General features: G+C 42.9%; 1 long non-coding RNA gene across 2 annotated transcripts; it reads left to right on the top strand.

Moving 5' to 3' along the window:
* The first annotated feature begins 31,228 nt into the window (after nucleotides 1-31,228).
* LOC137145652 (uncharacterized) lies at nucleotides 31,229-69,683 on the top strand. Of its 2 annotated transcripts, XR_010917702.1 has the most exons (4): nucleotides 31,229-31,373; nucleotides 40,970-41,126; nucleotides 41,594-41,728; nucleotides 69,375-69,683. It is a non-coding gene; the product is annotated as an uncharacterized lncRNA (long non-coding RNA). The 2 variants fall into 2 exon arrangements; XR_010917701.1 differs by lacking the exon at nucleotides 41,594-41,728.
* Nucleotides 69,684-72,089: the final 2,406 nt, after the last annotated feature.

The following is a 72,089-nucleotide window of genomic DNA, read 5'->3' as shown; positions in this document are numbered from 1 at the left end:
GGGGGAGCACAGGCTGCAGGAGGGAAGAGTGTGCAGGAGATGCCAGGAAACCAGTCTTTGTGCACATGGCTTGAATGCTAGTTGCATATGCAGCATCTCTGTAAATACCGTCCTTAATGAAGAGCCAGTTTAGGTTTAGAACAATGGAGTCTTCTCATGTTATTACCAAGCACATGGTACATAGAACAACTGTCTTGTTTTAACCACTTAAATGACTAATGCTTTCCCACCAAGGCTGGCAGGTGTCCAGTTTTCAACTGGAAAGGCCCATTGAAAAGGGGACCTGAGAGTGTATCGACCAGACACCAACAGTCTGGTTACCTGAGTAACTTTCCACAACCGGCTGCTGTTCTGCCGTGGGGTGGGTGGGAAGAGCAGCTGGAGCTGAAGGAGCACACCGAAACTGCCTGGCTCTGAAGTGGGCCAGGGGGAGGGATCCTAAAGCACATGGCATTTAAGGAGTGGGGCCAGAGGCTGGGTTCACTGCCCTGGCCCACTTCTCAGCCTTCTTTGTGCCCCACCCCCAGGGTGCTGCCCCCCATCCTGCCCCAGTTACCCCTCCACCCTCAGAGCGTGGCTTTCCCTTCCCTGTCCTGCCCCATCACCCCTCAAACCCTGCTTACCTGGCGGGAGGAGGGAAGTGGAGAGAACAGCGGGCAGTGGGAGGGGGGAAGAGGGGCAGGAGGAGGGGCCTCGAGGGAAGAGGCGGAGCAGGGGTAGGGTCTTAGGGGGAAATAGGGTGAGGAGGATGTTCTGGCCCTCAGTGTCCAGTTTTCGCAAATTAGAAAGTTGACCACCCTCTTTCCCCTTGTGGCCGTACTTATAGATATCCTGGTCTAGATCCTGAGTAGTTCCATGGGTGTTTGGTGTAGCTCAGCATGGATGATTGCTTTAAGCATTTTCCCAGCCATTGGCATAAACTAGAGCAGGTGAAGATTGCTACAGAAAAAGGAAGTTCTGGCCACACCTTCTGTGCCATCTTGGGGCATGGGACGTTGGTGTAGGAACCATTACAGAGGATGACTGACTAAATTGGCATTAGGGCAGCTTCACACTAACATCCGAACTGTTCTTTTTCTTACTTAGCGTCTCCTAAGAGGCAAAATGTTTTAGGTCAGCCAGAATTTACGTGACAGACTGAAGTGCTCTAAAGGCGATTATTCCGTTTTATTTGGTAAATAATATATCTTTCACATTTTTCTTTTTAATATGTATTTGCCTGACAGACTGGAATGGCTCAGAAGAAGTGGTTTTGTTCTCTTGGGTACAAAACACAGTGTGTGTTTTTGTTTTTTGTGTTTTTATTAACGCATTTACTCAGTCTCCAACAAAGCCGTTCTGATGTCTTGAATAAATAATGCACGTCTGATAACCTTCCATTACATTTGCAAATAAATACATCAATTATATGAATTTAAAGGGAAAAAAAACCACGTTCTACAGATGGAAAAGTTGTGGCAAATCTACGGGAGCCAGGACACTCTAAGCTTAAAGAACGTTGTCAGATTAAAAATGTCCTCATCTTTACTGCAAACATCACCTTCGATTATTAATAGTGGATGAATATATTCTTTGATCTTTGTTTACTTTTTCATTTGCGTAAGCATGAACAGAGAAGCCAGACTGGTGTTCGGTTCACTTTTGCTTATTATAGTTTCTATGCGATTACACTCTCCGGTTCTCATGGTATAATGCTACAGTCGGTGCATCCTCTTGGGCAGATTTGCAGTAAGCTGTTGGGGCAGGACCCTTGTTTTTTTTTCTTTGTTTGTACAGCACCTAGCACAATGGGAGACAGGGCGTGGCCCATGACTGGAACTCTGAGGCGCTACAGCAATGCAAACAATAACTTGCAAGTAAGCCATTTTCCCTGGTGGCTGTCATCTTTTGCTCCAGAGTCTAAGCTTTCACTTAAAATAAAATAGTACGGTCCTGATCCAAAGCTCAGAAAAGTCAATAGATGGCCTTCCCAGGATGAATTTCACTCATATAACTGCATGTTTCTCCAAGGAGCTGAGGAACCCAATTAGGTTCTGAATCTTGTCAGAAAACAAATCTCTTTTTGAAGGAACTCTCTTCCTGGTTTTACATTTTACCGGATGCCCCATTCATGAGCTCCTTTTAGAATGTGCTTTTTTTCCAAACTTCTGTTGTGCTACTGACAGTTTTAGGGTGTCAACATTCTGCTACAACAGCAACGTTTGCTGATGGGACTAATTCTGTAGCTGGGATAAACTGTGCATCTAAACTTCTTTTGTTTTTAATCAGCAAAAAATAAAAAATCTAGTCCAGCCTCTGAACTGGTCTGAGCAAAATGTTTCTGTGCCCTACAAACACCAACAGTCAAAAGGTAGCATGGGGAGATAAGAGAAAAGAGCATGAATCAATAACCTTAGATTTGTAGTTGGTCTTCAATAGCTCATGGTTGAAGGAGGGGGAAAGGGCCATTTACAGCCAGGATTTTTGGTTCAGTCCATTGTAAGTCTCTCCGTCGTATGCCGTCACAGTATCATGTGTTCTTGTGTGGCTGTATAGTCTGATGCATGAGGAGCAAGACCGCAAACAGATGTCACATAGGAATGTGCAGGCTCCCACTAAAGACATGGCATCGTGCGTGGCCCTTTTTTCAGTGAGTTTTTTCTATCTTCCTGACAGTGTTTACTGCCTTTATTGATAGTCGTCATTCATGTCTGTGCTTGGCTATATCTTCGGAGGTATCCATCTTTATGCTGCATAAGGTCAGATTATGTTTAAGGGTGTCTTTGAAGTGTTTTTGCTGACCACCCCACCTGCACTTTCCGAGTCTCAGCTCACCATAGAGAACTTTTTTCAGGAGTTTCTCATCACCTACTCTGATAACATGACCTGTCCATCTAAATTGAGCTTTGATGATCATTGCCTCAATGCTGGTGGTTTTTGTTCCTTCAGTGATGTTATTGACTGACACTTTGTCTTGCCAGTGGACCTTCAGAATAGAGTGAAGACTGTCCATGTATCACGCCCATGTAAAAGGGACACTATCACTGCTACACGGTACATCATCAGTCGGACTGATTGTTTGGTGGTGTGCTGATTGAGTATCCTACGGCGAAATCTTCCGAAGCCCGGCTTGCCTTTCGTATTCTGTCTGATATTTCTTAATCCAGGGAACCATCGCTAGCAATGGTACTGTCAGCGTATATAGCCATACATTGTATACAACTAGGGGTTTAGGCACAAAAGTAGGTTCCAGACCCAAACTTACCCCATCAGAGCCAGTTCACACATACTGCCACATGTGCCTTTGCAAAGGACTCCCTGGTAAAGGAAATCCCACCCCACCAGGACAGGGTAAAATACTACTGAGGGGTTTACCATTTGTGTTCCATTGACATGTAATGTAGAGTACCAGCAGATTTTAGATGATTGGACAGTGATGACAATTTGAGCCCTTTGTGGAGTTGGAACATTTCCCTCACTGAAATGTTGAAATGCCCTGGCCAGAACACATCATGGTTCTCCCTTCCTCTTGTGTAACAGGAAATGTGCATTCACTCCTCCCCCATCTCCACTCCCACACATTCATAATGGGAGATGTTGGACCAGATTCTGATTGCATTTATACTGGTGGCAATATGGTGTGACTTCTCTGATGTCAATGGAGTAATCGTGGCTTTACCCCCTTTGCTCCTATGGGAATAGCGCTCCTATTTCTTCCCTAGCTGGTATAGCATAGGCAGTATTACAAATGCCAAGCATTCAAACAGATGCCCAGAATTGAAAAAGGCTGAAAAACAATGAGACTTTAAAAAATGTATGTGGGTTTTTTTGGTTCTGGTTTTGGTTTTGGTTTGTTTTCCTTCTGGTTCTGAGCCATTAGGGTCACTTGTTTCAAGCTTTTCTCTACAATCATGAGAGCTAGAAACTTACATTTAAAAAAAATGAAAGCTGAGATTCTCACGTGATCTCATGATTCCAGAAGCTGGGGCTCTTAAAAAATCCCCCAAATAAAGTGAGAGTCATAATAGAAGTGCCAGAATTGGCAACACAGACACATGCACTTGCAGCTACTGACAAGACTTTGAAAGTAACATGAATCAATATTTAGATTTTCATGAGGTAGCAAGTTTAGAAAGCTTTGAAGGTGGCCGGCCGTTTGCATTTTAACCCTAATTGCAAGTGGAAAGAAAAGCAGGCTTAAAACAACAACTACCTCCTTTCTATGCATCCCAGTGTGCAAAAGGCAGGCTTTAAAAAGACTTTGTTCGCAGAATTTCCGCTCCCAGAGCTGGAGGATTATAGCTCCCCTCCCTCCCCTCCCCCCTTTTTTTTTTAAATATGAGAAAGGGAAGTTCACTGTAAGTTGCAAAGCAAACAACCAAGCAAAGAATTTCCATGTACGAAGCAGATGGATGTGCATGGCCTTTCTTGGGGGAGTCAGGCAGGTCTCCTTAACCACAGCTTGTTTTGTACTGCACATCACTCCTCACTGGCAATTGTTACTGTGCACCTGTCTGTAATTTCGGAGGTTCACCCACCTCAAGGAAACTATATTTAAAAACTCGACGCTTATAAAAAAAAAAAAAAAAAAAAAAAAAAAAAAAGTTCAGAGGAAGGGATTTCCTAGTTCACAAATAAAAATGTGCAGTTGAGCACTCACTAAGTAAACAGAAAACATGGGCAGCTGAGAGAAATCAATTTAGCTGAACAAACAATGTTCCATGTAATGAACTACTAATTATCCTTTTATGCCATGTCAGTCTGAGTGATTACAGAGCTGTGCAGTTTAATTTGACGTTTGAGCATTGCCTTGCTCCATTAGCCTCATATAAAGCTACGACACGTCGAGAGGGGGAAAAAACGTGGTGTGTGTCGGGGGGTGGTGGGGGGATAAGCTGTCTTTATCTAGAACTAAGTAAGCACCTGTAGCAATAATAAGGAGAATATCTTTTTACAAATATCCTGATGGTGATAAAGGGGCCAGCACCTGGGGACCGGAGCAAGCATGAGGAGGCATCTGCTGCCCTTTCAGAAAACCCGTCTCAGTGAGTTGATGGTGTCCCAGATATTTGGGGCTTGCATTAAACTATCCTTAAGTACAGAAATACATTCCACAGATTAGACACATGGACAGGTTGTCTCTGTCTCTAATACACAGGCTCCCTCCTGGTGTTTGCCTTTGGCTGCAAACTCTGAAGGAGAGTGTGGGCCTCCCAGATTTGAGAGGAAAAAAAGAACAACACTTCTTGGGGATAAATATCTTTCTATGTACGTGTGGTGTGGGTTGTTGGGGGTCCCTTCTCCCCTCCTCTCTCCCCCTCCTCCCCCCACACTTTTATCTGGCAATTTGAACACTGTAGGTAAAGCAAATCCCCTTAGTGTTTGGGAAATCTCCTGGTTAATCTGGAACTGAAAAAGTGTATGATAAAGACTACGTTATTATCACACTGTTTGTCCAACTAGCTATACTGATAACAGGATTAAGGAAAATTAACATGCGGAGAAAGCTAGAGACAATGATTTGGTATATACACTGTGGCTATTAATTCTGAGGATACCAGTGTGGTTGCCATATTCTAATATCAGGAGAGAAACATTTTGGACTTGATTCTCTTCTGACAACAGCATAACTCAAAAGCAATTCCATTGAGGTCACTGGAGTTACTGCCGTGTACAACTAGTATAAATGTGGAGAATTGGGCCCAATGTCCCGTGTAATAAAATGCAGATTCTTCCATTGCAAAACAGTTCATTAAGAATAAATGTGACCCAGTGCAACGAAGGTACCAATTTCTGGATTTAGGTTAAATACTGACTAACCACCACACATGCAAAAATTTGAGTCGTTTTTTTATAATCTGTAGATCAGAAATGCCTCCCATTTTCAATATCTTCAGTACTGAAAATTGTTAGTGGACTGACAGAGGCTACAACCGTCCATACTTATTGGGGGCTGATTGATCTGCAGGTGTAAAAGTGCTTCAGAGCACTCCAATCTGAGTTAAAATTAAATGAAATGATTTTTCAGTGTATTAGTTTAAGATGGCTCATTCTCTTTTGGAGTAAAAATATCAATATTTCCCTAAAAATAACCACCCAGACCTGGTAACCCCAAGGATACTTTCAGTATGTTATCTTTCATATGGGATGTAATATCTATAGCTCACCTACTGCCAGATCCCCAGCTGTTGTAAATCAGTGTAGTTACATTGACATCAGCGAAGCTATGCCAGTTTACACTGGCTGAGGATCAGGTCCACAATACATGACATACGCAAACATCCACCATACAAAGTCCTTGCTGTTTCCACACCCTGTACCATCACTCAGTTTGGCCCTTTCTTGGGCTATTCCCAGGGCTTCTACACTGTCCCCAGTTTAAGCGAATTTTAGAGCTGTTAAAGTATCACACTGACAACCTATAAGAGTGAAGTCTCCTTATCCGCAGTACAAGCATCAGGAAATTGGCCATTTCCCTGACACTTCTTTGCCTATTGCATTCAACTGTAATTTGGGAGGTTCAAGTCTCCATGCTCATTCAGTTCTTGGCCTTTCTGCTGAGCCACGGGCCTCAACTGTGATTGGCGGCTTTGTTATTTGTTATTCTTTGTTATTCTCAGTGGACAGGTGTCCAGGAGAACACCAAACTCACTTTCACATAGGATGCCAAGAACCTACAGGCTTGAGCGATACTCGACACTTGATTAACTAACGAGGCACGGCTAGAGCCAGTGGAAATGCAAAGGACTCATGCCCTTTGAAAGGCTGTAGGAAACCTGCCAAGTTTACAGTGGTGTTTTCCAATCAAATATGCCAGGAGAGCTTCACCCTCATCCTGAGCAAGACCTTTGGAAAGTGATGGCAAGAAAAAGCTACGCTGTTAGGAGCAAGCACTGTCTCGTTCTTGCACATGTGTGCAGTGCGCAATGGGGCCCTGACTCTTGATTGGTGCTCCTGCACTATAAATAATACATATGAGATAGGCATCTCATGCCAAAGGAACTTTCCCAGCTGGCATGAGGCAAGCAAGAATGACCAGCTTTTTCCAATGCAAAATACTGACAATTTGGCAAGGGGAACCTATGAAATCTGTGAAAAGCCAGTGTCCCATGCAATAGACACTGGTCATGTACCGACTAGTACCTGACATTGTCAGGAAGTACTATCCACCAACCTAAAAGTTGGTCCTGAATGGAGGCTGACACTTCTGCAAAGTACTAAGCGCCATCATTCATTCCTTGATTCTCATGGAATGCCTCTACTACTCATGGAGTGCCGAGTGCACATTTTGGATCACCCATTTCCAGAGTCCAGTCTCCTGCCAATGTTGTGGCCTGCTCTATATCCAGGCTGAGGTGGGCGAGGTCTGAAGCCACAACATCCCTGCAGCATACAGAACAGATGTCCTAGCACCCTGAGCTGGTGTTGAGTCATTTCGGAAGACATTGGAGGCTGGTTGGTCTGACACCTGACATCCTTGTTCAAAATGTAATGAAACCACCAGATATGCCTTCAATTCATCCTTGCTGTTTCATGTCATAAGCTGGCACATTTGCATCTCTGTGGTGGTCCAAGTTTCAGAGTCATGCAAAAGGACAGAAGCCATTGCTGCTTGATAGATGTGCATCTTCGGCCAAGTTGGTATGTGGCATTGACGCCACAGAAGCTTCCAAAGAGCGTGATAACAGCCAGAGCCTTTCTGATGTGATGTCAGGTCAGCAAGGCAACTTCCCTCCTTGGTGACAACAGAGCCAAGATACTCACATGAGTTGACAGATTCAACTTCTTGTCCATCAATTACAATGGGGAAGAGGTCCACCACCAGCTTGGTCTTCTTCCAGTTGACTTGAAGACCAAGCTTACCACTCAACTTAACGCAAAGGGAGGTCCTATCAACCTGTTCCTTCTCCCCTTGAAGTTAATGACAAAACTCCAAGGGAAGCTGGATCGGACGCTAATACAGGTAAGAAACAATATTAAAAATCAGAGTCTGGTGTAAAACATATGGTTTACTGGGAGCACTTGCTATAAAAGTTCTGTAGTACATCAGTCTTTCTCATTGTATTTTACCCTGCCAGTGCATTCCAGGCCACAGCAGGTTCGTGGTTTTGTCATATCTTGCAATGCTTTGCCTTTATGTAAGTGCTGCTAAGAATAAAATTAGCAGTGGGAGAGAAACAGCAGTTTGATGTCTAAATTTAGAAAACTTGATGAATAAATCTATTAACTTCATTGCAGGAGGAGAAAAGAATAGCAACCCTTTGTTTAAAGGAAAGATTAAAATAAATATAAAATAAGAACTGATTGCCCCTTTAGTTTCTTGAGTTGGCTGATTTAAAGTCTTCTGATTCCAAGTAGAAATCTAAATATTAGTTGATTGCCTGGTTTGATTCATGGGACCATGACTTAAGAAGAAATTTTCCCGTCAGATCTAAAAGGCTGTGTTGAAAATATTATCAAAAGCATCTATTTTAGCATCTGTTGGAGGGGGAGAAAAACAAAGGGCTATGTCCTCTTCATTAGACGGCATAGCATAAAGCAGGTTCTTCCAGGTGGCCTGTGCTAGCATGACACTGGCTTCACTGTAACGCTCACAGTAACCACATACCCCACCCCAGACATTGGCTAGACAATACTGTTCCCAATGTGACAATGACTGGAAGGAGTGAAAAGCCGATTCCTAAAATAATGGGGAAGTGAAATAGCACAGGGTGCTGTGGGTTTTAAGAGAGGGGTTCCGAACTTACAAATAATATAGGATACCAACCATTTCCTAAGGTGACATTAATTCCAGTGCAGATGGCCTGCATGGGAACATATGCACCACTTAAACCCCATGGTAAGGGCCAAACAGGGTGTACATATATACATGGAAGCTCTGATCCAACAAACCACTTAAGCACACGCTTAACTTTAAACACATGAGTAATCCCATTGACTTTGATGGGACTACTCACATGCTTAAAGTTAAGCCTGTAATTAGGTACTTTGCTGGATGGTGGCCCTGAAGCCTTTCTGCTCTTTCACCTGGAGAAGAGATCACAACCTCATATATCCTGAGCCCTGCCTGAAGATGGATTTAATTTCTCCCAACTCTCTAGCCCTTCCAGGCAAAAAAGGCTGCCTTAAAAATCATGGTGCCATTAAAGAGGGTCTAAGGTGGGAGTCAAAAGTCCAAAAGAACAAAGCTGGGTGACTATAGATCTATAACGCACAAATCTCAAAGCTGCTATTGCAGAACTTTAAAGAAAGAGCCCATGACTATGGCATGACACTGCTCTTTCTCTAGCTTGCAAGTAAAAAAGGAAACACTGATACCTGAGCATGTTAAATCCCTGCTGATCAGGAACAAGACTATGCCTCAAAATGTTTATTTTCTTCCTTTAAGAATATTTGCTCAGCTTTGATTTCCAGTGTTTCCAGTTGCCATATCAACCTGAGAAACTTGCTCTGCAATTGACAACATATTTTTCAACACAGGATTTTAACATTGGTTGCATCAGCATGGAATTTTGATTGCTAAGATTCCTTTTAAAAAAAAAAAGTGCATATCTTCTTAGATATTCCACTTTAGTTTGGGAATGTGACATTCCCTGTTTACTCAACACTTCTCAGGTTTAAAAATGTCTCTTGAAAGGAAGATGCAAGGGGCCAGAATCACCCCAGCGGCAGGAGAGAGGTAAAAACTACAGGCCGGATCGTTAGGTGGTGAAAATCAGCATAACTCCATTAAAATCACCAGAGCAGCTGGGATCTGGGCCTATACTCTTGTAAGTCAGGCCTGCTGCAACCCAGGAGGGATTCAACCCGCAGGGAAAGGTGGTTCCCATTGCTGTCCTCCTTTTGGAGATTCTAGCAGTCCGAGTCAGCTTCCTTCTCCGGTTAGGACTCTAAAAGCCTTGCTGAAAGAGGAGATACACTGAATTAATGGTAAGCACAACTCCTTTTCTTTGAGGCTCCAGGGGAAGAGGAGCTGGTATTCACCTTGTGCTGTTAAAACCTTCCTCCTCAATCCAGTGGACTTTCAGTTGCCATTGGCCAACCTACTGGCCTAAACAGGTGCCAGTGCATAAAATGAGTCTGATAGAGTGAGAGTCTATAACATTTTTCATGGTGAATATTCTGGACTTTTAAAAAAAGAGAGAGAAGAAGAAAAGAAAGGGAAATATCCTGAATCTTTATCTTTTTAAAATGGAGATGCCACCACAGCAGGAAATAATGGATTGCTGTGATAGTGGCTTGCCTGAAAGCCTGTAGATTTATGTAACGAGTCGAGAAATACAATTCTTGCAAAGGACATTGTTAAATCTTTTCAAAATTTCAGCAATAAGGCATTTTATTGCTAATAATATGGCTAAGAATGTTTGACAAGAGGGGAAAATGGATAGGACTTGAGGCACCGTAATCTATATTTTTCCTTTACCTTGCTTGAAGCTTGAACAACACATGTGCCACAAATGATTTGTTTATTACTCTGAGCCCCAAAGGGAACCGGTATCCATTCTCCGGAGCATAATGGCTATTCAGATGAAAGCTTTAATAGATTGTTGCAGATTTGATATCAATGCAGCAAGAGAAAGAGATATGCAAATGTTCAGAATTAAACAAACTAGCTGCCGCCTTTCACCTCGGGAGCTGCGGTTTCAAATCGGGATCACATAAGTGAAATGAGTTTGTTGGCCTCAATCCAGGTCTCTGGGGAACTTTTTATTTCCGTCTCGCAACAGCGTCGCCCAGTTTGAGATGTTTGGCATCTAATTGGCATTTGTGGCTGAAGAGAGCTCAGGGGTGTTTCAGGTCAGGACCAAGGTATATTAGCAGGGGAAAACAGCTGCAGTCCCAGTCTGTTTGTAACAGGATTGGCTACCTCCCAAGCGCTCCCTCATGGCCAGAGGTAGCTCTGCAGAACTCACCTCCTCCTGTTGTCTCCTTCACAAGGGTCCTTAACCAAACTCAAGATAGTTCAAAGGAAATTAAAACATTCCCCACCTGTGCTCCAATTTATTCACTCTTTAAGTATATACTGGCCCCCAGCCCCAGTTCAATGTCTCTCTCCCTTTAGTTAGTTGGGGGGTTTCCAACCCTCTTTCCAGAGTTGGGCACAGTTCAAAGTTTCTGCAAAAGCTAATCTGACTGCTCCAGACCTCAGCCCCCCCAGCACGCCCCACCTTACTGCAGCCACCTGCTACCCTTTATAGAGAATTTCCTGAACCCACTCCAGTGGGGGCTCATTCTGTGATCAGGGTTGGCTTAACCTCAAGATCTCCAGCCCATGGGGCAAGCCACCTGTGACACTGCCCTATGCCTCATTTAAAGCAGGACTAGTAATCTCACCCTTCGAGTCTATATCGGTTCTTATACCACACTCATCAGCATAGTACCCAAGCACCTTCCAGTTGTGCATTTATCAACGTGACTACACAACTATCACATGTTGCTCTCTTATCCTCTTCTCAGGAGGGAGAAGTGTGTGCAGTGGAGTGTCTTGTTTTGGAAAAGTTTTGATTTAACTCTGCACGTTGCTCCATGTTTATGCTGCAGAAGGCAAAGGCAAAGAAATGTGCCTTGTACTTGGAGTAGGTGGTGAATTTTTTGCTGGCCCCTCTACTAAATCATAGAAATTAAAGATGGAAAAGAGCTATTCACAAAGAGCCCAACAGCCCCTCTGCATTGTGTAAACCACTGTGGCAGGGGACCCAGTTGTATGCTGGGAGAAAGTAGAGCAGAGCTGTAGCTTAATCTGGGGACATAGTTTAAATATGGGTCAGTCCCATCCACACTGCAAGACCATGTTGGGGGATTGCCACCAGGGTCCCCCGTGGTACAATCTGCCTAGGAGCCCAGATCCAAATCTACCTCAAGAAATGCTAATTCAACGCCCTTGTCCACCCTACAATTGAAACTCTGCCAGCAACAGAGTACATGAAACATTGGGGGAAAATAATAATTATACATAAAAAAAACTCTGTAAAAGTTTTCAGTGTCTTCTAGGCTCTTGTAAAACTGCTATTATCTTGTCCAACCCCCAAAGCTTTTTATGCAATTATCAATTATGTTGGGTGGATTTCAAAATGCAGTCTGAAACAGAGAGGCCACATTTCAGGAAAGAACACACAATACTGAGCCGTACTCCTGTTTGTTACTAACCCACAATGGAGCATAAAAATAAGACAATGGAAAAGGCTGCAGAGCAGAAGGATGGTCCTGGGGTTAAGACAGGGGGCTGAGATTCAGGGGATGTAGGTTCAGTTCCTGACTCTGCTGCAAACTTCCTGTGTGAACTTGAGCAAGTCGCTTTAATCTCATTGTGCCTCTATTCCACATCTGCAAAATGAGGATAATGATAATCCCTGTGTCTGTCTTGTCTGCTTGGCTCACGAGCTCCTTGGGGGAGGCAGTGTCTCTTACTGTGTATTATTAGTAGCCATATAACAATGGAGCCTGTGGGTATGTCTGCACTGAATTGTAAACCTGGGGCTGTTGGACCCAGGCTTGTGGATTCAGTGAGTAAGTCTACACAGCAAGCAGAAACCCATGACAGAGAGTCTCAGAGCCCACATCGACAGACTCAGGCTTACGGAGCTTTGGTTACAGCAGTAAAAATAGCTGTGTAGACTTTCCCACTGAGGCACCAGACTCTGTGTTCTTCTTAATAAGTTTGCTTCTTTTCATCCCTGTGTCCTTCAGATGTTTTTCCAGAGAGTTATCTTGCCTGAACTTTAATATGGCTAGCAGTTGATTTTAGAAACAAGTAAGCAGATGCCAGTAGCTTTATAGGAAGAAAGTGTAGCAGCCACTCATAAAAATACAAATGTATTGTGCAGAAAGGGTTTCAAACCCTATAGCGTGGGGTATTTTTCTTGTTTGGTGCTGTTGCCATAGAATAATATGCTATTTGTAAATGGAAAGATGAATGGATACGTTATTACTATTTTGTCACTATATGAAATTATAGACAGCTTCCAAAAATCTTCTATAAACATCAGAGGGGGCCCAAGGATTCACTATTTGTATCTGGATCAGCTTTAGATTGGGGTTCTGGTTCAAGAGTAGGTTAGGATTTGGGTTTGCATTCAGCAGAACAAAATTCTGTCTACTGAAGTTTGTAGATTTTGGCCACAGCTAAACCAGAATCAGGATATACACCCCTCATGGGCTTGGATCCAAAACGAGGCCAAAGCATAGTGCGAGAGGATGGGGTGAGGGTATACCCATGGAACTCACTGTACTCTCCAGAAGTCTAATGGCCTGTTTTTCAGAGATGTTTATGTTGTGTAAGTCCCAAAGACTTCAACAGAAGCTGGGAGTGCTCAGCGCTTCTGAAAACCCAGGTCGTAAGAGCTTCAGAAAAGAGCAACCATTTTTGGCCCAACACACAAGAAAAGGTTTCTCACAAGTTTTTCCAAAATGAGCACCCAAGTCAGACAAATGCATCCACGCAGACTTTCAGAATACCAACACCAACCATGCCATGACGCATCGGGCGCTCCATGACCTGTACTCAAAAGTAGAGCTGGTGGGGAATTTCCCAACAAAGTGTTGTTTTGCTGAAAAATGTTGATTTGTTGAAATTGTTTAAGACAGAGAGGGCTGCTTTCAAAGAATCTCCCAATTCTAAACGTTTTTTGAATTTTTTTTAAATTGTCAAAATATCCCAATGCGATATTTTTTAAACAAAAAGTTTTCAAGTGTGTGTTCCAAATGACTTTGTTTTGAAATTTTAATTTATTCTAAAAAGGTTTTTTTCTAAACCATCAAAATTGCAATGAACTGTTTCAAAAGTATCAAGTATTGATTGATCCAATTTTAAAAAATCTTTCAGACTGTTAGTTTGAGAAAATTTTCAAGATCAACTTTATGTCCGTTTCAGGATGGTTAAATTTTTTTGAAAAGTCTCATGGGATGGGAAACCTATTTCCCATCTGGTTGTACTCAGAAGAGACCAAGGAAGTTCTTTTGTTCTCTTCTTGGTCCCACTTCAGAAAGGCCATGCTGGGTCAGACCAATTGTTCATCTAGCCCAGTATCCTGTCTTCTGACAGAGGCCAGTGGCAGATGCTTCAAATGAAATTAACAGGACAGGGCAACTATAAAGTGATTCACCCCATGTCGTCCAGTCCTAGCTTCTGGCAGCCGGAGGTTTAGGGACACCCAGAGCATGAGGTTTCATCCCTGACCATCTTGGCTAATAGCCATTAATGGACCTATGCTCCATGAACTTATCTAATTCTTTTTTGAACCCAGTTATACGTTTGGCCTTCACAACATCCCCTGATAACAAGTTCCACAGGTTGACTGTGCATTGCGTGAAGAGGTATTTCCTTTTGTTTGTTTTACATCTACTGCCTATTAATTTCCTTAAGTGACCTCTGGTTCTTGTGTTATGTGAAGGAGTAAGTAACACTTCCCTATTCACTTTCTCCACACCATTCATGATTTTATAGACTTCTATCATATCCCCCTTAGTCGTCTCTATTCTAAACTGAACAGCCCAAGTCTTTTTAATCTCTCCTCATATGGAAGCTGTTTCATACCTCTAATCATTTTTGTTGTCCTTCTCTGTATCTTTTTCATAATAGTCTATATCTTTATTGAGATGGGACAACCAGAACTGCATGCGGTATTCAAGGTGTAGGCATACCATGGATTTATATAGTGGCATTATTATATTTTGTGTCTTATGACCTATCCCTTAACAGTCTGTTAGCTTCTTAGACTGCCACTGATTTCTTACTAATGCCATTCTCTTCATGTCGCTTTCTAAGACCAAATCTGAGCCAGATTCTCAGTGGTGTGTGAATGGCGAGTGAGTTTCTTTCTGTTTTAAGAACCAAAATGTTTTCTGGGTACAGATCACAAACAAACAGCTTCTAAAATCATTTTAGTAAATAGTTTGAAACCAGACAGCCAAGTCTCTCTAACTGTAGGTTTGGCCTTAATTTGGTTTGTCACTGGCAGCTTGTTTTCGTTTTCCTTCCCATTCTCTCTCCCTCTCTCTCTCTCTCTCTCTCTCTTTTTAAAGAGCAAAACATATTGTATGTTACTTTGGAATCAGGATTTGTAGGAAGCTGCCACACTGAACAAGATACATAAGTAAACAGCGACACCTTGTGGACAAACTGTAGCAGCTTTTCCAAAATATGGAAAAGGCTTGAGGACAGTGGTGCTGGAACAATTTTTATAGTGGGGGTGCGGAGCCATTGAACGAACCTGTAAACCCTGTATTCATGGGAACCACTTCAAGCCAGAGAGTGTGACAGCACCTCTGCTTGTCAGCATGGTATTTCGACAGTTTACCCTCTGTCCGAGAAAAATCGCATTTCAAATGGAATGAATGAAATGTGCCCTATGTTGTGGTTCATGGCAGGCTGATTTCCAAAGTCCCACAAAAATGAAGGTGCTCAAAGTGGTGGCCAATACAGTTAGGGGATCTGGAGTAGTTTAAGCTCTGGACAGTGGTGTGGGCCAAGCCTACATTTGTGCCTCCCTCAGGGCTCACGCCCCTCCCCCAGCTGACCCAGAGAGGGGGGGTCTGTACCTGCAGGGGGGTTGTGAAGCTTTGGGGGGGGGGGGACACAAATGCAGGCTTGACTCCGCCCACCTCCCCGCACTTACCCGCCACGCAATGCCCGCCTCTCCCGCTGCAGCCCCACAGCCTGACACCAGCTCGGATGCGGTGGCCTCGCCCCTGGGCCTGGGGAGAGGGTCTGAACCGGTCCTTCATGACACACTGGTGGGGAGGCGCTGAGGGGCACCCCTTAGAGACTCCTGCACCCCACACCCGTCATGAAGGGCCGGCCTGGTGTGCCCTCCCGCACTTACCTGCTGTTCCAGCCCCCCAGCCCAGTGCTGGCTCGGACTGGGGTGGCCTCACCTGCAGCCTCCTGCGCCCCCTGCGCGTCATGAAGGGCCAGCCCGGCACCCCCGCACAGGCCAGCGCCCGGGGGTCTGGCCCTTCCGCTCCACTCTTAGTATGCCACTGGCTCTGGACATGGGGAGGCAGCTCCAAATAACGTCAGTGGAGATGATGAGGGGAGCACAGACTCTCAAATGCAGTCCCTGGAAGTCACAGGAAGTTCTGTAGGAATGCTGGGCATTAGCTGGTGCTCACCTAAACAAAGGCGCAGAATTAGATGGGTCAAAATCTACCTCCCATTAGTATAGTTCTGCCTGTAAGAGTGCACAAGGACTTCCATACCAGTAAAGCTATGACCACATCTCTCACTGAGGCAGGTTAAAATGAACTACTAGCTCTGGTCAACTTACCAGCTGACCAGAATATTTGCTGCACATTTGGCCCTTTATCCTATACATGAACAGAGCGTTCACCACACAGAATGAACAAACTCTGTTCATCTCATGCAAACCGTTCATTTCTTCTCTTAGCTGTGTGTGATAAGTATTGTTTCTGCTCCCTGACTGAAACCTTTCAAGGCAGCGACTGAGGCGTAACAGGCTCTCCAGTGTTATTGTGGAAGGAATAATTATTTGTGCTGAAATTCATGAAGCTTTCCTGATTCTCAGACGTTGTCAATAATACCCAGTGGCTGTCCAGATAATTGCACATTAATAAGAAGACCCTACAAGTCATGGCAAATTGAATTTGGTGTTCCTGCACAAAAATATTTGTGAATCAGGGTTTCTTTCATGTTCAGCCAGCTCTCCTAAATCCTCTCTTTAACACAGGCTAGAGCAGCAAAGCTCCAAATCCCACCTGCTTGCCTTGGTCAGAGATGTGGATATACCATTACTTGTATGGAAATCCTTGTGAGACTTCTGCACTCTTTGCATTCAGAACTATAGTAATGGGTGGTGGGTTCATTTCGCCCCATCTAGTACTGGGCCTCTGTTTATGTGAACATCAGCTGAGTCCCTTGATGATAATTTCTACAGCACTTCATGTTTTACTTCTTCTAGGAAAGCTTCTTTCAGGATCATGCCCATAGTTTGTCCACGGTGGTCCAGGAGTCTGATTCCACATCAGTAATGCTGGTTTGACCCAGATGTAAGTGTGACTTCAGCAGATTGTCTCCTGATTTACACACACAAGAGTAACCGAGAAAAGCATCGGGGCCTGTGTTTCTGCCGGTAAGGATTCCTTCAAAATGTCTGTTTTTAAATGTACTTGTTCATTATTTCTTTGCATTGTGCTACTGACTTAGGTGGCCCAAACATAGACCTGATTATTCTAGGCACTGTACAAACAGAATAAAAGACATTGCCTGCCCCAACAAGTTTACAATCTAAGGGTAAGACAAGAGACAACAGATGGTGACAGACGGATGAGCAGGAGAAAACAATGAGGCAGTACTGGTCAGCACAATGGGCAATGGTCTCAACACAGACTGCCTAATCCTTATCTGGCATCACGGCAAAGGAGAGTTTGAAGGCGGACAGTGGGGTATCTTTGCAGGTATTTACAGGGAGCTCCTCCCCTGTGCACGTGGCAGCATGGGAGAAAGCGCCAATGTGTTTGTTTGAAAGTTTAACAAGTGGGCGATGAAGGCTGGCATCATTGGCCAATCAGAGGCAGAGGGCCAAGTCATGGTCGCGTATGACAGACGATAGGCGGCATAGGGATAGACCGTGAAGGGCCTTGAAAGTAAAGCCAGGTAGTTTTTGTTTCATGTGATGGGGAAGAGGGAACCAGTGAAGAGGGGCAAAGAAAAGCGCAACAGGGTCAAAACAAGCTAGGGATCTTCACAACAGCATTTAGGATGCATGTAAGCAAGGCAAGATGGGATTTGTCAAGGCCAAAGAAGGAGATGTTGATACTGTGACAAACTGACAATATCCTGGACAAGCCTTATGGAATTAAGATAAACTTTCCTGAAATAAGTTAAACCTGATTGAATTAGGTTTAATATTTTGGGGTCTGTTGTATTAAAAAATGCAGCCGTGTATGTGTTATTGTGGCATTGCATGTAACTCCTCTAATAGGGGGGAGATGCTTACGTACTTCCTCTGTTATCAGCCCTGTGAAGCCACATACCCCCACACCCCCCAGATGGGTGCACATGTACTAGTTCCAGTTGGATTCTGCAGGGACCAACAGACAAAGAAAGGAGTTTTGGATAAATAGCCTTCTTCCTGAACCAGCCAAAGTACAGGACCCCTGGTTCACGGAGGGCCCCAATCCTTCCCTTAGGGAAGGGTTGGAAAGACTGAGCCTACTTGAGACCCCATAAGACTGGTTGCTTGTTCTGAGCTGAAGGTGCAAGGAACTTGAACTCACAAGGAAACCCCTTGGGTTGAGTGTTGAAAGCCTGCTCCTGCCAGAACCCATGTTAGAGTTGAGATGATCTCTGGTAAGCTGAGCAGCATGCATGTAGCTTCTTTTATTGTTTGTAATGTGTTTTCTCTGTAATGCTTTTACCTTACAGATAAAATAGTCTTGCATAAAAGAATTGTATGATAACTATCACTGTGGGCAGTCACGCTGTTAACCAGCCCTGAAGAGCAAGCAAGCAGACCTGCTTGGGCAGCTTGTCTCTGCTGTGAATAACACAGTGAATAACACAGGGAACTGTGAAGCCTGGAGGTCCCTCAGTTGGAGGGAGAGAGACGCAGGTCTCCACCCAAGAAAGGCAGCGGCCCGGAGAGCCAAAAGCCTGAGAGTGGGTGTCTAGCTGAACTGCTGAGCTGAAATACAGGTGCAGTTGCTCTGAACTGTGACAGATATTGCACCAGTCAATATTCTATGAATCAACGTGATATTATTTAGTCTTCATATTTCAGGGATTTTTTTTCACTGTTGTTTTTAAGAATGAAAAGCTATTTTCTAAATGAAGAATATTCTGAGATTTGATTCGGAAGGCATTCTTTTTTTTATTGGGAAGGCATTATTATTATTGGTAAGCTGATTCAAGTCCTTTGATATTTTTCTTTCCAGATGTCAGAGATGTCCCGCAAAACCAAATAATGATGGTGAGGCCTTACTGCCTGTCAAAAGCCCAGTGGAACTCTATATGTAAGTAGTCTAGGGTGACTTCACACTACAAGTTGGGACACTTTCTCGTTTGAATATGGTTCCGTTTGCAAAACAAACACGTGTGTGACAGTATCTACCCTATATTTAATGCAGGCTTCCTTCGAGCTATTTTATATTTCTTTTTCAGACATGCTTTTGGATGGTTCCCTGGTTATCATGGAATAGGCAATGGAAGGGAGTATTTTCTAGTGGCTAGTGCCTGGAGTCAGGGTACTATTTCTGACTGTGCCACAGGCTCACGGCATAACTTTGAGCAAATTCTTTAACTGCTGTGCACCTCAGTTTGTCTGTCTGTAACATGGGGTTAAAATACCTACCTAATGGGTGTGTTAGAGAGGCAAGGTCTCTCCTACAAACAGAAGTTGGCCCAGTAAAAGATATTACCTCACACAACTTGTTTCTCTAATATCCTGAGACCTGCATAGCTATAATTCTGCAAACAACAATGGGGGGTTTTGTAATACACAGATAATAGTTGAAGGATCAGAGATCCTTGGGTGAAAGGTGCTTTGGAAAGAGAAAAGTATTCTTATTTATTACTAAATTGAACATTTTTCCCACCCCTCCAAAGCACTTGACTTGACAGCAAATTACACAGCTCCAGAGGCAGATCATGGTCACACACCAACAAATGTAAATGAGAAGGAACTCTGTTAAAGTCAGTGGAGTTATAATAGTGTAAAAACAGAGTATGTGTGCTCAGAATCAGGCCCAGTACTTTATACTATTCAGGTCAACCTTTAATGGAAATAAAATGGGCAGAAAAACATGACTGTATCAAAGATTCTACCTGGTGATATTTTATTTTTTTTTAATTTAGAGGTAAAGTGGCTGGACTAACAATCCTGCAGGAAAAAGATAATCCCTGCAAACCCCAATTTTACTCACGTTATCCATTCTCTCTATTTAATAGAAATTCAATTCCCCAGTGGAATCATTTTTCAACTTCTTTCCATGGACAACTAAAATACTGCAGAGACTCTGCCCCACTAAATCATCACTTCATTGACAAAATACCAATTTCATTCAATGGAATCATAATGAATCTAGTTTGGAGGTGAGGAGGGCTGGCATATCCCCTTAACTATGGGTAATGAAAGCCCCGCATAGATTCAGACAGCTTAACATTCATGACTTGGAATCCTGCCCTTAACAAACGTATTGGGTGTTCTTACATGGCCTCCTGGCTGCTCATATATCCAAGTGCTTTGATGGCAACGTGCCAATCACAAGCTGGCATGCCAGTTTCGCTGGGGGCATAGGTACCACACAAAGCGGTGGGTTTTGCTTGGCCACCTGCCTAATGCTGGAAGTGGCATCGCTTGTATGTGAAATTCCCTTCCACTGGGATAGCAGCATCACAATGGCATCACAAAGCCCCCTCGGACCCATTTACACACGTATGTGCCAATAGAGCAATGGTAGAAGACAAGCTGGTCCTGGGCAAGCATGGCTGCCAAATAGACAGATTATATTGCTGCCGGTACCTGAGGAACCTGTTACAGCCAGGGATGGGATGTAGAAACAAATAATCACATTAGGGTCCATCCCTCAGGTGGGGCATGCGCATGAAGATCCAGGACAGACAGAAGGTTCAGGACACAAGCTGAGTCACCAAATGCCCTTCTCCACACATACAATCCAAATGACTAGGGGCTAGGTGAAACTTTTCCATCCAAACTACTTTTGGATGGAAAATTGGGGGTTTTGACTAAACTAAAATGTGGGGGGTTGGGGGGAGAGTATCTGCTTTCCTCAGAAAAGTCTCCTATATTTTTCATTGGAATATTGGAAATCAAATATTTGTCCGTTTTCGGTTGAAAATGTTTAGGTTTCAGATGAAAACTTCCAGTCATTGGTTGTCAAAAAGCAAACATTTTCCAGTTTTTAAGTTTTGGGGGGATTTTTCAATAAAAAGGCTAACTTTTCCACTGACAGTTTTGATGCAAATGAAGAAGATTAATGATCATCTAAATTGACAGTGGGGGAAAAGAACTGTTTTCCAACTAGCTCCACTACTGATACGCATGGAGCTGCACAGATGTACTGGAAGGCAGAAATTATTCCAGTGAGCGAGCCCAAAAGCAGAGCAGTGCAGTGACCTGAGAAAGGGGAAATTGCTAAGGCCTAGACTTCGCCTTCTAAAGCAGACTGCTTAGTAAGTGTCATCACCGCCTTCACGGGAGCTTTCTGAGCCATTCTCAGAGAGGCAGAGCGCCTCGGTAGTTCTCTATTTGCACAGGAGGGAGCACAATTTGTGATATTCCTTTAAGGGATGTAGCATTCTCCCTCCCCTAGAGAGAGGGAGCCATGGCTCTGTCTACTTCCTACCCCTCCTCAGATGTTCATGTTTGTTCTGTGCTGTCTGTTCTGTCTTCCAGATCATGAATGATTCTGTTAAATACACCGCAGATTATGTTAAATACACCTTTATCCATTCGACCCCAGTGCCTCATCTAGTGGTTTGTAATGCCTATTTTGCGTGAGGCAAATATAAAAAAGCATAAGGAAATGAGCCTTAGGACTAGGTCAAGAGACGGCTGAGTCACCTACCTTCGGATCAGCGTTGTAGCGATGACTGAGGTAGGTAAACACAGCTGGCTTGTTGCTTAAGATTCTGGGTCAGAGCTTCAGTTTGTATAAATTAGTGTAACTCCACTGACATGAAGGGAGCTATGCTGATTTGCACCAGATGAAAATATAGCCCTCTGAAGGGAGGTGCCTGATAGAAGTGAATAACCAAAAAATCAGCTAGGCTAAGCAATGCGTTTGTCAGGAGGAGAGAGCTGGTGCTGTTGAGCCTTTTGCCATTAGCTCTGTCCAGGTTCTGACTTTGAATGTGGTGGTAACCAAAAGCCTTTATGAAACGATGGCTGCTAGGTAACTAGGGAGGCTGGACCAATTGGTTGCTATTTCCCCAGGCTGGGAAATGAGAATCCCTCTTACCTGTGCCAATAGGTCCAAGCTGCTGTGGAGGGAGATGGGAATGACGGTCATAGGAGAAGTGTCAGAGGGGAATGGAGTGTACGGAGTGTATTTTTATAGCAAGAAAACAACAAAATAGGTCTCTAGCAGAGAGAGAGAGAGAGAGGATATGATGGTGTGTGTCTCCGCTGCACTAGGCTGGTGACTGAACACAAAATGGCGGCTGCCCGTGCATCGGTCATTTCTTCATTCTCCAAGGGTGCAGTACGTATAGGGTGATGAGATGTCCCGATTTTATAGGAACAGTCCTGACATGCGGGGCTTTTTCTTATATAGGTGCCTATTACCCCCCACCACCTGTCCCGATTTTTCACACCTGCCATCTGGTCACCCTGAGTACATAGAAAAACAAGTCCCAACAGAGACAAGCTACGTACAGCATACCTTTCATAGGACTTCATTTCTTAAGGAGCAATCATGCTCCTGAGGCCCGTGAACCAAACAGAACAGCAAGGAAAATTTCAGGAAATAAAAAATCGTCAGACACACAGAAGAAAACACTTTTCTTTTTGACCAGCAAATTTTGGGTTTTTTTAAAGAAAGAAAAAAGGGGGAGAGGGGATAAACAGCTCTGCAGTTGCCAGATTAGGGTTGGAAGGGACCTCAGGAGGCCATCTAGTCCAACCCCCTGCTCTCAAAGCAGGACCAACCCGAACTAAATCATTCCAGCCAGGGCTTTGTCAAACTGCACTTCAAAAGCCTCTAAGGATGGAGATTCCACCATCTCCCTGCGTAATGCGTTCCAGTGCTTCACCACCCTCTTAATGAAAAAGTATTTCCTAATATCCAACCTAGATCTCCACCACTGGAACTTAAGACCACTGCTCCTAGTTCTTTCATCTAGTACCACTAAGAACAGCCGAGCTTCATCCTTCTCCCCCTCCCCACCCCCATTGTTCTCTTCTGCAGACTAAACAAGCCTAGTTCCCTCAGGCTCTCCTCATAAGTCATGTGCTTCAGCCCCGTAATCATTCTTGTTGCTCTCCACTGGACTCTCTCCAATTTGTCCACCTCCTTTCTGTAGTGTGCGGCCCAAAACTGGACACAATACTCCAAATAAGGCCTCACCAGTGCCAAATAGAGGAGAATAATCACTTCCCGTGATCTGCTGGCAATGCTCCTACTAATGCAGCCCAATATGCCGTTAGCCTTCTTGGCAATAGGGGCACACTGTTGACTCATATCCAGCTTCTTGTCCACTGTAACCCCCAGGTCCTTTTCTGCAGAACTGCTGCCTAGCCAGTCGGTCCCCAGTCTGTAGCTGTGCATGGGAATCTTCCATCCTAAGTGCAGGACTCTGCACTTGTCTTTGTTGAACCTCATCAGATTTCTTTTGGCCCAGTCCTCCAATTTGTCTAGGTCACTCTGTATCCTATCCCTACCTTCCAGGGTATCTACCACTCCCCCTAGCTTAGTGTCACCTGCAAACTTGCTGAGGGTGCAATCCACCCCATCCTCCAGATCATTAATGAAGATGTTGAACAAAGCCAGCCCCACCACCGACTCCTGGGGCACTCCGCTTGTTAGTCCACTTGCTGGGGGGCACTGGTTAGAATTTGTCCCTGATTGTCATGGAACAAGCTTTTCCCATCTTGGTCTCCAGTTCATATCCAGCCCTAGGACTCGATCACCCTCTTTAACTCTGTGGGTTGGGGGCTGGAGAAAAGGTTGGCAAAGGTTCACTTCCTGGAGATTCACTCAAAGCGTACTGCCAGGGGACGGGTTTGCCTCCTCAACCTGCCCCCGCTCTCCAAAGGAACAAAGAGAGGCGTTTGTGTCTCTGCACTGGCCCTGGGGTCCCCCCCTTCCTCCTCCCCACCTTCTGGGTAGGGTGGTTGCAATGCATCCAGTCTGCTGCAGGAGGCTGCCCCTGAACCTGCGAAGGACTGGAAGGGGCTCCCAGCATAGGAAGTGCAGCTTCAGGTGGGGCTTGGGTTAAGAAGATGATGTACATGCCTCAGGCCCCACTCTGCCTGCTGTCAGTGTTACCCTTTTTGTATGTCCCCAGGCCTGTGGAGCTCCCTTCCCGGAGGCTGGGGGAAGGGGTGGGGACAGTGCACTGAAGTCTGTCTCACTCCCAAAACGCCTACGGTATAGCAGGGTGACCAGATGTCCCGATTTTATACGGACAGTCCTGATATGCGGAGCTTTTTCTTATATTGGCCTCCTTTTACCCCCCTCCTCCCCCATCCTCTCCTGATTTTTTCACACTTGCTATCTGGTCACCCTACTGTATGGTCAAGGACAGATCCTCATGTGGATAGGCCTCTGCACATGCTAGTCATAGGGGCCCAGAATCAGCAGCTGTTCAGTGGCTTCTGTGAAATGGGTTAGCAGATCTCAATCCACTTGATCAACAAGGGATATCTACATCATAAATCACCACGGCAACTGGAAAATGGCCTGAGCTGCCAGGGCATGGACACCAGTCTGCACTCTCATTCCTAGAGGGAGACCCATTTTGAGTCATCGTAAGGAGGTCGGAAGCAGCTTCCTCTGCTTCTGCCTGTTGTATAGATAAATATAGGACTCGATCTCCAGCCCAGCATCTCTCACCACACTAAATTCACTAGATAGAGATTGATCGATAGTAGATGTGCATGTTCCAAAGGTACCATTAAACGGGATGTTTTAAGCCCAGCATATTTGGCTGGCTCCTGGCAAGGTTAGACACATGGCCCTGAGGTGGGCAAAGTGTGTGATTGCCATCAAACTAGGCAGGCATGCGCGCCTTGTCTTGGATTTCTGTGTATGAGACAGTGGATGATTCATAAAAGGAAATGCTGAGGCCGTGCATGTTGCCAGCTCTCTAGTCTAACCGGTGTAATGACTGAGGTTTTGCTGGCAAGCAGCAGTTAAAGGAAAAAATAACAAAATGTGAATCAGATTCATCCCTGGGGCAACTCCACCGACTTCAATGGCGTTAACCCCATGACGAATCTGGCCCCGTGTTCTTCACTCGTAAAGCAAAGGAAGATCCCTCCTGCCGCAGAATCAATTGGAAAAGGAAGCGAGGGAAAAAAAAATGTGCTTCCTTCTGACCCACATTAAAAATAATCATTTTTAGTTTAGTGGGGGCAGATAAAACCAGTTCTAGGAGATACCACTGCACAGTCTCCACAGGACGTCATGAAAAACAAATGGGCATAACCCAGGAATTTATTTAATCTCTGCTCATTTATAAATAATACAGGAGAAGTAAAGGGGGGGCATAAATATATTTGTGTGTGTGTGCGCGCGTGTGCTTCCTCAGTTGATTATGTCACCAGCGTAAGCACCAAAAAGCTTTAGTGTGGATTTTATACATGGACAAAATGGTTGGGAATTAAAGTTTTTATTTGTCAGGTTGATTTAGACCAGTTGTCTAGAAATAATATCTAAAAAAATAAAAGACTGCCAGAGTTTTCTCTAGCGTGTAGTCTTTTCTTTCTCAGCCTTTTCTTCCCATTTGGCAGGACTGTTGTGTATGTGAGCACTACGGGAATGCTGAAATGCCACCTGAGGGAGAAAATTGCTAATCACTAAAAATTACTAATCATTCATTCACACTAAACAAATCCCGCTGAGAGGTTTTTAGTTACACAAGGGTGCTTTCCTCCCTCCCCCATCCTGCCTCTTTCCCCCAATTAATGAGACAGAGGTGCAAAAGGACCATCTCACATCCTAAAATTCATTAGCAGGGGCATTTTCGCATGGTAAGGTCTAAGTGTGAGTCCAAAATAAAGGTATAAAAAGAGAAAAAAAATCTTCTAATGCACTCTACCAGTGCTCTCTGCCAGAAACAACAGGGGAAGGAATTTAGACAGTCATATAATATTCTCTTAGTACTACGTAGTACCAACAGTCCCCAGCTGACATTGTAACCTTGCTGCAGGGGGGGGGCTGGAACAATTTTTATAGTGGGGGTGCTGAGAGCCATTGAACCGAACTGTCCCTGTATATAATGGAAACAACTTCAAGTCACTTATGCCCTGTTGTGCTAGAGGCTGTACAAAAGCATAGCAATAGTGGTCCCTCGAAAGCGTTTACAATCTAAATAGAAAGGCTGGGAAAAAGGGAAGTATTGTTATCCCCACTTTATAGACAGGGAACTGTGGCGCAGAGATTAAGTAATTTGCCCAAGGTCGCACAGCGGGTCTGTGGCAGAGCTGGGAATTTAACCCAGATCTTCTGAGTCCAGTGCCATCCTTCCTCTCTCTCTCCTTTATTACTCCCTTTCCCTGACATATAACTTTCTTATCCCTAACAATGGCATTTTTAATGACATCCTGGGAATAGGGAGCCATCACTTCCCCGCTGTATTTTAACAAGTCCATACTTACCTAAGACTTCTAGTTGGCACTGTGCTACATACCATGCCCACTCAACTGGTCACAGGCAGCAGGACTGGAATCCCAACCCTACTGCTCCAAAAGCCCAAGTCCCACTAAAATTAAAAAAGGGAGACCCACTGTGGTGTGCAAATTATAGAATGTACAGACTAGGAAAATGAGTACCAGTGAGATTCTACTGTCGTGGTCATAAAGAATATATTGCACTATGTGCAAATATGGGAAACAAATTTCATCCGCAAGACTAAACCATTCTGCAGCAGCTGAAGGCGAATAAAAAGAGGTTTTTAATCTACCAACACCTACCTTCAGTGCTCTGTATTTCCCCTGCAACAGCTAAATCAGGAAGAGTGCTGCACTCCAATCCAGACACTGTTAGAGACATTGACTCTAGCAGAGGAATCAGGATGCTGTGAGATCAGGAGTTCGACAGCTGAGAGCAAGTAGGGCCATGCATTTATTGGGGAAATGTTTAGAATTGAGGTCACATGTACTCTTTGGCACAGTTCCAAAGGTGTACTCCCACAGCTGTCTGTGTCCATCTCTTGTCTTATACTTAGCTTGTAGTCTCTTTGGGACCGGACCATCTGATTTGTTATGTGAGTGCACAGCGCCTGTCAAAACGAGGTCCTGCTCCATGAGATCTGGCTCTAGGTGCTACAGAAAGACAAACAAATAATAATAATTACTAGTAATGTCTAAATGCATCAATCTCTGCTTTAGAAATCAGGGGGATTGTAGGCATTTCTCCCACAACTAGCAGGAAAAGTGCTGGGCAGGCCTTGCTCGATTTAAATGTGCACCTTAATGTGGATTTAAAAAAAAAAATAGCTGTCCAGGTTTGCTTGCTTAATTCTGAGGACAATTAGAGAATGTCTGATCAGTGGAACTTGGGTCTGTTTTGTTTCCCTCTTTTAAGTTTCTTTGGAAGCCTGTTCAAGCTTCGAATTCCACAGCTAGGTCTGTGAGGCCAGGATTTCCTAGGGCTCAGCTGCTATGCAACAGACCCACAGGTGTGTGCTGATAACACATCAGCATTCTTGTTTTTCACTTAAGCAGAAAGAAAACAAAAAGGCAGCAGATTAAGCCATACACAGGCACTAACAGCCGAGAGAGAGAGAGAGAAGTTTGGAAGTACATTTGGCCGACATAGGCGGTCCATGACAGCCTCACAGAAGCACCTTTTTTTTTTTTTTTTTTGGACAACTGTAGCAGGAAACTTTTGTTACCAGTCTTTCTGAAACCTACCTTATGCCTACTGAAATTAAATGTGTTAGTCTTTAAAGTGCTACAGGACTCACGTTGTTTTTGCTGTATACAGACTGACACGGCTACCCCTCTGGAAAACAATCAGGTTGGAGATTATCATCAAATTGTAGCAAAGCGCCTGAGAAGACAAAATAGCACGGTCTTTACTCAGTCACCATCAATTTTCCACAACACGGTTATGGTAGCGCCCCCTGCTGAGCGGGAGCTTGGTTTGGGGGTTTGTTTCTTTGTTTACAGGCATTTCATGTCATGTGATTCTATACACCAAATATAGCCCTGGTGTAACCAGACTCAGCCATTGACTTCAGTGCAGCCCACTTGCTCCAGGGCCGATTTTAGCCCCACCCCTTGTTTCTCAGTTATCAATCAAGTACTGCCACATTGTTAAGCGAAGTAGTGGATACTTAGGACAGACCTTGATTAAACTGCACTGACTCAGATACAGTCTGTTCTGTGTCATTCGAGGCCTGCAGCTCACCTGGTGTGTCAGCTGTGCCTACCTAGAATAGAAAACACAAGGCCGTTTCCAGGATGATTTTTTTTCATCACCCACTTAAATAGTGAAAAAGTTTACAACCAGGAATAGATTTTAAGCAATTACATCTAGGAGACCTGCGTGATTTTTCATTACAGGCCAGATCGTAACCTGTTCTCCAGGTCTCTGAGTGGGACACCCTACTGCAGTTCTGTCTATAGCCTACGATAGATAGATATTTCTGCTAAACTGATCAGCAGTGAAAGAGTTAACAACATTACTATTTAGGTTGTTGTCATGGAGCTTCAGTGTTAACACCCTATTGGGGTGAATGGAGGGGAAGTCCACATTACTCATCTCTGTTAGCTCCACTGGAAGTTTTGCCCGTGCAAGGACTGCAGGATGTGGCTCTGATATTCCAATCACATGCGCCTGTGCCGCGTAGCCCTGCTCACCGCTTTTCACCAAATCTTCAGGACTATTTTAAAACTAGAACTGCAGCCGAGTGAGCTAGTTTTCCATGCAGGAGATGGTTTGGTTCCCATCTACATTGCTTGCTAAGCCAGGGCTTGGAACAGCATTGAGGCAGCATTCTGCACTGCTGGGTAGAGAGAGTACTTTGTATCATCAACCATGAACCCCTCCTCCTGCCCCTGCAGTGTTGAGGGACTTCAAAGGGAAGCTCAATCCTGTCCTTTTTGAATGAAAGATTGGTACTTGCAGCTGGCTTGGAAGGTCGGAAAGGCAAGGCAATGTTGTGGGGGACCCTTCTGAAAATCTTCACTAGCGTTTTTGAATGTCAGCAAACAAATCTTTCCACACTTATTCACCATTGTTGCGTACCCCATTTAGTTTTATATATCTCTTGAGTGCTTGTCTACACACAGAAATGAAACTGCTTTAATTCAAAAAAGTATGGCTGCATTTTACCAATATAGGAAGAGGAAGAAGCTATACTGATACAAGGCACTTTTATACAAGGATAAAAGCATCCACACGTGGGATTGCACCAGCATAACTATTTCAGATTAAAAAAGTACACCCCTAACTGACAGTTATACTGGTACAAGACCAGGCTTAATATTGAGCACTCTATTCATAACTCTGATGCCATGGTGAAGGAATCAACAGCCATAATAATTCCAGTGTTCACTCATATATTTTGTAAATGCTTTCAATGTACATGAGTCAAAAGCAATGGACTGGTGCAGATTTTTACAGGTCAGTCAATAAAAGTACATGCATGTGATTTTCAACTCAAGCTGCATACCAGATTGCCTGTGAAATGCTTTCCCAAGATGGAGCAAAAAGATGGTTGAGTGGAACTCAACCGGTGGAAGAGTGGATGGCGGAAAGGCCAGAAGCCTTTTTTGTTGTTATTGTTGTTTGTTTACACCTGACACTCTCATGTCAAGTCTTTCTTCAATTCAGGGCTGTCTGGTAAAGTCAAACTCCCCTTTGAAAGTTGTGGTGAGGCCTAATTTGCTTGTCCTCTGGGTTTTCCCTTTTCTCCCAAACTTATGAATGCCAGTAACTTCTATGGTGATTGGTCTGGTCATGCTTTTATATTAGTGTATTGTACATGGGAGTAAAAAAGCCAAATATCTGGAACATGTGAGTTGGGGAAAGGGGGCATAAAGAGGTCTACAGGAAAGGGAACATGAGGGAATTATAACTAAAGCCTCAGACTGCTCAGTAGCCCAGAGATCCCTTTGCCATCAACACCAAGCCATAGCTACTTAAATCTGCATGGGCCCAGTGCACTGCAGTCGTCTTGGTTACTATTAAATGCAGCAAGGCTCTTATTAACACACAGGTAAGGAACCTGCAGTTAAATGAGTTACTCATTAACTCTTAGGTAAAGCAACACAATTAAATAGGGCACTTGTAAGCCACAGGTAAGCAGCGTGCTCAATAATGTACAGATAAAGCAATTCACACTTAATTAGAGTGCTCGTTAACCAAAAGCAATAATTCTTATCTGTGCTTTCATGCAGAAGGATCTCAGAGTGCTGGACTGACTGTGGACCACATTCTGTTCTTGGCTGTTGTCTAGTTTCTTTGGGTATGTTTACACTGCAGAGTAAGTAAGTGCAGGGTTCACACTCAGGCTCAAGCCTAAGCCTAAACCCCGTTCCATCTACACATGAATCGTGCTAATCCAGGGCTTTGACCCAGCGTCCCAGGACCCCATGAGAGTGGAAGGTCTGAGCTTTAGTCAAGCCAGAACCCAGGGTTTAAGCCCTTTTGCTTTTCAATGTAAACGCAGCCCCACTGGACTCTTGCTTTAGGAGATCGCCTAAAGTATCCCACAGTCCCAGGGGATGACTTCCTTTGTTTTCTGGACACTCAAGTTTGGTGACCAGTTACGTTTTCCTACACTGCACCACAAATAAAGGGTTAGAGCAATCACATTATGGGAGGCCACTAGGAAGTCTGAGAGATGAGTGGTTGGACTCAGCCCCACATAATGCAGTATAGACTCTGGAGCCCCAGGTTGGGAGCCCGGGTTCAACAACTCCACAGCTGGGGTTAAAAATGAGTGTAGGTGCTCAAGATCTAAGTTAAAAAGCTCAAGGTCTGAGTTCTACTAACCCTGGGCTTACATTGCAGTGTAAACATAGCCCTTGAGTCTGGGAGCATGTCCATGCCAGGAAAAACATTAGAAGGCTGAGGTAAATCCTAGCTAAACCTACAACTGCCTTCTCCTCAGTAGGATGTTAGTTACCAAGTGTTAGCCCCACCTTTTCTCCTAGTGAACCCAAGTGTCTGAGTTTACTGAGGCCCAGATTTTGGGAGTTAGGGCCTAAATATCTTTAAGAATCTGGGACTCCAGGAGTCTCTCCTGTGCCTACAGTTAGGGCTGTTTTACATGCAGAATTATAATGGTTGAACTTAACATATGATCTTAAACTGGTTTCATTAAATTGGTGCAAAAGTCTGTGTGGACACTTTTCTCTTAAATCAGACATATTCTGATTTAGATTAAATTGATTAGGAACAGGAGTAAACTGAACCAAAGTAAGTTACTCAAACCAAAATAAGAAGGTCCACACGGGTTTGTATGGGTTTAAAGTTGGATGTAGACAGGGCTTGATTCTCAATTGCCCTGTGTCTTGTGCAGCCATTTATACCAGGACACAGAGCAATCAAGAATGAGGTTCATTGTGCTTGCTAACCTACAGGTGGAGTACATCCCAGCTAATCAAGGTGCACCAGATGAAATGGTAAGAAAGAAGAAAGCAGAGACAACAGGAGGAAAAGGAAATGTATCCTGTTAGCCCAGCAGAACCTCTTATCAGTCACAGACCATGGAAGGATTGCCTCCAGAGAAGCCAGTTCAGGTAGCAAGAGTGATAAGGGATGGATGATTCACCCCACTTAAGATAAGGAAAGAAATTGTAACTTGGCTAATAATTTTGTTCCCTATTTTTTGGCCACTGCTCTGCTTGGGTTCTTTCATTCATGGAGAGATTTCTAAACTGGATTCTGATTCCCCAAAATGTGTGATGATCCTTTAATATTATTAATTATGGCCCATTGGTTAAGTGACTCTGCTATGCAATATATTTTGCTTTGGTGAACAGGAAAAACAATGGATATATCTGATCTGTTCTTCTGTCCAGCTAGGTTCTATTTATTGTATTTCTCCTGCAAGTTCATTCTTCTAACTACTCAGTTCTTTTATTAGGTATTCATTTAAACCAGGGACACTATACAAATGAACTCTCATCATAGCATCCTTGGCTTTTTATATCACCACTGACCACTTCATCCAAACCTTGTCATACTCAATGAATAGTGGCATTGTTCATTGACAATATCCTGGTCTTTCTGGAGCTTTGTATAAGTAATGACACTCAGTGGGTCAAACTGAAGGCAGTGGAGTTAAATGAGCAATGTATGTGGTGTATGTGGCTATATAACTGTGGGAAAATATATTGATACCATGTACTTCATTTTTAAATCTTTAAAGCTTTCTTTTTGCCTGATGTAGAAGCTGTGCTGTGTGGTGCTTCAATATGGAGGATCTCGTGGAGATTTGATATTTGTTGGTTAACCTATGTTAAAAGTACAACTCCTTTTTGAAGGTATAACTTTCTTATGGGCTTTTCTGGGTTAAAAAACAGCTTCTCATCTGCCTTTTTCTTGTATGTGTGGTAGAGACAAGGCTGCATGGCAGTTTATGAAACTTTGGGTGTTAGCAATGTGCTGTGGAAGAAGTATAATAATATGTAAGGGTTGATAAGTTTTATGTTGATGTAGAATCTGAGAAAGTTTGACCTTAATTGTGTGTTTGCTAGTTTTTCAGCATCTAAGGAAAATGTTACAGTAGTAAAATGCAGAAACCTTAACAAGCACTGAACCAAGAGTTGTTTTCTGTCTGGGATTTGCCTTAGATACGTGGGAAATGTGGGGTTTTTTTTACTCAGTTGTTTCTTTATCAGGTGCTCACAAGAGCTGATCTCAAACGTTCACATTTCAGTGAAAATATTCATCAAAATTTCAGATTTTGACAGAAAAGGTGAAGAAAACTGGCATTATTCCCCCCCTTTTTCAAACATCATTAATGTTCACTGAAATAGTCCCTCTCCTCTTTGTATTTCTTCTCGTGGCATAAGGCATTTTTTAAACTCACTAATTACTTTTCATTTGGTCTGACATGGCTTCAATGTTCATTGAATGGAACCGGTATAGTAACAAACGATTGGGTTATTAAAGCAGAGGTTCTTGATATCCCGGAAATGAGGACCATGACTTACCACTGTCAATTTCTGGTACTATGAAATTATATGCTGTGTACAGCACGGTGATTTTTAAGATACTAGAAAGGAAGACTGGGTTGTGAGCATGTGTGTAAATACCTCCTGAGGAAAGAAATTTGGAGGACTGCATTACACTTCTTTCACCTCTGACCCAAATCAAATTTACCACAGAGACAAAATGGGGAGAAGTATTCAAGGATATGCTTAACGGTAAACTGTTGTCTAGGTGTCTGATGGGGAGCATATCCCACACATGCTTTGAAAGGGTGAAGGTGGGCCTGAAAGGCCAATCAACATAGTTCGGAAGGGAGAGCCAGGTTTAACTGAGGATGCAGCCCGGCTGGGAAAGGGCTATAAACAGATGAAGTTGCAGGGAGACAGTCTGTCGCCACATGCTGGGGAGAGAACAGAAAAACTAGGAAGGCTAAAGGGAAAGGCTTGGGGAAGAAGTAAGCCCTGGGATTCTCTCCTAAATAGAATTGTCTGTTAGGAGACCAGGAGAGAGATGAAGCAGCCAGTGGGAGTGGAGCAGGCTCCACTGGTATTCATGATAAAAGGACATGATCAGGAGTGCCAGGGAGAGAGCCTTGGTGTGTGTTCAGTGGAGAAACAGCAAGCGGGATTTATGAAGCCAAGCCCACAGCAGGCAGAAGTTGGTTTGAGTTTTTGCCTTTGTTTTGGGCTTATTAGGAGGTTTCAAGGGAAGGCCTTGAGAGTCCCAGCCCTGAGTGGATTTTACTCATAGACTGTAAGGCCAGAAAGGACCATCATGATCATCTAGTCTGACCTCCTGCACATCACAGGCCACAAAACCTCACCCACTCACTCCTGTAATAGGCACGTAAGTTCTGGCTGCATTATTGATGTCCTCAAGGGTGAACCTAGAGAGGCTGCTGTGGAGAAGGCCTGATAGGCTGAGCAGAAAGAAGCTCAGGGAGACCGCAACAAGGAACTGGATGAAGCCCCAGTCCTTGGTTATCGGGTCCTTTGGCAAGAACCTGGTGTAGCGGGAGGGCCTGGTTTCCCCTATTAGCCACTGAAGAAAGTTGTTTGAAGCCCCTGAGAAGGGGATAAGGATGACTGAAACTCTGGGAGAAAGGTGTGAGGGCCCACGGTTGGGGCCGAAGACCTAATATAGGGTCTTGAGCTTTGTTGGCTTGTTGTGATTCTGGAAGGGGTGGATGTAAATCATGACCTGACCAGAAGGCTAAGTCCTGAGAAGAGGTGAATCCCTGGAGGACCAGAACAGCTGTCATGGGGGAGTGCCAGATGGGGACGGAGCCGCTATACCAAGCCAAGCCATGAGGAGGTGCTCCAGTGGTGTCATTCCCTTCACTAGAGTCAAGATGCCCCTCCATGCCTGTGCAAGACATGTATACCATGGTAATCACTCACTTCAACTGCATGGTGAAGGGTCCACATAAGTGGACTCTGCACAGTCCTATGTGGTGGGTCACCAGAGGCTTCCCATGTTGGCACTCCTGGGGAAGCAGCAGACATGAGGTCACGGTGCCAATATATCATGCTCACACAGCCTGTCATAGCTGGTTACGTGGGTTTGAATCACTTGTTGTTGGGGCTAAGGATTTCTACCTATAGCCCTCCTGTCTTTCGGAGCATTTTCCTCAAAGCAAAGTTCTTTTACTTAGGGCTCTTTTTCTGAGGCTTTAGCCCTAGAAGTGAAAGGACTTATGAAACAGCATCCTTTCACCCCACCAGCACACAGCCTCTCAGAGGCATGGGAAAGCAGAGAACAGACTGGGGAAGCCCATATTGTAGCTATTAGCACAGCGACAGCAGCATGTGGATAACTAGAAGGCCTTCTCTCTGAGTGCCATTAAACCACTACCTTTTCATGAGAGGAGCACTGAATTCCTCCTCACCCAAATAAAACAGTGAGCCTTTTATTCATTTCATCATTATCTAGGGCTGCCACATTCAAATGATTCTCCAGCAGTCCCTTCATTTCAGAGTACATGTGCTGAGAAGGGATTGGAAGCCTTTTGATTAAGAATAAGAGGTGATGACACTTACAACCAGTGCACGGTTGTCATCATTACCAGGTACCCTCGGTTCCACGGAGCTCTCTCTCTAGGTTGCCTCTGATATAAAGCTACTGTACTCTGGGTCCTAATTGAATGGAACTATTCTATAAACACACAAACACACATTCCCTGAATCCCAAAAAGATCCCTAGGGAGGGAGGGATCGAAGGGGGAGGAGAGGAGAGACAGATGTGTCTAGTCCGTAGCAGACTGTATGTGAGAGAGACACTTCTTTGTTCCCTGCAGATCTGCTTGCCATCCACCAGAAAGTATCTCTTTCCCCCCCCCCTAGATGTCAAACGAGTGATCTGACCACCCACTTTTAATCCCGTGATTTTCTGCTTTTGGCCTGGATTACCATTCACCTAAAGCCACCGTTCTTGCTTAGCTCACCATAAATTAACACAAGACACCTAAGGGAAAACATCTACCCTTCTGACCTTATTTACTGTTCCTAGGTATGACGCTTTAACTCTCTGACTCTGTCGCGGTGACATCCTCTCGGTAACAACATGGGAAGGAAATTTGCGATCTATCCATCATCTGTTTCCTGAGATTTTATTCTCTTATACATCTTAAATCCATCCAGAGACTGCAGCTGGTGCAATGTTCAGGAGACTGTTTGTTAAGCAGGGTTTCATCAGTGCACTGCTGCTCCATAATCTTCACTGGCTGTCTTATTTTCCTGGTTTATTTTAAGGTGTCGGTTTTGACTTATATCCCTGATAGGCCTGGGACATATCTAGTTAAGAGATTTTCTCTATCCCCATACAGAGTTGTGGTCAGCAGAGGCACCATGCTAGAGCCTCATTGGTATAAAAGACAAGGGGGCTTTTGGCAGGATATTCCCCATTTAGAGCTCTGCTCCTTTTGGAATTTACTCCCTTCCTCTCTGGTTGTAATAGCCTTGAGTTTAACCCTTTGTTGTCCCTGGCTTGTTTGAGGGAAGGTCTCCCTTAGCTGGGGAGACCTGAGGTTTTTAAAGAGATTGTCAAGAGTGCCTATATCTTAGAATAAAGACTTTGTTGGAAAAGGCATACCTCGCAGGAGTCAGGAAGAAATTGTTCCTACAGGAATGACAATTAGCATTTGATTAGATACACTGATGTCTTTCTCCTTCTGTTCAAAGGGCAGTGCTTTTGGAACAGGAGGTTCTGAGTTCTGCCCTTGGGGTCAAGATGTACAACCTATTGGCAAGTGTGATGTTCCTAAAGGGGCCCAGACATGTTACAGTAGCTCACTGGATCAAGCACTGGACTGGAAGTTAGGAGGTCTGTGTTCAATTCCCTGCTCTCCCACAGACCTGCTGGGTGACCTTGGGAAAGTCATTTTCATTCTCCATGCCTCAGTTTTTCTGTCTGTAAAATGGAGATAATGATACTTGCCTCCCTTGTAAAGCTCTCTATGATCTAAAGATGAAAAGTGGTATACAAGATGTAGGTGTTGTTTTATTACTACATTTGACTTGTGTATCTTGTTAAGAAATATAATTATGCAAAATGCCTCAAGCTTTAAAAAAAATGTTTTTTCTTTTTCCTTTTTTTTCTTTTTTTAACAGACCCCATCACTTTTGTCATCCTGATGTGAACTACTGTGTCTCTGAAAGCCATGGCTGTATGCATGGGGGTGTCTTGGTTTTGATTTAGTATATCTGCAACCTGCAATCTTAGTGCAACAGGATTTGCCAATCAAGCATGGCAGGAGAACAAACGGACAAATAAGATGCACATTCCTTTACATGCTCTCCGTCAAAAAGTGACCCTAAATATCCTTTTGCATCTCATCTGCTTCCTGTTGGTCTCCTGTCATTAGGCCTCCAGGCCCACAGCCATCAACAGTTTGCTAACATGACCCCCAAAAAAAGCTTCACACTCCAAGCAATCTTGGCAGCTAAACCCCATTCCAAATGTGTTTTCTTAAGCATCACTGAGATTTTTTTTTTCTTTCCCTGTCTTTATTTTTCAAGTCCAGACTTGATTACTAACTAGGTGGGGGCTTCTGCGGTTGTGCTTGTCATGCTCCATGTCTTCTTTGTTTGACAATGTGTGCAGAGTAGTAGTCACCCTCTCCTCTTACTGGATGAAACGCACTGGGATGAAGAGTCCTAATTGCCATCTGATGCCCCACTGAGTGTCAGAGTACATGGGGTATGCGTCCTGCTCTTTAGTTTGGGTCATTTGAAATGATAGATGCTGGAGGACGGCAGATTAGCTTCTGTTGAAATCCTAGAGGCTGCCTATGTAGGTAAATGTCATCCAGTGCTCAGCAAATGCATTCAACTGAAATCAACAAGCCCTTGGATTTCAGACCTAAGTGACCACTAGAAGCCCTGACAGCTTCTGCCCATGGAATAAACATTTTAACCTAATGGCACTTTCTGTAGCATGCACTCTCCCATCACTCCCTATCTCCTCTCCTATTTATAACATCCCAAACTCTACCCAGCCCACAAATACATTAACCTCCATTGTAAGTGTCTTCATAATATAATTGCTTAACTTAACATTGATCAGAAGTCAGAGGGAGAGTTGGGTGAATAAGTTGAATTCAGGCTCAGTGGCAGCTCTGAAAAATTTAAAAAAAAAAAAATTTTCAGGTCAAACAAAATCTAAAATTTTTCAGAATTTTTGGTGAATCCAAAAGGTCTGGGTTTGGGTTTCAAAGCTATTCCAGAATGGGGTTTTGAATCTAGGTCTCCCACATCCCAGGTGATTGGTCTAACCACAGGGGTAAAGGCTGCAAAAAGAGACTGTGGTGGCACCACCACAGCCACCTTCCTCTTGCAAATGGCTGAAATTACTTGTCAGATTTGAAAATAGTTTCAAGTTGATCAAAACTGCATTTTTTTTTCTTTAGTGAATAAACTATTCCTCTGAAAAAACTTCACCCAGCTCTAGTCAGGGCTGCTATTTGACTCAGTCGGGTCACACGACCTTACTGTTTCTCTTGTACGCAGCTTGGGTTATAAACTGTGGGATACTGATGGGGGGAGATGGAGGACGTGGATATTTCTTCTACTTATTGCACTGTTGGGTAACTTGTCTGAGAGTTTTACCCTAAAGAGTCTCTTAGGGGCAGTGTGGTCAACTGTACAGTGAACTTGGCTCTGCAATGGACCGGCTGTGTGAGCTTGGACAAATCACTTCCTAGCTCTGATTTTTCCCTTCAATCCATTGTGTCCTGTCTATTTAGTTTATAAGCAATTGGGGGAAGGAACTGTCTCTCACTATGTTTGGGACTCCATTATGCAAGGCACTGTACAATCTTAATTAGGGCCTCACCCTCAAAGCACTACTGTAATAATAATTTAACATAACTGTTAATAGTACGGAATAACTGCACCATTGTTCTTTATTTGTTTAACTGTAAAATCCGTACAACAAAAAGGCTAAGGGAAACAAACATTCTGATTAGACTCATAATGACTGATGAGGTGGTGAGAATGGAGAATTATTTTTTCCTATTTTTGTCTCTAGACCTCTCTCACCACATTTCACTCTATGCTAAGGGTGACATTCCTGTGTCTCATAACTTGGAGAGCCAGCTCTGCAATGTGGAGTGTGTCTGTTGGAAATTAAGAAGCATTTGACTTTGAGATTAAAATAAATAAACAGAGGTTGCACTGCTCTGCTGCTGCGTCTGTTCCACCCTCACACAGAAATGCCAGTGCGCACTGTGGGGCTGCATCACTGTGGTGAGGTTGGATGCTGTGATCAACCATATGCAGATGAAATGATTCTTTTATCTGTAACTCTGGGTGGCATTGCTTCAGGAGCTGAAAAAAATCCAGGAGGGGCCAAAGCAAATGTTTTCAGTGCTGAACGCTCAGGCTAGCAGAGGTCAAATGGCTTGTCGAGCCAGTCCTGCATTTTTGGTGCACACAAAACTCATATTTGCAAGCCTGTGTCAATGGAAGCCTCTGGATGCAGGCTATGGCTGTGCCTGAGTTTCAAAAGTCAGCTTTGTTGTCTTCTAAAATGGGATGCTACTGGCTCATAGAGCTCAATCCAACTCCCAGTGGTTTCAGTAGGAGTCTCTCTATTGATTTCAGTGGGAGTTGGATCAGGACCTTAATGAGAATATCAAGTGGGTTGTAGGAGGGGGACAAAGAAAGGAAATGAGAATGGAGCAAAGCTGAAATAAGAGTTGGTGTCTGAGCAGACCAAGAGAAAGAAATGAAGATAGATGGCTTACTTAGATTGGAAGGTCTTTGGGGCAGGGGCCATCTTTTTCTACTGTGTTTGCACAGGGCCTAGCACAGTAGGGCTCCGGTCCATGACGGGGGCTCCTTGGTAATACCAGAATATAAATAATGGGCCTGAGCTGCAAAGCTCAGATCTCATTTTTCCCAGGGTAGAGATCTAGGGTTTAGGTTGGGTGCTGACGTCTAATTAAGGAGCTCAGTCTCCAGCTCTTCATACCATATGTAGAAAAGGGTGTTATATGGGAGAGAGCAAAGCAGACTTGGGGAGAAGGAAAAGAAAACAGTGACTGAAGTACACTAAAAAGTGGAGCAGGGCAGAAAATGCCCTTCCCATCCCATGAAAATTTGAGGTTTCAGAATTTTTTTTTCTGTGACAGATTCAGATGAAAAAAATAGTTTTTTTCCTCCCTCTTCTTTGCATACTCAGCCAGCAACCCTTTCATTTCAGCTTCATCCAACTCTTCAGTCTCGAAGAGAATTGATTTCAAGTGTACACACATACACACACACACACTACAGAAAAAAAAAGTTCTTTAACATAATACCAGGCTTTAGATGGCTACTTTCCCAAAAGCAGCTGTTGTGAGCTTTGTTTCAGGTACACGGCAGAAATAAAAATGCACAGAAAAGGTCAATTCATCCCTGGGGAGTGGCACTGAAGTTACAATAGGGATGAATTTGGCCCAGATCATTTTTACTGAGCTGTATTGTAACTGAAGGTTTCTACCTGCAGTACTGCCAACTCTTGAGGCTGTATATCGCAAACATCCAAAAGTATATGGATCAGGTCCTTAGAAACATTTTAAAATGAAAAGTCCTTTTAAAAAAGGTTTAAATGGGACACTTGAACAATTTTGAAATGTTTTTCAAATTATTTTGAGTTGAGAAATTGACCCTTTTCCACAAACAATTTTGGTTTTGACATATTGAGAAAGCAAAACATTTTTTTGTTGAAAAAATGCCAAATTCCTGACCGCTCTACATGTCTCTCATGTTGAGAGATGTCATTCAACATAGTGAACTACGCTCCACACAGATTTGGTGTCCCCTTCCTTCTTAATGCTTGAAAATCATTTACATTAGAAATAGACTCAAGAAACTAGAGGTACAAAATGTTGCTTTCACTAAAGAAATGAGTCCCATGATTCTTAAAGTTTCCATGGATGATTGTTCAGTGTTTCTCATATTGGATTTTTGTCATGCATGATCTCCCACATCTGAGCCTCAGCAGGATGAGGGGAGCACATAGGAATAAGCAACAGGAATCACAATTTAATAAACCCAGTGTTGTAGAGATTGTAATTTTAAAACACTTTGTCCCAGCTAACTAATGCTTATAGCTGGAATACAAAGACAAGAGTTTATACCTGGCTGGAAGTATATATTGACCTGTTTTGTAGCCATCAACCAACTGATCTCCTATGCAAAGAAAAATGCCAACTCCTATACAAACACTTATTTTTAAGGTTTTCACGGGCAGAAAGTTACTATCAACACAGAAGAACCCTTCTCTTTACTCCCCAGCTGGATGCCATCATTCAATACACTGAGCATACACAGTGCATTGTCTGTTTCCATAGATTCTGCTTTTTCGAAGTGGCCATAGGGGATCAAGGAGTGAAGATGAAATAGAAGGCTAAAAGTCATGTTCTGCTGTGCCATAGCATGCAAATGGTGATGGTAGCTCCAAAGCCTGCAGAATTTCTATAGCCATTGTTTCCAGCAAATCATGAGATTGGGTTAAAAATCATGAGGGTTTTTGTTTTGTTTTGTTTTTAAGTTACATTTGATGGTTTTTTTTTCTTTGCTTTCTGGTTTTCAAACATTTGGGGTTTAAATAGGTCACATTTACAACTTTCCCTCTGTAACCCTGAGAGCTAAGAATGGTTTGTTAGTGTTTTTAATGAAAGCTGCCATTCTTGCAGATTCACATAACTCCAGGACCTGAAGCTTCAGGAGAACAACCAAATATCACAAAACCTGCAATAAAATCTCTAGAGGTGGCAACACTGGGAAGTGCAACCCTTCAGCTGTAACACACCTCAGTAAAAATGCTCTGGGCCAATTCATCCCGAGTATAAGGTCAGTGGTGTTACCCCAGGGATGAAGTGAGCCTCATTTGCCTTTTCTGTGCATCTTTGACTTCTGTGATCAGTCTGGTGCTGCTTATGCACCTGAAAGAATGTTCCCAACAGCTGCTTTTGGGAAAGTAGCCATCTAAAGACTGGTATTATGTTGGAGAATTTTCTTTTCTGTAGTTTGTGTTTCCAGTTGAAAGCAATTCTCCAAGTCTTGAAAAGGATATAATTATTTGCTTTTACAATTAAATCCATATAAGGGGCTAGGTATTGTTGCATGCTCCTTGAAAACATGCTCTCTCTCTTGATGACTGTGATATTATTAATCAGTTAATTATCATCACTGGATTAAAATAAAATGCCCAAGTAAACAAACAAACGCCTTTTCTCTAAGGAATGTATTTGAACTCTTTTGCTTTTTTGTTTCGGTTGGGGTTGGTGGTGGCGGTGGTTGTTTTTTGGTTCTTATAGACGTGGTGCATGTCTCTACACAACTGCAGAGCTCCTCCAAATGACAAACACGTGTGCATGCCTACAGCTCTGAGATTGTGCAGGCCTCCTGAAGGTTGATGCTTTTGTAACAATTCCATCAGACTTCACCACAAGGTATTTGTCTGTCAGCAATGGCCAGCTAAGTGATTAGCTGACACAGCTACTCACTATATGAGTCATTGGCAGAACAGACAGGTTCAAAAATACAAGACATTAGTATCAAACTTTCCTGCATGGCTTGCCTACTTCATTAAGCTTTAAAGTCGGTTGTCTTGTGCAGGCAAAATAATACATATTGGCACTTAAAAATAAGCTGTTTTTAAAATGGCAAACTGACCCACTGCATGGAGAGAAATGAATTTTTCAGGGGGGTGGAGGGTTTGGCCTTCATTAAGAGTAGTCTGTATTTCCTAGCTGTGTGCAGGGTGGAAAAGCACCCCCGTTCTCCATTCTGAGTACCAAATTTATTTATCTGAACTAAAATTCTGCCCCATGAACTGCATTATGTTTCTTGACAATTCTGGCCTTAACTTTTGCGTATCCTATTTATACAGCAGTTCTATTAAAACACACACCAGCATCCCCCTTCTTTTAACTGCATACATGAAATTAGTCTTAAGAAACAGATCCAATATTCTCATTTTTAGAAAGTGTCAATAACTAACACTAAATTTTAACATGAGATTTTTATCATTTTAATCTTCCCACCCGTACCCCCCAAATGCTCTTCAATCAAGCGGAGTTCTCACTGAGTGTAGGACTGAGAAATATTGGTGACACAAGACACAGTTGGCATTTTAGCCCTTGAGATAAAGAATAGGTATAAATAAGTGTTCTGATTGATTGTATACCAGAGTACAAATACCAGAAACTACCATAAGAAGCAGGTAATAAACGAATTCCCTATGGAATAAAAAAAACCTATGGTATAAGAGGGGAAAGATCTGAAATCAAACTGATGGATGGAAAGATGGACAGCCAGTTTTCATTATGACAGCAAGGAGAAAGCAGATTTGCTTTTCTATTAAAGCTGCATTTCATACTTAAGTGGGAAGGTTAAAAGTTGCCAGGCATTTAAAGTTTAATTTTCTTGAGAATTACCCTAATGCTATTCAACATCAAAGTTTCATAAGGGCCTGGTTTCTTGCATTGCCTCCTCTGCATTCATATATGTGAATTTCTCTTGAAGTGGTAATGGCTGGTGATGAAAGCTAAGGAATGGACTCGAGGTGATCCTGCTGGCCAAAAAAGTTGCACAGATGGAGGAAGTTAAAGAGCAGTTTTCATGAAATATAAAAGAGGCAAGCGTGATTGAAAGTCGCGGGATATATTTAGACGGAACAGGATCATATCCTAGTGCCTAGTTTCCATGGTGTCAAAGTCTTAGCTAAATCCTTATATCATAAAAAAAAAAAAACAGACAGAAACATTCTCTCTTAAATTTCGATTATGTGTCAGAAGGGCAGTAGGATTTGAAGATCTTGTCAACAGACAAAACAGCAGAGCATTATCCTTTTGTGTAGGATTCAGCACAAAAAAGATACTGCTCGGTTGACCACAAATAGAAATGCCAAGCCACAGAAGCCAAAGAATAAACTGTACAGCATGTGCAAAGGACTTTAAATAACTTACACGGGGCTTAAACTACCCAAAAAATGCGTTCTGTTAACATTAAGGGTTTGACTTCAGCCTTTAAGGGGAAAACAATTCAGAGTTTAAAGACGAAATGTCTGTCCTGTTGTGCTGTTGTGTAGCAGCCCATAGGCTGGCTTGTTTGCTATTGCACTAGAGGCATTTGTGAAAATAATTCTTACTGGCAAACCATATTTTTCACTGGTTGTGCAGAAAAACATTTTTTTCATCAGCTTTTTTTCTACTCAGAACAGCAAATAAGCACTGGTAAAAAACACAATTTTGGGTGGTGGTTTTTCCAAGGAGAAAACGGCACTATCTCTTTGCAAAAGTGGTGAAATTTTACCGAGGGCCAAACTGGCGAACATCAGAACAATAGCTCTGACTCCGCAAATGCATATGCACATGCTCAGCTGTAATACGCCAGCTGTGGGGCTGCTCACTCCATAATGTTAAGCACGTGCATAGATGTTTTCAGGATTGAGGACGATGATGATAATAATAATACATGGTTGGGGCTCAAGCCAACTATTACTGCAATCAATGGGAGCAAGATTATACCCTGCCTCTGGGAAATGACAGGTGATGCTTAAACTGAACAAAACTCATTCTTGGTTCAAATTCCTATACAACAGGCACATACTTGTATGGTTTTAGCATTTTTTATCCAAGATGTTGCAAGTGAGGTACGGAGCCGGTTAAGTGACTTGCCCATTGTCGGACAGTGAGTGGTGGAAGAGCTGGGAAAAGGCTCCATAAGTAGTAACTCCTGGTCCTTTTATCTAATCGCTACATCACCCTGCTGACCTGTCTACATCATGGGGGAAAGAGGTAGCCAACTAAGATGTAACTTTAAAAAAAAAAAAAAAAAAGACATCTTTTGAGTACATCTCCAAAAAAGAAACCTCCAACTAACTCAAACTACACGCTTCCTGTATACAGCTGGCCATGTTTTTCCCATGGTTACATTATAATTGCAAATGAGGGCAGAATTTGCCTTTATGCATTTCTCCAATACTTCTTTAAAGGCCCTGATTCTGCACTTCACTGCTCATGGGAACAGGCAATGTCTCGCACTGATCTGATTGCAAGATGGGTGCCTTAACGTGCTCAAACCAAGTTGGATTTTAATTTGTATTAAAAGGGAAAAAAGTAAAACCGCAACTCAAACTCCCTCTCAGGCTGGATCCTCGCATGCCACATTTCAGACCTTATGTGTATTTAAATTTTTACTGCCAGGCTATAAACCCTTGCAAAAATCTTATAATGGAAATGCTGACAGGCCCTTAACTACAGCAGCGCTAGCGGTCGCAGCTATAATAAAGATATTGCATGTTATCAATAATCCTCTTTTTGGCTGAATCCCTGTATTTCTAAAGAGAAAGGGCTTACTGACTTGGCAAATCTATTTTACAAACTTTGTCTTGGCGAAAGAAGAACCCTATTGACAATGCAACAGAGATCTGGGAAGGCACCACAGCCTGCCTGGTTGCGAGATAGCAGGGAGCTGAGAGTCAAAACGGAGCACTTCTGTTTTATCACTGTCCTCTAGAAGTGGAGGGGGAGGGAAAAACCACTTTTCTCTGAGTCAGGTGAGTTATATAAAGCTTGAGTAAACTGTTGCTCAGGGCCAGTGGATGGCTTTGACATGGAAAGAGACTTTATATGGTGCTTGCCACTGGGCAAAGTCCTTCTAATTGGTTGGCAGCGGTGTGTGTTTGTTTTCATAATATAAATAAATATACTGATTTTTCTGTGGCAAAGAGAAACAGGATAGTCCATCCTGGACCAAAATGGAATATGCTAATACTTCTATTTAAATAACAATACATATAGGAAACGCTGGCAGAAACGGATGAGATCTCAAGGATGATTCTTTTTTTATTCATAATTTTTTTTCCAGTAGGAGTTATTTTAAAAAGGTATATTTTTAGTTTGGATACATAGTGGATTTCACATCCATTACATTATGTCTCATGCTTCACTTACTATACCCTGAGCTTGCTCAAAAGATCGAAATACTCAGTAAAATCTCCTACGGTGAGGACAATGGATCTGATTCATCAAAGGGAAAAAATGGGTACAGTTGTGGTCTGGTTCTCCACTGCTGTACTCCACTATATATACCATTTACACTGGTAAAACTCCATTGGAACTCCCTTGGGTGTGGGGTTTTGATCTGTTTGCGGATTGTATCAAATCAAGATGGCGGTCCTATTTGCTATTCACCCCTAGCTGAATAGTAACAAATAATGGTTGAATTTCCATATGGACAGTAAATGGCATCTTTTCCTCCGTATAATAGAACTGAATGGCTCTTTATTAAATGTCTATTTTCCTGTTACGCCATTTTTCCTCTCTCTCGGGACTATGCATGTGGATGGATTTTAAAGCTACAGGCACGAGCGTTCACTTTCACCGTTATTTTTTATTTCCTTGCTTTTGTGGGTTTGTGTCCGGTAGGGTGTGGGGATAGCAGCCCTAGATGCATCACAACAAATTCTTTGTGTATTTAATATATGGAGACAAGATTGTCAAGTGTTCAGTATTAGCCTAACAATGTTTTGCCATTGCTTTCAATGGCAGCTGAGTTAGGCTGTTGCTGGATGCTTTGGAAAATCCCACCCATAATGTATATGGTTCTCCTCTATTGCACTACTGAGAAACTTCCCTCTCGTTTTACCCTGAGGCTAAAGCTTACACGAAGCAGAACAGCAAGGATCACATTCTGCCCTGGGCTGACCATGTGGAACCAAAGGGGTCATAATGAGCTCCTGATTCAGACACGCAGCATGGTCTATGACAGGGCTCCTAGGTGCTACAGTAATACAAATAAGAATAATAGGTAGCTTATGTGAACACCACACCGTTTAAGTAGCATGTGAGTTTCATAAAGGACTGAGTTTGACTCCTAATATGAACGATGGCCCCTTCTGTATATTATAGTCCGTGTACGTATGACATCCTTGCTATAGGTCTGATCTAACTCCCATGGATGTTAAAACTAGACTTGATTTAAATAGAGCTGGATCAAGGTCTATGTATGATACACAAAATAGATATGTCCTTCCCCCAAGGGCTCATTGGGGTAGCTGAAGGAGTATCTAACAGCAGGATTTGAGTCTCACTTTCAGTGGCATGATCCAGAAATATTTCTTAATGGCTTTGTAGAGAATATCTTCTAGGAACTGAGAAGTACGGAGGGAATAACAGGAGTGGGAAAACTACTTTGGGACCAGTAAAAAGTGGCTGGAAATGTGCATACGAACTGAATCCAAATCCTTCCTAGAGGCTGTGAAGAAGGCAGTTAACTTTTTTAAATTTGTATTTCACTCGCTTCCTACTGCAACATTTCCTAGTCCGTGGGACGGCAAGCGGAGGTACCCAAAAATTGTGAGGGAGGTGACCATTGCAGTATTTCTCATGCAACCAAGGAAGTACTGGAAGTCTCATTAGAGAGCTTGTTATAAGGACAATGCTCTGCCTGCTGCTTCTGCTAATGGAGCATAGCTTCCAATAGTCCAGCTGAGTCCACACAGCCCTAGGTTTGGAACATCATTCGAGGTAACTGAAGCCCTGAACAATATCTCCAGGCTGTGGCAGTGGGATGGCTCCTCACTTTGTCTTCTACCCTCACCCAGCACTGCAAAATGTCCTTCCCCCAAGCATGTAGGGAAGAGCATGACCCAAAGTGTTTAAACTCTGACATCGCTCACATTCTTTATGTGAGATGACCTTTGACTGCTGAGAACTGGGGGCTTTCTCCACAGGCGTTGTATAGCTGAGACCTCAGAGTCTAGTATATTCCCCTTTTGAGTTTTGAAGACTGAGACTATAATTAGGAGGTGCCTTTGATGTAATCAACGAATGCCTTCTCTCCCAGAAGACACAAGTCGGTTCTGGGTAGTGAGAGATCAGCAGTGAAAATTGTGAGACACCAGCTGTTCTAGAACTGGAAATTCTGCACTGGTAAACCAATAGCAATTGAAAATACCAGCACAATTTCTGAATTCTTTGCAATGCTCTCAAATGTAACTGACAATACAGCACTAACTGAGGAATGGATCACTTGACACACACAAGCCAGTCTTCCCAAAATCCCCATTACAGAAATCACTGTTGTTATTTTGGGGGAAGCAGGAAGTGTGGGAGATCTTTCCAAAGTAGATCAGGATTTCAAAGGGCAAGTTATAAACCCTCTTTGCTCTTTATGCACTTATAAGGATTTAGGAGAGGGGAAGGGGAGTGGGGTAAACGTGCAAGCACTGGGAAGAATTAATAAAACAACTAACTAAACCATACTTCCAGGATGTACTTTTACCCAATTCTTTCCTCTCATCTTTGATTCATTATAATTACACACTTAATCTCTGCCAGAGCCTTTTTATTGTATTTTTAGACAGTACCAATAGATGGCTCTTATTCATGTTTAACTCAAACAAATCTATTTCATTTAGCTCCAGGGCACTGAAAATATTGCACCATCTGTTTAACACAACCTAGTCAGAGAAAAACTTTCTAGATGTTTAGATCAATCCATATGTACTTAATGGATTAAACCATCTATCTATATGTAAACCCTTCTTCACTAACTATATATATTTTACACACACACACTCCTTGCTCCATAAGTTTTACCACACAATTCTAACACTGCAAAATGTATCTACATTATTGTTTTTCATTTTAAACGTTTGAAATCCACTGTGCCTTGTTTTCTTTTTCCCCATGGGGACTAAGTTATTTGTTTCCACATACACATTTTAAATCTATGTAAGGGTGTCTAAGTACCCTGGTAATGATTGAGTACTTGGGAAATATGTGTGGTGGTGGTCAGTGTGTGTGTGTGGGGGGGTATATACGGTGGGTATGTAAAATAGAGGGCTGCCTCATCATTAAAATGGATGCTAGCAATATCATCCTTAAAAGAAACTTCTTCCTCAAAGGGTTAAAAGGCTCAGAGCAATAAAATATTCATCACTGACAGTTTTAAGAAGGTAAAAGCATTTCCCAGGAGGCATCTTGTGGTGCTGTAGTCTTGCCTTATGCACAGTTTCCTATCTCTCACTTCCTTCCTCATTAGGTTGGTGTTGGGATAAAAGAGTAGAATGGGTCAGAAGGTCCCGTTCCAAGTAATTAGAGAGTTGCTTCTTTTATCTAAGTGTACCTTGTTAAAGTATATCAGTGTCAGCCAGGTTAATTGGAACTTTAATACATAATTGATGTTAATTTATGGCCCTTTTTGTTCCAGGATGCTCATGTGGACCCTACACTCAGGATACAGTTTTCTTGTTATTAATTATATACAGAAAACCAATATCCCCATGGGAAGAAACCAATGTCGCCCACAACTTATAAACGATCCAGCATATTCATTATAGTTACGTGGATCTTCTGCACCTAAACCTGAGCTGCCTGGTTTATTGGTATTTCATGATTTATAAAAGCATCTATTCAGTGTCCGTATATTTCTCCTCTGGCCAGTTAACTCCACTGAGTTCAGTGGGCCTACTCTCAGTTTCCAGCATGGTAAGTAGGAGGAATGAAATAGGACTCCAACACGGTGGATTGTTCGGTTAGTCTCACACATACACAGTCTATTTTCTCCCTGAATTTACAATCATCCATTTGGCAGCAAGAACACCTTGAAAATCAATGAAATAGTGCCACACAAATTTAAACAAGCAGTCCATTTAAAGATCAAACCTAAGACCTTCAATTAATCTCTCTACCAGTCAATACACTGTATCAATTCACTAATACCAGCCAATGACCATCTTCAGCTATAGGCCACAAGAAGACAAGTAAAACAATTAGACTTCAACTTCCCTGTATTTTTTTCCCCTCCAGGCCCCAATTTGTTCTGTTTCTGTCTTGCTTGTTTGGGGAATTGCACAGTGAGTGGCTTAAAACCCAACTGGCTCTGGTTTCTTGTTCCATTTCAGAGTGGAGCAGTTTCAGGTTGATGGCTTTGTCTAGACTCAAAGGCTCCTTCATGCAAACTTGCTCAGCAAGAGAAGCACAAATACAGCCTTTAAATACCTACAAACACGAGGCCATATGCTACCTTTCTGAAATCCCACTAGAGGGGGAAATGCTTAGGGAAAGGTTGAACTTATTGCATCTCTTTGTGAACTGGAGTTTGGAGCCCCCGAGAAGGGAATCGCAGGTTCGAAGAGAATCACTGAAACTCTACAGATCCACTAGACCTAAGGGATGGCTGTAGACTCAGCCTTGTGATTTCCAGTGCATCCATAAAGACCACCCGGACCCTCTGTAGGGAGCCCTTTTCCCTGGCAGGAGCCATGCTGCTATTGGTTCACCTTGCTGCATGTACACTTCTTTCTACCCCCAATATGAACAGACGATGCAAAAAGGGAGTTGGTGCTGGTCTGTCCAATATCCCCTCCCATATAGGTATCTTCATAGAAATCTGCCTGTGTATGAGGAGCACATGCTGTCTAGAATGGCTGCTTCCCTTTCTCTCTATTCCCATAGCCCATCACTCTAGGCCAAAACACATCATTCCCCAGCCTCAGTATATACAGCCTCCTAGTGGAGGGGGTGCATTTTATAGAGCCATGCTTTACCCTTCTCCCAATTTATCCATGTTTGGGCAGACTTTATCCTCCATTTTGATTCCCCTCTACACCAAAGAATGCATGAGGAACATGATACTTTCAGAGTACTGTGCCCTCAAACTGATGGGGATGTACCGAATAATACCTTGAACACTTGTTGTTCCAGGCGTGGTGGCCGTTTATTGATACTGCTGAAGTTCACCTTCTCCTGGATGCTGCCAGGTTTCAGACTGGAGAGAGACTCGCTAACCCTGTACAACTGGTTTTCCCCTTTAATTTGTATCTTGACTCATTGGAAAACCAGATGTGACATAACCTAACACGCCTGTTATGGCTCATGCTGGAACATGACACAAAACATGATGTGTCAAGTTTCTTTTGAAACTCTCTCAGATCAGGTGTCGGCCAAAAAGAGGTCATTTTAATGATCAGATGATTAATTAATTAGATAGTTAATTGTCAGACAGATGAACCCGAAGATTATGTAGCACTCTCCCTGTATGTCTGTGATAGAAAAATTCAGATTTTTTTTTTAAGCTGAATGAATAGAAAAAAACTGCTCAGAGTTTTTTGAACATCCATGTTGCTGATTTAATGGTTTGAATTAAAGCCTTTTGTGTGAGGTTCGTGTAATATTTCTTAGGTATTATTGCATCTTATTGCAAGCGGAACTATTGCAAGAGCTGGTTGACCAGTGACCCCCAAAAAATTGATCATTTTGCAAGTCGGAAATTGCATCTTGGTTCAGATATGTTCACGCCCCTTTTATTGCTCATGTTCGTGCTGAGCAGCTTTTATCTGTACGAATGCATGGGGAGGAGCATGGGTTTGTGTGGATAGACGTGTTTTCATGAGAACGAGGGCATTTGTGGCAGAAGTACTTGCCCCGTTATCCCACCTGGATTCTCTTTGTGGGCCTGGAAGTGAGGTAGGTAGGAGGCATTTAAAACCAATAATTCTGATGAAAATGCAGCGCTGATCAAAGAAAGGAAGAGATGGAGCTAAGAAGGCGGATGTTGCGGGAACAAAAGGAAAAGTCCGTTGCTTAGTTACATTTTGGGCTCTAGCCCGGAGCATGCAGTAAAGTGTTCCAAGTGTGGCCAGAAATTGAGGCAAGGAGATCAGTGTCCTGGGACAACTGCCATTTGGGCCCACCTCTATGTATGGCACAAGAGTAGGTGTATGGTTGTGCAGCCGCAGAATCACGAGTGGGAGGACGGTCAGGGAAGCTTGGAGGCCAGCAAGCAGCTCCAGACAGGAAAGGGGAGGCTCCTCAGCTGGAGGAATATCAGCCAGGAGAACCCTAGCAGCTGCAATGTGGTAGGGTGGGCCTGGCACTAAGGCAATTAAACAAAGATAAGGGAGCGAGCTACAGAAAACAGGTCTGCACATGTAATTGCTGGGTCAGTGACCATGGAGAGGAGGGCAGAGGAGATCAGTGGATGCTCTACCCTCGATATCGTTCTATGATGGCTATGGAGGTCCCTGCTTAACAGAGCAAGCAGGACTTCAACCTCCAGCTTCAGTATCTCCATGAGCTAGCTTCTCTTTTCTCAGTCCTCTCTGGATGCCAACATATACACAGGAAGCCTCTTTCACAGGTTTGCGCAAAGAAGCCATCTTGAACAGCTCTGTTAAATAAGGCAGAGTTGTACTGTGCCTTGTTAAATAGCCTTTAGGCTGGAGCATAGGGCATAGCTTTAGGAGAACTAAATGCCCACATTTTTTTCAAATCTGGACACTGAAGTGTTTTTTTCCCAGGAGGGTTAAGCTTATGAGAGAAATCCAATATACCTCAAACAGACCTAGACACCATCACAATTGCATGAAAATCTCTTATGGCTTCTTATCTTCGTGCTTTGTCCAAGAATTTCTTGAAAGAGCACTGAGCAGAACTGATTAGCCTCACAGAAACGCCTTCAGGACTCAATATTCTCAAAGGAAAGTGGCTAACGCACTGACAGCTCTCGCGGGCCTAAAGTCTGGCAACCACGGAGCAGGAATTGAACCAGGTCTCCTTCAGATGCAAGTTGCTGTTGTAGTAGTTTTTTGTTTGGTTGGGTTTTTTTTGGTCGTAACTACCCCTATTTTCATGAATGCATGTGTCCCTTTGTCCACTTGGCTAAAGACGACACTTCACATTATTGATTGTTTCTGCTTCAGATGGTGCAAAATCAATAGAATCAGAAAGACACAGATGCATTCGGGCAGCAGACACAAAAAGAGAAACACTTGCAACCCTACCTGCCGCTGCTGCCTGTCACTACAACAGATATGTCTACACTCCCAGCCTGGATAGACAGACACGCCAGCTTTGCTCAAGCTAACACACTAAATATAGTGGTGTGGACATTGAGGCACAGGCGACCACTTGGGCTAGCCACCTGAATGTGAACACTAAGAGTTGGATGTCCGCAGTGCTATTTTTAGCATACTCGCAGGAGCAGAGAGAGGGCATCTGTCCATCCAGACAGGAGGCATGCTCCCAGCTTCAGTGTAGACATACCCATAATGATTTCTGCTTCACTAGGTGAGACTTACCTATGCTACAGGGACAAGCAATGCAGTCAAGGTTAGCAGGAGAGGACAACAGCCTTAAATTTAGGGACTTGTTTCCGGTTTTTTTGTTAAAGAAGTGGCTGAGAACCTACAAAGTCCATGAACTCCACACTCAGCTGTAGGCACTTAGCCCCTCTGAAGATTAGGTCTATAGTGCTTAACTGTGTGCATAAAGCTGCTACAATCAACTGAAGGCCTTGCGTTAGTGCTGACACAAGTAATCTCACCAAATTAAAGGCTGCACAACTGAGCCCTACATTAATATAACCTGTGCTTGGAATTTGACTTACAACAGGGGTCCTCTAGTTCATACCTGATCTTTACTTGCCCCTGAACTCGTGCATAGAAAACACAGATTAAACATCTAGCCACAGAGCTAGAAGTAGCATTTTGGGAGATTTAATTCAGTGAACTCTAAATTTTGCCCTTCCCATCACCTCATTATCATTGTTACCTCTGTTGTCACATCGGAAATTTAATTGTAAGCTTCTTGGGCAGGGGCCATGCCTTTTTAGCTGTCCTGTAAAACAGCTAGCGTGTTTCTGCATGCGAGGAAGTAATGCCGATGAAAGTGTTTAGGGCTAGATTGCCACAGACCTTACTTGGCTATACAAGGGAGTCAAGCGCCCCCTGTAGTCCCCCTGCTCACATTGCGACTGACTGGGGGAGCTCTGGGGCTGCTCATTTGATACTGCCCCCTGCGAGCAAGGGGGAGCGGAGGGGATGGAACAAGGAAAGCAGAAGGAGGAGCCCTTGATCTGGCCACCCCACATTAGCTGGCTGGGCCCATGATGAGGAGTTTGCTGCTCCACACGCAAGTGCAGTGACTTACTTCTCCCCCCAGGGGGAGACATTGTGCATTTCTGGGTCACAAATCATTCTCTGGTCTGCATCTCGAGGAGGTGCAACTGCTCACCGCCCCTCACTCAGAACAAATCGTAAAGTTACAATCTACCCCATGATCATGCACCGTGAAGAGGCTGAGTGCTGTATACCGGCATTGAACCAGCACATCCGAGGCTCTTGGAGCCCTGGGTTTAAAACTCTCGTGGAATATGTGCAGCAGTGAAGAGGCTGGGATAATATTTTTACTGTCTCAGGCTAGAAAGACCCACCGATGTCTGGTGGTAATCTAAAAAATCTTGGCTCAGATTCTTGGCTGGTGTAACTCCAGTGAAGTGGAGTTCCCTGTGTCATGTTTTCCACAGGGGATTCTCCCCTTAGTTCTGCGTTACCATAGCCATCGGTGAGAGAGAGAGAGAGAGGCATGGTTGAATGCTTGGAGCATTAGACTGGGAGCCATAAATTCCTGAATCTTAATCCTGATTCTGATACTAGCTTTGAGCAAGTCCCTTAACTTCAGCATCCCCATCTGTAAAATGGGTTAACAGCAGTTACCGACTGCATGCAGAGTAGTTAGGATTAATAGGTTAGTTCTCTGAAAATGAAAAGTGCTCTATAAATGTCTTGAGCTGAACGGGCTCCCTTTGAACACCCAGTGGCGCTCTGAATGTACAAGGCATGCATGATCTGGCCCTTTACCTGCCATTGATTCCCCACTTGCAGCTGTCATCTTTCTTCTAACTTTGCCATGATGTCTGCAGCAGTCAGTTGCAATGCCGCCAAGGATTAGAGAGGATTATGAGTTCAGTTGGGGAACTAGCACTGAGAAAAATGAACCCTACAGAAACAAAAGCTCGTTTCCCCATAAATGTCCTTCGTGATTAAAAACAAGAGAAGGGAAGCACAGACAATCTAGCAGACCTCAAGCTTTGCCTCTAAATACAACAGTTGAGTTGGAGTGGCAGCAGAACCTGAAATGGGAATTGCTTTGCTCTTAAGCTTGAGAGAGCTGCCATTAAAAAATGCCAATGCATTCTTCTTATGTTGTGCATTAGGGACTGTGGAGTGGAGAATGAAAAAAAATCCCCACCCATTCACTGGCCTGCCGAAGACCAAGAAAAATACAAATAGTGTCTGCTTTAAGGTGGACGATTTTTAACCAGTCCAAAGAGAAGCTTGAGGAGGCTTGCAGGAAGAGGGAATAGATGAGAGAGTGTTTCCTTAATAAATAGTCTACTCCAGTCATGGCCAGTCTAATCAGTGCTACCCAGGCGGGTCAGAAAATGTTGGAGACACTGCTTTTTATGCAGTGAGAACTGCTCCCGGTAAAACTCTGTCACCCAGAGTAAAACAAACCAACCCACTTTGGAGTCCTTCTCAATGGTCAGTGTGGTTGTGGAGGACTTTTCTGGCTGTTAAACACTTTTTGATTTCACCTCAGGGATACTTAAATCATGAGGCTATGCTTGGCGTGCGCCATGGACTGCTGCTCCCTCCGGTTTTTAATGCTGCTTTTTCAAATTGCAAACCAATTAGAGCTCTTTTGTTTTCCTGGTTATGTGGGATTCCAGTGTACCCTCCTCCCACAGCTGCTCTCCTTACCTGTTGCAATGTGTTTACACTATCCAGTGGGTATTGATAGGATTGGAAGTGCTTCATTCCTCAAACTGTGCCAGTCTTGTCTGCAATTTAATTTACACTGATTCTGTAGCTTTCAAATGCCTAATACTCATCTATTATAGATGAATATTACAAATGCTTTGGAAGTCACATCACTAAAATATGAGCAAACTCCTTATCTAGGATATAAATGATTCTATATTGCTTTAAAATACAAGTCTTTAGGCGAAGGATGTATGGGGTGAGGTGAGTGGGTTTTTTTTCTTTTTTAAAGATCTATGCTAATAGATTTGGACTGTAGGTATTTTATAGTGGAGTACAATCCATATACCTAGTAAAAGCTAAATCCACCCTGCAAGTATTCTGTATTCCTGGGAAAGTATCAAGGGTCTGAGTGAAATTTACTGTAGACTTTGATTTCTGCCGTAAAAAGGATCAGTTTGCTATCCTATTGCAAGCCCCATCAAGAACATTCTCTGAACTAGCTTTCGCTCACAAACAGCTCTGTAAATATGCCATTAATTATAGGTATCTTGTTATCACAATATATGCTAGAAGCCTTTTTGGTGTAGTTTACATAATGTAAGGAGCCAATATCTAGTTCTGAGCCTAGGGCTCCCCTTAGTGGACTGATCTAGGCAATGCAATTTATTGCATATATTGCTTCTCGGGACCTATGACAGCTGTTCAGAGACGGAAAAGACCGACTTGATTATGCAATCCATCTCCCCAGCAATACTGAGTTGCTAATATAAGCCCCATTTTACAGATAAGGGAACTGAGGTATCTTACATGAAGTTTCTGTTAGAGGTGGGAAAACAGAGCCAACCTCTCTTGACTGACATTTCCATTGTTTAGCCACAAGACCAACAGTTCCTTCAACCCGAGTCTCTGTTCAGCAACAACTTGGATTTCCATCTTGGTCATAGGTGCAGACTTGCCTGTTTCAACTGCTTTGGTTCTTGTGCTTGATTCAGAAGCCCGCTGCCTTCCTATACTAAGCTTATGTAGGTGGGACTATCGGCACCAGTGACAATGGCTCTCCCCTTTGCCACTTGATTTTTACAAAGTCAAACCTGCCCCACGCGCCACATAACTAAATTGACCTTGGATAACAGGAGCCAGCAGAGAGTGCAAGCAAGTGCTGGACTGATGACATGCGTGGCATGCTCTCTGTCAAAGTAAGGCCATTTCTGTTATCCTTGCTGTCACAGCTCTCCACAGGCTGGGATTTAGACTCATAGCTATGATGACATGCTACCGACTTAACTGAACAAGCAGAACAGGAACAGTCATGCCAACACCGGCGAGCTCTCAGAAGCAGATTGACCACAGTAATGTAGAAAATGACTCTGAGGGGAAAAATGCGTATGGGATTGTAGAATAGAACCTGAATAGATTCTACTGCATGGTGTAGTGATTAGAGCATGGGACTGGGAATCAGGGTTTCTGCATTTTATAACTGGTTTGCCCAATGACTCCCTGTTACCCTGATTAAATCTCTGAACCTCACTGTGCCTCACTTTTCCATGTGTAAAATGGGCATAACTTAGCTACCTTATGGTGGGGGGGAGGGTTTGTAAAGCTTAATTAATTACCACTGTTTTAAAAGAAAGCCTAATGCTAAACTCATAAGATCTCTTAGGTACCTAAATAAGTGGTCTGATTTTCAAAAATGCTGAGCACCTGGCAGCTCCCACAGGAGTGACTCTTTCTGAAAAAACATCTTGACCTAATGCTGTCAAAGCACTGTGGAAGGGCCCGCTCACTCCTGCCTCTGCTCAAGTCCACGAACAGCTCAGAGACCTTTTAGCTGGTAAAACATCCCATGCAGTTTATTTACAATATTAGTTTCTACCATGCTTATACACTATCTAGCCTCACCCTACTGTCCCAAGGAGCCCTCGGCTCCTAAGACAAGCAAAGAAAAGCAACCTCTCTTTTTCTGCTTCCCTCCTTTCCTACTTCCTTTCTGTGCCTATGGTATCATCTGCCTAATGGCCTACTTAGCCTCTTAGTTCTCCTAAGCCCATCAGTTAGGCACAGCTCTTCTTAAAAAGTTCTGCTCTGGAGTAACTAATTAGACGGGAGAATTAATTAGTGACCAGAGTGCTGGATCAACGGCTGTTGCCCAGCCCTCCGTCACAAGCACTCTGAAATCTTGGGACGAAAAGTGTTGTGAAAGCGTTACGTATTTTTTAACAGAGTGAACTGAAGAAATTCAAGTATTTACAATGGAAAACTGAATCTACAAATTACTCATCCAGTCAGGGCACAGAAGCATATTATGATTTGTACATCCAATCAAAACTCTTGCTGTTTGTTTGTATTGCAGTAGCACTTAAAGACCCCAATCATAGACCGGGGCCCCTTGTACAAGACGCTATACAAACACAGGACAAGAAGATTGAGGAGTTTATAATCTGAAGTAGCCCACACATCTTGAATCTCAAATTACATGTAACTTGCCAGGACAAGTGAAGAGATGTAGCTCTTGGCCTCTGTCAATTCTCTCTTTTAAATTATTCAGATTGTTTTACAGTGCCTTATCTTCTACAGGATCCATTTTCATGCACAGTTTCTAAAGGAAATGGTTTGTTTTTACAGATTTGACTCCTCCAGTATGGGGGTTGTCTTTGTCTATCCAAGGCACAGTATTTGCTTTGGTCCTGTGAGGTGATGAACACCTGCCATGTGGACTTCAGTGGGGAATACCGGCAGCTCAGCACCTCACTGGAGCTCCTTTACCATCTCACGGGATTGGGTCCCTTTTTTGTTATTAGTTAGCTCTCTGCCTGCACTATATTTCCCCTTTCTACATTGTTTAAGTTTGTAGGGGAGGGAAGGGTGCAGTGGTAGCATAGCAGCAACAAGTCTGATAAGACACATGTCTGCATTACGGTACTGCATGGAGGAAGAACTTTCAGAAGAAGAGACGATTCGATTCAGTTGGGCCATCTCATGGAACTTGTGTCAAAACCAGCCTGGCTTAAATGACTTGTAAATGGGATTCGTGGCATATTAACAGATGGCAGAAGTCGCAGATAAAAGACAGTTCATGGTCATCACATTTGTTTTGCAGAAGTTTAGGATTCCCACTAACCTATAAACTTTGTAGGAATTGAATATGCAGTGTCCCAAGACAAGTCGGAGAGTGAGATCTACGCCCAGGGCAATGCAAGCTTCCCTCCCTGTGTACCTCAAGGTTCTGGTAGGGAGGATGTAGGTTCAGTCTCTATGCCAATTCAATATTGATCTTTTTGGAGTTACAAGTGTGTCGGTTTTGCTACCCAACGCACCCAGTTGTATGTACAATTCCACCACCTAATTTCCTATGGGCGACCGAGCAGTCATTACAGTCTGTCCCTGCCAATCTCCACTGAATTGGACATGCAACTATACCATACTCTGTTCCCAATTCCCTAAACTCTCCAGTCCCCAATAACTTTTCAACATGATCCTCTTTCCCAAAATGATCTGTGCCTACCTGATGAGACCTGTTGGTAGTATTTAGGTAGTTAAGTGAAAGTAAATACCAATTTTATTTAAAATAGTGGCATTACTGAATTATTTCCCTTTTAGGAGTGAAATCTAAAATGAGTTAGAGGTTTCCCTAAGGCTCAAACCTAAGGTGTGCATTTGGATTGGAGTCTAAATTCCCCAATGTCCAGAAATAGCCAGATCTAAGATTTGCCTTCCAGCCCATCTCTAGAATGGACATTTGCATGATGAAAGCATATTTTGAGAAACATGCAGAAACTCAGTAGCAGCTGAAGTCTGAATGAGGAGGTGATTTAAAAGCGTGGGGGGTGGTTGTAAGGGAAGGAGGATAAAATCTTGGCAATGTCACCACTTTTGATAAACATGTTTTGTTTAATTCCACAGTTTGAACATATGTTCTATCAACTTTTCATAAGCATTTAAATTGCATTTCAGAGCCAGGCTAAGGTGTGGGTTATTAATGCAGGATGGTGGGAGGTGTGTGCTCACAAATCCTGTTATCAGATAATGGGATTAGCACGCATACCTCCTGAGTGCTGCTTTAAAAACTTACTTCTAAATCTACATATTCAGCGACTATACCAGCCACGCTATGGTACAACAAATAAAAGTGCTGGGGAAGCATTCTGAAGGCCCTTTATCATGCTTATGATTATGCAGCAGTGGCTGCAGCCTGAATGGAAGACAAATGCTGGCACCTAGGGTGACCAGATAGCAAGTGTCAAAAATTGGGCCAGGGGCTGCGGGGTAATAGGTGCCCATATAAGAAAAAGCCCCGAATATCAGGACTATCCCTATAAAATCAGGACATCTAGTCACCCTCCTGGCACCATTGAGCCTTGTGGAGGTGGTGAGTTCTAGCAGGACTGCTGAGGAGAAACAAAGGGGAAAGTCGCTTTGAACAGGAGAAAATGATGCAGTGATAGGAAAAAATGATGGGCCTAATCCTGTCCCAGGTGGATTCAGTTCTGCTACTGACTTCAGTGAGAGCGGCAATGGACACGGGCAGGGAGAAAAGAAGAAGAGAACCAATTTGAGAGTTTGGTGGGCCTAACCATCAGGGATCCCAGCAGCATTGTCCTATACATCTTTCTTTTCCATGCCACAGTCCAAGTCTGCACTACAGAAGTTCCCTGCTTAGCCATTGCATAGAATCATAGAAGATTCGGGTTAGAAGGGACCTCAGGAGGTCATCTAGTCCAGTGGTTCTCAAACTTATTTGAGGGCGGTCCTCTTCTTTGTGTCTGTAGTAGTTTATGGGCGCGTCCCCCACCCTCACCACCACCACACAGGTACATATACCAGTTAAAAAAAAATCAACATGCAACTCTCACTAAATATTAAAAACAGAAAGGCATTGATTCAAACAGAGCCAACTATCCATTGTAATAAGAGCAAAAGCAAAACCGTGACTGTGGTCGATGCCTAAAATTAAATGTGCACACCATGTCGTAGCAAACGGATTAACCTACAGAAGGCACCGACTTTGTATAAGCTTAAAAGAAATCCATCAAAATGCACAGCGCCATCTAGAATCAAATGCATAGCATCATCTCAGGACCTGATATGTTGGGAGGAATCAGCTTTGCTAGTTATGCTGTGGATAAAATATGCACAGTAAGGTGTGGGGTTTTTTTTTCCCCCTAAAACATCTCATGCACCCCCAGGGGGGCCCATCCCCCAGTTTGAGAACCTCTGATCTAGTCCAACCCCCTGCTCAAAGCAGGGCCAACCCCAACTAAATCATCCCAGCCAGAGCTTTGTCAAGCCAGGCCTTAAAAACCTCTAAAGATGGAGATTCCACCACCTCCCTACGTAACGCATTCCAGTGCTTCACCACCCTCCTAGTGAACGAGTGGTTCCTAATATCCAACCAAGACCTCCCCCACTGCAATTTAAGACCATTGCTCCTAGTTCTGTCATCTACTACCATTGAAAACAGCCTCGTTCCATCCTCTCTGGTATCCCCCCTTCAGGTAGTTGAAGGCTGCTATCAAATCCCCTCTCACTCTTCCCTTCTGTAGACTAAACAAGCCCAGTTCCCTCAGCCTCTCCTCATAAATCATGTGCCCAGCCCCCTAATCATTTTTGTGGCCTCTGCTGGATTCTCTCTCCAATTTGTCCACATCCTTTCTGTAGTGGACAAAGTACTCCAGATGTGGCCTCACCAGTGCCGAATAGAGGGGAATAATCACTTCCCTTGATCTGCTGTCAATGCTTCTACTAATGCAGCCCAATTTCCCCGTGTGCTGTCTTCTCCAGGTCAGACCTACACTGGAGTATGACCAAGAACTGATCTTGCATTCCTTACCTATCTCAGCATTCATATTAACTTCAAGGATTTCTCCCATTAGTCCTACATACGTTACAGTTGACAGCTTTTTGTAATAAACTGTGGTTATTATTAAAAGATTAATCTGCTAGGAGCAATTTTTTGACCTCATGATACAGTTAGCCAATCAGAGTTTTTTCCTGATGATGTAATGCCTACTATCTTGTATCTCATCAATTAGGTGTGTTTAGTGAGTGGAGTTTTTTGTTTTTTGGATTCACTGCCCAGGAATATATATTGCATATTTACCAGGATGGCTATAAAATCCCTTCCAAGAATGTTAGCCTAAAAATCGTAATCGGACATGTACATCTACCTTACTGATTACATATTTCTATTTAAGATAGAGCTGGGAAATTTCTGACAAAGTTTCCACTTAGGAAAATAGGGTTTATTTGAAAACTACATTTTATACAGGAAAACACTGATTTTTACAATTTCCTCAACTTTACACAAAAAACTTCTTAAAAACACTTCGGGTGAAAGAATCCCACAATGTGCAAACAAAACGTTTTGGGTTTTCCACACTGATTTGTTTTTCAACTGTTTTTCAGTCAGTGTGGAAAGTGCAGGGGGAAGAAATAATTTCCTCATTATTTCAAAAATTTTCTGCAGATAAACTGGAATTTTCACAGAAAAAATCCTGTTTGTTTGGTTTTTTTCCACCCAGTTCTAGTATTAGTCATGAAGCCTGAACCTAAACGAAAACCATAGAATCAAACACCTCCAAACTTGCAAGTGTTAGAAATCAAGTGTTAAAAACCCAGATCTGTATCTGAACTTTGTAACGTGGACCCATAGTTGCCTTTTAACAACTGATTTTGAAGTTCCTGAAAAGCAGAGATTAGGAAATTGGTTCAATGTTCAAAGAACGTCCTACAATCTACAGAATGAATTGGTCTATGTGAGGAGGAAAGCGAGAGTTTAACATTCTTAAGGTGCATCTGTTAGTTTGTCTAGTGAAGTATATGCACAAGTTTGAAGATTATTAGCATGAAAACAGTAAAATATATTGTGAGGCAGGATGCAGAGTCTTAGGGGGAAGAGGATTAGGGGATTTTGTAAAAAGGCTTCTGCAATAAAGGATGTACCAAGGTTTTAATAGCATAAGGAATTTACTCAGTTTATGTCTTGATATATCTAAAGCTTTTGACTGAGAATTATAAAGCAGTTGAAGGGATTTGGACACATATCTTCCACTAATGGAATCAAAACACTGCCACGGGCTCTGAAGCTGCCTAGACATTGAGGAAATCCAGATCCTGCTCCAGTTCCAGATCCAAACTTTGTGGCTTAGGCCTATCTCTGTAACGGGCAAAATCAGAACACCAAGTTCAAATGCTTTTAAATTTTGGGGAAACTCATATTCAAATCTTAATCTAGATCTGGATCCAGACAGTGTCTTGGCTTGGGTGTATTATGCACCAAAACAGAACAATGACTCCTGATCTCCTCAAACTCTGGGGGCAGTTTGGATCTACAATGTGAATTCAGAACCAGAATTTTACAGCTTGGGCCAATCTTTAATGAGCATTTGTAAGTGGTAGACACCAGTTACTACTGTTCTGTTGCTACAAGATCAAATCCTGAAGAGGTCAGCAGAGGGTGCAAATAACAATCACCATAAGAAGTGCTTCCCTCAAGTGTGAATTACACTTACTGTATATAATGTCTCCTTTTAGTAGCTAGCCTACTGCAAGTACTTCAGAGAAGGTTCATATGTTCCAGTAACAGTGCTAATAATGGCATAAGCATTACAGTAGATGGGGCTCATGCTTTTCACATCATGGACTCCAGGATGTCAAGATCACCCCTACTGGGTGTTGCCCCAGAAGAAGCTGCCTAGTTGGGCTCTCCATCACAGTGATGGCTTAGTGAGGGAAAGATGCTCCGTGAAAATCTGGGGTTTCACGACACAGTATGGAAACAAACTGCTCAGAGGTCAGTAGCAAGATATTATATGCATTATCAACCGCTGCCAATGAGTTTTATCTGAATCCTCCCCTTTCCCCCATAAAGGAGCTGACACTCTAAAATCATAAGTTTGGACAAGGAAAACTTAAATTTCTTGATCTTTCAGTTGAATATAGAGCTTTTGAAAGGTGGCAACCTTTTTAAATTCTGGGATGGTGGGTGGATTCAACAATGAAAAACTTGCCCCCTCAGAGGAGGGTGAGCCCACAGAACCAAGAACTTAACCAAATCTGGTGGATAAAAAATGAATGTCAGGGATGGGGAGATGGGTCATTGAGAATGATGTATTCTATTTATCCTCTCCACAAACACAGCACAGGAAAGTGGCAGAGCTTCCCCAGCGTTGGCCCACCAATATGCCTCAACCCTGATCTGCAGGGAACATCGCTAGGGGTGGGAGGATAATTCAGTTTCCATCCTTAATCTCTTTACCGAGACAACATAGCAGGGTGCTGGTTGTGATAGTGGTTGTCCATGGCACTGGGATTCATTCATTCATTTCACATAGGTATCTGTGCCTCTCTTGGATGGTATCTGTTTCCAAAACTAGGTTGGTCTTGATGCGGAAGGTCTGGCTGTAACGGGATGAATCCCTAAAGTCACCATAACCTTACACTGTTGAGCACTGTATTCTTTGTATGATATGTGTGACTGCTAAATAAAGCCCCTGGGAACTAGTTCATTGTAAATGAAATGACTGCCCTCTGCCCAGCTTCGAAATGGGAACATCTAACAGAATCAGCAAATGCTGTCATCTTCCTTCAACCCATTTGTCACTGCTCATATGGCCAGCAAGTACCACATGCTAGCCTGTATCTATCTCTCTACTGGGGGGTAGAGGCAGCAAGGAGGAGAACACATAAGAAACTGGAAGGCCATGGTCAGCCCTTGGCTCTGATATAATTCATGAAACATAGCTGGAGTCAAACTCTGTGGATATAATGAAACCATAAGGTTCCAGATTTATTTTCTCTGACTTATTTCAAGGATGAAGATCTACTTTGTACGGCAAGATCAAATGGGCCATCCTACTGGTGCACAGCAGGAGAGCTCTGGGCAGGAAGCCACGCTGCAGCATACACTGCTGATCCTGTGCAAAGACCCCTGGCTAAGCAGCAGCATGTGCCACTAGCTGGCTAGGGGTCAAACCATGCCCCCTACTTGTCGAACCACAAACCCTCGGTGTGGGGGGGGAGGTGACTGATAGCAGTGAGATCAGGAGCACGTCTGCCTGGTTAGTGCTTGTATGGACCCCAGTTTAGTAAAGCACTTAAGCATGTACATAAATTGCCTTCAGCAGGATTTAAGCCTGTGATTAAATGATTCACTGAATCTGGGCATAGAATTCTGACCTGCATGCAGTGCACTGGGAAGATTATAATAAATGATCTTTTATTTTTGAGGCAGAAATCTGCAAAACTTCAGATTTTCCATCCAGTTTCACCAGTGTTGAGTCAAAATGTAATCCAACCCCAACCTCTATCCCCAACATTGTAATGGTTTTGTTTAAAATATTTCACATAGCCCAGCAGGATTAGCCATAGGACTCCTCCTGTTGCCAAATATTTCTGCTCTTTAGATTCTGAGATTTTAGGAATTGTCCGAGAAACCATAATGCATGAGAGAGAGAGGATTTGATTTGATTATAGATCCCTCATTGAATAGATCCAGTAGGAAACACTACCTGCTGAGGGAAACTGTCCTACTTCTCGGTTAAGATCTGGTTCTGTCAGAAAGGCCTGTGTAGATCTCCTCACAGAAAAAGCAGAGTATTCCTCTTACTGCCTGTGTATAAATCCTGCTCAGATTTATTAATAATTTTTTCTTCGTTAAATACCATTTCCAGTGTAGTGAAAATATCTTTACTACCAAAATTTCTAACCCTGTATTTGGCAAATAAATATTTCCCCAATACAGGGGATATTTGCCTGGGAGATATTTCTCTGATTTTTCACTAGGTGGTGCTTTAATATCTCTTTACTGAATGATGGTGCTTTTCAGGTGTTTTTTATTTTTTTTAAAAGAAGATGGAAAGTCAATCCTACTTAGAAAGAAGTGAGCAGCTCAGCTATTTCTATGGCAATAGGGCTCCATGGCCTAGCATGCTACCACATGCATAATTTTGTGTACACTCACCACACTGAATCACTAATAATTTATTTTGCTTTACTGAAATGGCAACAGAGATGTCTAAGTATAACCTAAAAGAGAAATCAGTGATTTAAGATCAATCCACCAACAAAGATTTCGTAAGCTGTTCACCTTTGCTCCTTCTGTGTACGCCAGCATAGTTCGACTTGGGTGTCATTTTTCAGACTCTGCTTGCAAAATGCTTAATTGTGCTTGTTGAGCCTGAAATGAGCTGCCTGCTGTGTGCAGCTCTTCCCAGTTAAGGGCATTCTCAATTAAATGGCTTCCATTACATGAGCTTCTTGGATGTACTGATTACAGTGATTAATAATGTATTCAGGAAAGTACCCAAACTGATGGGTGAGCCTTTAAAATACAGCCTCTGCCCTGATCTTTAGTCAAGCACAGAGTTCTCCTCTGTGGCTTTTTTCCCCCCTCTTATTCTTTCTTCTTATATTGAAACTATTTGGTCATAAACACTGAAGATGGTATCATTGCTCATTGATCAGCTGATTTACTATTGTTTTTTACATCCAATGGACTGGAAGTTCCCAGTGTCTCCTAAACTGTTCTGGAAAAGTATAACTTTGCAACTGGACTGAAGAAACAGAAAACAATGTCACTTGAGGAAATCAATTCAGTGTTGATAAAGGGGTGATTTTCTAAAATGGACCATTGTTGTATAGGTGGGAAAGGTTGATTGGAAGCCTGTAATGTAATGATTTGACTCACCTCTTGATTACAGTGTCATAACTAGCTTGTCACGAACACCTGCAGTGTTGGATGTTGCACCGGAAAAGAGAGAGAAAAGTTATCCCTTGGTAACTCAGAAACTAACATACATCACCGTTTCAGGCTACTTGGCATTCATAGAACCCATTTCGCAGGGAATACTTTAACAATATTGATTCCGGGTGGGATTTTTCTCAAAGCACCTCAGTGGTTATGTGCCTAACACCCATGAAAAGTCAGTGGGGTGAAAGGACTTCTGAAAATCCCACCCTAAGTCTCACCACCTTTCTATCAGGGACCCACAGCCAAACCCAGACCATTGCCCCCAGCTGATTCAGCTAATGAACCTGACTCTTGGTTGTACCTGCTGGAGTCTTCAGTTCTTTTTAAACCCTGCCTGGATCCCTGGCTACTCAACAGCATTCTATGCCTCCAGCTATGTCTCTGGTCCTGTTCCCACTCCCCATTTCCTTCCTGCTGCTGGTCTTCTATTCCTTACTCCCAGTTCTTGTTCTGGCTTCTGCCCCTGCCCTGGCTGATTCTCTGATTCTGACTTCTGGCTCTCAGCTCTGGCTTACTTCCAGGACTTGGTATTTGTCTTCTGACCCCAGCTCTGACCTTTGGCTCCTGCTTTCCGGCTCTTGACTCTGGCTTGTTCCCTGGGCTTAGTAACTCCAATCTCGATGTGGATTTGGGTACTAGACCTGGTCACCCCTGTTCTAACCAAGCCAGCTTCCCATCTTGACCATTATAGGCAAAGCCACCCACAGCCTTGTCCTTAATGCTCCTCAACAATGAGGTAGGTAAGTATTGTCAGAACTATTTTAGAGGGGGAAACTGAGGCATAGAGGTCAAATGATTTGCCCAAGGTTACACACACACAGTCAGTGGCATAGTGAAAACAGAGCCCAAGAGTTCTCTCACACTGTCCCCTGCTCTAATCCTTCCCCATTGCTGCCTCACACAAGAAAATATCCTTTCCTTTCTTTTAAACATGATCTCCCTGTAGCATCACTAATGTACTCAGAGCTACCAGACGCCTTACATCTGTTGCCTGCCTTTCTGAACCAATGGCAATGCCCCCAAAAGGATTTTGTCAGTTACAGCAACGAAATTATTCAAAGCATTTGGGGGGTGTCAAACCTGTTGCGAACAGCCAATGAAAATAAACATAACTGAAAGGCTCTGGGGGACCTAAATCAGAGAGGGTAGATGATTAGAGGCAGTTCTATCTGCAAAGAGGGAGACTTGATAAGGAGGTGGTAGAGCAGGTGAAATGCTAAGGAGGGATGGGTGAGTAACATAGCATTTGTGACAGCTAATTATCTTATATGCTATTTCATTCTTGTGAGCTGGATACAGCTAGTAACTGTTTCCAAGCGATCCAGTTGTGCTCTGACTGGAGGGGAGTTCCAGTGGCTATGAGAAATAGGCTTGGGAAAACTAGGGTTCACCTGCTGGTTTTATCCCCCTGAAGTTGACCTGCTGAATCCATCTCCTTTTTTGAGAATTATTTTCCCCCCTCGGATGGAGATTCCTCCAGGAGTCCCTGTTGTCAGATTGCTTGGGGCTGTGCTGTAACGTTACCATCTGCCCAGAGAAAAGGTTGGTGTGGAATTGCACTGGTGCAAGAACAAACCGCGGCACTAATTGAGTCTGAGTCACACTTCCTCACTTGCTCTCCCCACCTTGATCTTGGAGGAAGTAAGGGTTGGATTTGTTAAGGTATTTAGGTGGCTAAAGGTTGAGAGAGGCACCTAGTGGGATTTTCAGAAGTGCCCAACTTCATCTTTGGACACCTACATTTCTTTCCCCACGTTACTTCACTCTCTTTCATGCAACAGCCTACTTCCCCTCATGTACCTAGCCAGCTACTCTGGCTGGAAAGTCAGGTGGGCAGAGCCATGGCTCCTTCCTTTCCCCTCCCACTTACTTGTATCAGTCAAATAGCCTTTGCTTTCCCTACTGCAGAGCCAAAATCTGAGCATATCCAATCAGAGGAATAAGGCAGGGCCTTACTGCCTTGTGCTGCCAGGTAAGGGCTGCGACAATCTCCCACTTGAGGGGTGGGAAGAGGGAATATTCCACATAAGCAAAGAGGACATAACTGTGTAGTAAGGGGGACAAATATAAATAAAGCCACAAGGTTCCTCTTTCTCCCAACCCCTCTGTGCCAGGGCATCATTAAAAAATACTCTGTTCTATTGTTGTAAGGTGAGAATTATCAATAGTCCTTCTCATGTCAGGATGCTTGCATTGTCACAGCATCTCCAAGTATCACCATATTGGTAATGGGCAGTTGCAATGGGGTGCTATTTTTCTGGGTGCCAAAAGGGACTTTGAGACTTGTGACTATACCAAAAATGGTGGTTTACTTGAACAATCTGGAGTGAGGGCCACCCATAACTAATAGGATATGGACCCTCTACCTGAAAAGTGGTTATTGCTAAATGTTGCACAAAAGAACACAATCTAACTGGAGAAATTGGATGTAATATCAAAATAACTAAAAAAAACCCTTCTCGTTTTTGTACAAAAAGTCATGTTTTAAAGGTCTTGTATACATACAGATAAAGGGAAACAGTAGTACATGTAAATTTGTTAATGACGGTGCTGGGCAGTTTCCAGCAAACTGCATTCTGCTAGCTAATTATCATTGCTATTAAACATCTAACTTAGTGCAGAATACAGCTAAAGAGCTTTAAGGCTCAAACTAATCAAGAAGCAAGATCAACCAAGGATGCAGGTCATCTTTTCCATAACTCCGTGGATACAAAGCTGCTACTCATTGCTTTTCACCACAGAGTTATTTATATTGGAAAAAATAAAAGGATACTATTCTCCAATCTGAAATATTGGAGTGATTACATTTTTATTATGTCAGAATCAGTTACAAGTCTCACTATAAACCCATTCCAGTGCAAAAAACAAGCTGTATAGAGGACAGAGAATTAGATTAAATCAATGATTTATCTTCTAGGTTATACCTTTTATTAAAAATAAAAGTACGACAGGGTTCCACCTTAAATGCTCAACACATTGAAGTAACATTGTAAATATTATTTATTTGTATTACAGTAGTATTTACATCAGACCATTGTGCTCAGCAATGTACAAATATATAACATATAGTCCCTGCCCCAAAGATCTTACATTACATCTTAAATCATAAAGATGTTACATCTAAACATTAAACAAAAGGTGGATGTAACAAACAGACAGAGGGAGCAGCAGCAGTGCAAGCATATTGCCCTAACCAATGTGCCATGGAGCCTCCCAACAATGAGGTATCTTGATGCCCTTTTTTCACGCTTGTATCTCTTTGCTGGGAGTGCCAGTTGTAAATAGAATGTGGGACTGAGCCTGGCGCCTGATGCTACAAACACTTGTTCACCTGAATATTCTTGTTGAACTGAATGGGACTTCTGACTGGCCTACAAACTCAGCTGGATTCCTACCCTTGACCTGGAGATGAAAGGGTCTAGATCCTGTTACCTGTTTCTGAACCATCTAGTCTCCCAGCCATTCATTGTTGTGAGACTGTTCTCCACAGAAATAGACCATAGAAATGAAGAATGAATTTGTAATATCTCAAGCATTTCTAATTTCTTTGCGTTCTGATTTTCTGATTTGAGAGACCATTACAATCTACTTCAAAAGTTGTTGTTGCATCCATAATGGAGACCCAGTGAGTCATACAAAAAGAAAGCAACTCTACTATTTGTTTAGGTTCTTCATATTATGAAAAATATTGTCTTACGAGCTCACATCTTTTTTCTCTTAAGGTTTTTTTTTTTTTTTGGTAAGTCATTAGTAACTGATATTTGTGAGCTGATTCTCCTCACATTTCCACTAGTATACATCTTGAATAGCTCCATCAAAACCAATGGAGCAGATCATCAACTGGTGTGAATCATCTGAGCTTGTTTCAACATTAAGATTGTGACCCTAACTGACAAAAGCGAGGAAGTTCGGAGTTGACATTGTCCTTAACTTCCCCTGTGTTGGAAAGATGCCTGCAAGACACAGCAGTATAATCTAAGGACACAGTGGCAGCCTTAGTTCTTAATTTCTTTTTGCTTCTGACAGTATAGATCTTTGATGTTTGTCTACAATAATAGACTTCATTTTGCTTGTGAATTATAACCAATAAACAGATGTTTGAAATGGACTCTTATGCAGAGGGTTATGTTCCGATCTCAGTTCTATTACATAGTGAAACTACTCTGGATTTATATTGATGTAACTGAGATTAGACTAGGCCTGATTCCATATTCTTTGTATACCCAAACTTTTGATGATTTTAGTGGGACTTTTGGGTGTGCAAGGAATACAGGATTAGGCCCCAAATCTAATTAACTTTCCAATTACTTGATCTAGACTTATTTTTAGTTTATCCTGACCTAGCTGCATTGTAATTTTGATTAGGGTGCTTTGATGAAGTTATTCAATCAGATGTGCAATTACACAGCATAATCCATAAAGCAATCGCCTGTATAATAACACACACACAGCCGATCAGACAGTTGACCAGTTAGCAGCTGTCTTCTTAATCTGTGGTTGTTAAACTTGTCATGTGCAACTTGGGATAATGATAAATTGTGTTGCATGACTTGGGAACAAAAACAAACAAAAAACAACCCCTCCCCATTACCATAATAAACCTTAATGGTGTTATATGCAGTGTTGTTGTAGCCGTATTGGTCCCAGGATATTAGAGAGATGAGGTGAGTGAAGTAATATTTTTCACTGGACCAATAAAGAAGATGTTCCATTAAAATATATTATCTCTCCCACTTTGTCTCTCTTAGAGCTATTACTTCAAGCCACTTTCAGTGTATGTTGTTTGAAGTGCAGAAAAAAGAGTAAGAAAGGTGCCTATTCAAAATTAATACCTCAGCTAACAAATCTGATCCCTGCATGCCATATCTTACTTTCCTGAAAAATGCAAGATGACAAATGTTGGTCTGCAGAACCAACACAGCTGTCAGAGCACCCCGGATTCTGTTGTACCTTCTGCATCATCCACAGAATTGCCAACAAAGGACTTTCAATAGAAAGTATGTGCCTAGCCTGCTTCGGTGCTTCAGTAAATCCCCCTATGCACCCATATGCATCTTTAGGTATCTAAATACTTTTGTATTTTGGATCTTGATTCTGCATCTGCTGAAATCAGCGGTAAAGTGCCCGTTGACTTCAATGCAGCAGGATCAGGCACTTAATTCTGACTGAAGAAATATTAGTAAGACAGAACACCACTCAACTTTCTGATCCCCTGGCTGAGTTCCTACCTATATTAAACATACAAACACACCAAATGTTAAAAGAACATTATTAAGTTTGTGAAGTCAAAAGTTAGGAAATGGCAGAATTCAGGTTGACTTTGTAACCTTCATTCGGCCCCTTGTGTATATGGATTATGATGTGATCTTTAATTATATGATCACAAGACCTCTGCCTCATTCAGAGCACAGGAACAAAAAGTCACCAGAAATTGTTAACATAAGCAAAACAATGTATTTTTCCTAGCTTTTTCTTGGAAACAGCTGAACTATTTTGGCTGAAATTTTCCAAAAGAATTCAGCATGCAGCAGACATCTGGCATAGGAAGTTTCAGCTTAAACTGTTAAAGTTTGGCAAAGTTATAAGCAACTGAAAACAGGGTCTGATAATGGGATGTGTCAGGCAACCTTAATAATTGGTGGAGCTACCATCTCTGTTATGAAGCCCCCTCTAACTATATAATAATCTGGTGGTTAGAATAAGCAGCTTTTGCTTTTTAAAATGGGCTCTTTTTATCTGGAGATCATTGTAAGAAAATAAGGGCCAAAGTTGCTTAGGCTAAAACTTTGCACTCAGGTCCCAATTTAGCAAAGCACTTAAGTATGTGGTTAAATTCAGTCAATGGGATTTAACCATGTGCTTAAAGTGATTCACTTTACTGAATCAGGGCCTTAAATTAATATGTAAGCATCTAACTTAATAATAATTAATACCAGTCTCTTATATAAAACTTTTCATCAGTGGATCTCAAAGTGCTTTACAGAGGAGGTCAGTATCATATCCCCATTTTACAGATGGGGAAACTGAGGCAGAGAGTGGTGAGTAGCCTGAGATTCTATGCCTGCTTATATTAACATTAGCCCTAGACCCTTAGTCTTCCAGAAGACTAAGCTACAGTGATGTGGAGTGGCTGAAACCTCAGTCACTGGGAGCTGTAATAAGCCAGCACAGTCCGAAAAAGGAAGTGGGCACTGGCTGAAAAGGAATTATAGCCAAAGCACTCAGTGTCTGCTGATTCAGTGATCTGACACATCTCCCATCAGAGCACTTAAAAGAAAAGAGTTGATTCTGTATCCTTTTAATTGACTCATTATTTTAACTGATTAGCCACTTTAAAAGCTGCCCACTTGCCCAGAGAGGTTTGTGCACTTTGATTTTATTTTTATTCAAAATGATTTGTCATTTTGTTGTTCATGTGAATGATAAATGCTTTAAAACCCTCCATCTATTTTCCTCAGCACTTAAATTATGCTGCAGATTCATGCAAATCCAGACAAATTTAACATTT

This window comes from Emydura macquarii, unplaced genomic scaffold, assembly GCF_026122565.2.
Source record: "Emydura macquarii macquarii isolate MOO-44397 ecotype Brisbane River unplaced genomic scaffold, CSIRO-AGI_Emac_v2 contig_3603, whole genome shotgun sequence".
Lineage (NCBI taxonomy): Eukaryota > Metazoa > Chordata > Testudines > Chelidae > Emydura > Emydura macquarii.
The sequence above is the reverse complement of the archived record's forward strand: the minus strand, read 5'-3'. Positions and strand labels throughout refer to the sequence as shown.